Here is a 72,089-nt window from a genome sequence, read left to right on the forward strand (position 1 = left end):
TTTGTCACCTTTCGGCTTAATCCATTCCAGCAGAAGGGAAGCAAACGACCCATTTCCTGAATGAATGCAGTGATTGTATGCAGCGCGGCTTGCTGCGATATACAGCTTTTCTCTCTCCGAAGAAACGCCTGCGCAGTCATTTCACGTGGCTCCAAAGATGGCCGATCATAACACCCCACCACAGACGGTCCGAAAAAACGCGCTCAGAACTCAGGCAAGCAGCATTCGCTCAGCAAATGCAGCTTTACGCTTTGGGATATAAAAACGGCGAACAACTGTCGCTAACAGATGCCTTTATACCCCTAACATTGCCGAAATCTACCCAAAAGAAAACGACTAGGGATACTTCAGCGTGAGCGACAACGTGCTAGGGATTCAAGGCGTGAAAAGCAGCCCGACGTCCCTAGCTGCTATTTCCCGCGCCCGCATCTCGTTGGCAGTGCACGGCGGTATTAGCAGTGTTAGTCCTGGTGCAGTGTCGAAAAGCGTGGAACTACCGACACAATGGTCACATGCGCCCCAGGAGTTCGTCGACGGCAACGCCAGCATGAAAATGGAAGCGATATTTTCAGTGATACTCTCCGCCTCCAGGATCGGCATACCGCCACGGACTGTGTCAAGATTCCTGACCTTGCCGTTTTCAAAATGTGCGTGTGATGTGAATCCCGGTGACATGTAGTGACGTTCATTGTGCCCGGAGCTCAAGTTCTTGCGGCGGGGGATCATCGACAAGGCACGCCCACTTCTTGGCGGTGAGTACATTTCTTACAAGCGACGTGCACTTCGCATTGCCCGTTTTGATACGCTCAGTACCCGCATGCTAGCGACATCTGACATGCACACGTGTAGTCTGTATATCAGCAACGATACAGCCGGCTAATGAGGCTGTGTGAAAAGCGTGTCGGATTTTTTTGCGCACGTCACAACAACGAAGCCAGAACAAACCGACAGCCCTTGACGCCGATGCCTGTGTTGTAGTAGTGTTATCGTCCAGACGGCTCACCACAACCGGCGTCGTCTCGAGTAGCGTGAGTGTACGAGCTCGGTTGTGCGTCCGCATCAACTGTAGTCCGGGAACAGACTTCACTTCGTTGCCTGCGCGCGCTTATTCGTGTTTTAAATCACGCTCGCAAAAGCGCGTGCGCGGTCCGCGCCCCGTTGCAACGTTGTAAACAAATATCACATGCAAATAACGCAATCTTGTGCTCCACCGAAGTTTCACGCGCTTCCTTCAGGGCGTAATAAAAATGAAACAAGCATTCAGAAAAACGCTTAAAATAACGACTGAAAACGTTCAGTCCCATAGAGTATGGGGAAGCATCGTATTCTGCTGGCTCATGGAGACGAGTTAAGCTGGAGCTGAGCTTGCGAAGTGCTCAGCTGCCTGTCGCATGCGTTTTTTTAACCAACTAAATAAATAAGCAGCCATGTGCCAGGTTTCAGAAATGGGATGTTGGAAGTTGAAATCAACTAAATGAATAAGCAGTCATATGCCAGGTTTCAGAATACTGGCAGTGACAGATACAATACTGGCAGTGACAGATCACCCCTCATGTGAAAAAGTAGTCAGAATCATTGAATAATTGTCTCAATTGTCACTGTTATGCATGCACTGGCAAAAGCAGCCCTTGTATTGAAATCATTTGTCATGTTACATCCTGATGCATTTGGTAAATGGAAATTGGCCAGGAAAAACTGGGTAACTTCAAAATGATGACCCTAAAAGGCCATATTTGATTCTGCTCGGTAGCAAGAACAGTCATGAATTTGTTCTTGGTACTAAGCTGTTTCTTGTCTTCTTATCCAACAAACATAACGTGTACTCTCATTTATTACTGATGAAGCAGGATTTTGGAACAAAGTTATCAGACGAAGAATACTATGGTGTGGCATTATTAGGGATATTCACATAATGCCACCATCCTTTGTTGTCCTGACAGCAGCATAGTAGACACCATGGCCGTAGCAGCTTGACTTGTGGAGTGCTTGTCTTGCAGTAAGGTATTTGTCTGGGCTAGTCGGTACATGGTTCAAACTGAAGGCACAGTGCACAAAGGACGGGACTAAGAAAGAGGCAAACACACTGTGTTTGGCTCTTTCTTAGTCCCGTCCTTCGTGCGCTGTGCCTTCAGTTTGCCTCACAGTGCATTCTGGCACTAATTCCCGTGCACCTGAGAGATTTTTGGAAAAGTAGCAGTCCAGCTTGTTACTCTATATCTTCAGGCTCTTTATCGGACAAACGCTAGTAAAACCAGTGACAGCATGGTACAGAATGGCTGTAGAGACTGTACACCTAGGCCTGATGTCCTCTTCGCAACGAGAGGACCTGCGTAGCAATACGACAACAAAGTCGTGTACGCTGTGATGAAAGTGAATAGCTCCATTGAGAAGGCAGTGAAGTTTGATCTATGGTTGCGCCTCTGTGTGTTGAATCTGCTGTGGAATGATAGACGAAAGTTTAGTTTGCTTCGGTTTTCATGAAAAGTGGTCAGTCATCCCAAGTGGTCAGTGATCCTTTGGAGTGTTACATACTGGATGCCTGCTGTGCATGTGTACTGGCAAGTGTGCAGCCAGGTGGGGTGTGTGCCTGCCGTTGTGTGTGTGCAGCAGGCATCCAGTAATCCCGTATATGTCTGTGCTAGTATGCCTCCACTATGCGAAAACTCTCTAATCATGGACCATATGGGTGACAAAATTGATGCGGCCTAAGTCTCCCATCCAGAACAGCTTGAATCAGTACCTAGGTTGTGTGTTCATTTATAGGGAGGCTATTTACTGACTGATAACAAGAAAGAATGCTGCCGACTCTACATTGTAGTATAGCCACCAAGCGTACTATAGAATGCCCCAAAATATTAGCCGATGAAAAATCCAGGCCAGTATCATTGAAGCAGATGTGCACAGGCTATCGCTCTACAAGCAAGCATGTAGTGAGGGGAAGGACGCCTTGGTTAGATTATGTTAGGTTTGGGATAAGTATGGGTTTCAGTTTGGGATGAAGTTCCCTTCTCTCATTCATGAAAACTTGACTGACTCTGCATAGGCCAGTTTCCGCATCAAATATCCTCTTTTAAAGACAGGGCCTCTTTCACAATGGCAGCTCCAAGAAAGTAGGCAGCTTTCACCATTATTAGGCATATATTCAGCACAACTGGACATCTAACATTGGTACTGACTCCTGTCTAGACACAGGCACATGATGAGGCCAACTGCAATGGAAGACCGTGTTTTGGCAATGAACACAAGTGAGCTTACTTCATTTCAGTCCGTTTGGAAAAAGAATGTGGGTCAGAAATGGGAACACTTGCAGGTGAACAAGATATGGTCTCCAGCATGCCACTGCTGATAGGGAATGTGTGGTTCATGCATGCATTACACCCATGCAGTGACAGATACTGCCACTAGGTAGGAGTGATATATTTTATTTATGCAGAAAACCTACAGCTGTCTTAAAGACAGACTTGCTGCTTACTAGTATCTATAACATGCCAACCCAAGCAGTCAACATATTTCCAAACGGAATATGCATATACTGCTGCAAAGCAGAGCTGCATGTATGGCTCTTCACAGACAAGGTTGATTAGTACACTTGATTTGCACTGCAAATGTTTATCTTTGGTTACTTTCGACAGCTGACTAAGGCTATCTCCTTCTACATGCTGTATCGGGTGTTTCACTAAAATGATGTGCAGTTTTTAAAAATAAGCTTGATGAGCTAGAGGAGTGCTTTTTTGGCATAGCATTATCAGTGGTGTAGTGCACCAGAATACAGCTAAGACATGCCAACTAGTAGGCTTGTTAAGTAATATTGAATAGTTAACTTTTCTTCTCTTACTGTTAGTCTCCTTATTTACCTTATTTATTGAGATGTGTATAGCTCAATGTAAGTATTATCCATATCAGTTTTTAGCATTTTGGAAATGCAGTTACCCTTGACATTGTGGCCCAATAAATTTTGCCTATATCACACAAAAATATATGTGCTCTCAGAAAGCTTGCAGGCAAAGTAACCCCTGCAGCACACGTAACTACTCAAAAATAGTCGAAATTTGTTTGGCTGCAGCGCTGCAGGTAAGTGCATTTTCGCAAAGGACAACTTGCAAAATTGCGGAAAAGCTGACTTACAGGAAGATGTTTTCCAACCAAAAACCCTCGTTCACAGACACGTTTTCGCTTCCTGCCCTGCTGCCTGAATGGGTTAGCGCAAGGGGAGATGAGTCAGCAGCCCTGCACTGTGTCCTTCTTCGAAAAGGTGTGCGGGGCTTCCCCCAAATCTGCGTGAACCTGAAGCCCCGCCGGACATTACCAGCTTTCGAGGTAGAGTGTAAAGGAAAGTTGTGAAAAGGTTACCATGAAGCATTCCCTTGACGAGTACCTGTCTCGACCTGCCCTTCTCCTTCGTGCCTTGGCTCTATTGTGTCCTTTCAACTATTTCCCTCCCATACAGATAAAGGGACGTCTCTCCTCTCCCTTTTCGAAGAAGAATGCGAGATTGCCGTCTGCGTACGAGGTTTTTTGGTTGGAAAATTGTAGAGGGCGCTCGTTATTCTGCAAGTTGTCCATTCTAAAAACTGATATAGATATTACTTACAGTGGCTACACACCTCTCAGTAAATAAGGAGACTAACTATTCAATATTAGTTAACCAACCTACTAATTAGCACATATTAGTTATATTCTGATGCGCTACATTGTGAACAATGCTGTGCCAAGAAAAGCATTCTTCTAACTCAAAAAGCCTATTTTTAGAAATTCCAGAACTGCTTAGGTGAAACACCTGGCATGTCTTTCTTTAGCTAACATATCCCAAATGAGGACGGCAGATGGCTTTTGGTCAGGTATCCAGGTATGTAAAATAGGTTTGAAATTTTTAGTCAAGGCATAGAATTTTTATTACAACAGCATCAGGAATATATTCTCTGGCAGGCGGCAATTTTCTTTACCAAATCACGTAGTTTACGAAGACAAAGAGAAGCATACACAAGTCAACACTGTGCTTTAACATGCACCTTTCTGTTGTCTTGTTAGCTGCAAATAATTGGGCAATAAATATGATGTCACGCAGTACTATGTTCTAAAATGATAACTGGTCATTCACTCAACACCAGTCAGTGCTAATAGAAGCAATGCAGGGAACCATTTTTGTCTTCTGTGTTAAAGGGACACTGAGGAGAAATTGAAGTTGGCTTGTATCGACAGAATACCAGCTCCTTATTACAAAAACGCCACTCATACTGACAACAAAGCTCTTGTAACGTAGAAAAGAGCAAGAACCAAAATACAGGTATCGCTGCCACAGGCCAAACTCGCAACTACAAGCGTGATGAAGTCATAGGACAAAACAGTGTTGGTTCTAGCAACTCTAGGACCCAAGAAGCCACAAATCCCTGAGGCGCAGCCAATGCATGCGCAAATGTCCTTGATGTCGCCAGATGGCGCCACGTGCCCGGCAGCTACGCGCGCTCCTGAAGCATCGGGACCAATCAGCGCCTGTTTTCCGGCGGTAGGCGGGCTCCCGGTATTCCGCTAGCGGTAACAAGGTACACGGTATGCTAAAGGGTCTATTTGCGAGAACTTCGTTGACAACTTCGAGAACGAGATCCATCGTAACGCTGGCAAAACGCCAGTGTGCAAACGTAATCGAAGCGACTGTAGCGACGGCCGCAATAGCCGATAGATGCCTTCAACGTGCGGCCGGCGGTAGCTTTCTTTTTGGCTGCTGCTAGGCCACACTGCTGGCCGCCAGAAATCACGGAGTCTGCGGTACGTCATGAGCCCGTCATGTTTCACGTCACTTAGTCCTGTGTCGTCATAGGAGAATCCCAAGTTTGAATCAGAGCGGCGGGAAAAACTTTTTCAACTTCGAATCCAAATTTATTAGAAATAAATGCATCTTTCGCTGCCGGCCAAGTGGCAACAAAGCCATGACATGCCGAACTATCGGATTTTACTATAAAAAAAATATTAATAGTGCTCTCCTCAGTGTCCCTTTAAAGAGCGTCAAAGAACCAGGGACACCAAATTTTGGCTGTGTGTTCTTTCATTAGAATTATACACAGGGCATTAGTTAACATGGATAGCCACATGAAATTCATCCATCTGCAGGGAATAATTTATGACCGCATTTTCCTTTCAAGTTGGCTTGTTTCAGCTTCAACAGCTGAATATTGGCTGTGACTTACAAGCGAGTTGAGGCCACGTGAGGCATGCAAAAACTGCACTATGGGTGCTACTTGTTGAGTTCACCCCAACTCTTCCGCAAGTCTGCCCAGAAACCAAGGTGACAAAAAATGAATCGGCAGTTATACTGCATATTTTGTATGCCTCGCATAACCTCAAGTCCTCTTGTGTGTTAAAGCTACCATTGTGTTGTTGAAACCGAAACCTGCACAACTTGAGAGAACAAATTTAGGTACAGGCAATTTAGCAGGTTTAGGTGAGCTCCACGCAGTAATTCACATACTAATACTTTGTGCGCCATTTTAAAGAACAAGGCGTACAACCACAAAATAGGTGTCCCTACTCCTTAAACTTAATTTCATCGTGCTTTCAGAAAACATGCTAAGCATTCAAAGGTAACAGGCCTGTGATAGAGCTCCTGAGTGATCATTTCATCAAAAGGATTTGGGAAAACTGCTGTTTACTTTTTTTTGGAGTTCTTTTACTTAGCGTGTAGATAATTTCGTATCAGCTTTATTATTTCCTGATAGGAACCCAGAAATGTGTCTATATTTTCCTAAAGGGGTAGCCTGCCATGTCAAGCACTTGGCCAGATGGTCTATTGAGCCAGGTAATACTGGTCACAGCAGAAAAATACACGTGTCGCGCTTCTCGACAGCCTCCAAAGCCCCAGCACCTATTGGTAATGTTCACACCTAGATTAGCTTGTTTCTCCTCTCAACCAGTGCTGAAAGGTTCAGTGCTTGAACGTGGAAAGTGGTGAAGGCCAACTCTAAAGAATACATTGCACAAAAAAATTCTACTAAATGTGTGAGTCACAGATATTTTCATTGCATTTGATTACAGTACTGCTGCTACAGGCTTTTTTTAGCCGTAGAATTTAAACTGAAGGCACTGAACTTAAATGCTACTCTGTCTTGCATGCTTTCTAATATGGTGAACGCGTATTATAAAAACTACATATCTCAGAAGTCTAGTATTAAAGGGGTGTTATTCATATAGAGGATAACACTCACAAGAGGAGTTATTCTCTACATTAAGTGTGAGATGGCATTTGAAGGGGCACTGATGATAAATTTAAGTCTGTATTGATGGATTATTGTATTTTAATGAAAAAGAGGCTACTTTCACTAAAAATAGAGCTTTTATAACCTAGAAAATTCCAAAAAAAAGGAAATGCGTGTGTCACCAATACCAACCATTTTCGTAAACAAATTGCATTAACGTCAAGACAGTTCTCTGCGTGTGAATCTCTGGAGCTGGGTTAACTCTTTTCATACCACACTCACTGACCATCGTTAGCCAATTAACGATGAATTCAACCACCACGTTAGAAAGCTTCCGCATCGTTACTGAACAGAGATGATCCGTCTGCCTTGAAGCTAGAAAACTACAACTTATTTTTCTCTTTAGTCTGTCTCCTTAAAGCATGGCAGCAATTTATTTAACCATTTGTGCAAACAACGGAGTGCAGAAGCTGAGAATGGCCTCCTCCAACAGCATGGCGCATGCTCTGAAACACAGCACATCCCAAAACTCGGCTGTGTCCACGTTTGATTTTGTCGATGATCTAAGCCAGAATGACTGGATTGCTGCCTCATCATCAGACTTTAGTCCAGAGGGCGGAGAAAACGAGCAACCAACTCAGAACATCGGGGGCAGCATCTTGGTTAGTTTCTTATTTGGGCCAGTTTTGCTCAATTCGGCTGCCTTTTCATAAAGGGTACTGAAGCTACCAATTATTTGTCATATTTGTTGAGTTTCCACATCATTTGAGCAGGATTTTATACTACTTGCACTACAAAGGGTTCGCACGACTGTTTCACCCAATGGTGTGCCTAACTGTAGGGCTTAAAGTGATTGTTTTCTAGCCCAAAACTGCATAAGCCAGAACTCTGATTTTTTTGGAAGTATTTGCTATTGAATATGAAGACATTTTGCATATTCTGAAGTTTGTTTCAATTTTTTTTTCTGGATACAAGCATATTTTTGCAAGTTTTGCTCAAATTTTATCTAAAAACCTTGATTTCACATACAAAAATTTGGTTATAAGACACAAAACACTTAGCAAAGCTTATGTTATTACAAGGGGTGCTTATTTGGCTTCATTTTTATGTTGTGCAATAATTTTTAAAGCTCATAGTCCTTGGACCAAAAACAATGAGAACCTACAAAATATGGCCATTTTTCCATGGTAGAGAAAGAGTTAAGCTACACCACCATTTATTTCCAAACGGTGATCAAGGTCCTCTCCAGTGATGGAAAAATTTTCTAAACCAATTTTGTCAGCAATAAATGCAGCTCTTGCTACCAAGCAAACATCAATATAGCCAGAAAGACCCAAGCAGCCGGTTTTTACTACGAGTAAAAATTTGATGAAATATTCCTAACTAACATTTATGTTCCATGTGCTGTAGAAGTTCATCTACAAGGTTCCAATCACTTGCAGGATTTCTTATGTAAGACGAATGGCTGGTCTTCAATGGCTGTTCGGACGAGGGTGCTGCTTTTGCTTCATGCCGTGGGGCACCCCTGCTGTAACGCTTACAGCTATCTTTTGATATTAATTTATGCGCATATTTTATGAAGAAATAAGGACACACTAGGAAAGAAAATATTCAAGGTCTCTGTTATTCTGCATTCTGGAGCTGATGCGTGCATAAGTGTGCCATCAGTGGTGCGTATTTCCATTCTGTCGACTGTCAAGTGTCATTCTGTCATCTTCCAGTTTTTGTGCCCACGCTCATCTCGGAGCTTTTTAAACAGCGATATTGTCTCCAAAGCATATCAGGATGCAAGCTAAAATGCTACACATACCCAGGGTATGTATAACATTTGCATGCTGAACTTGACAGAGGCTCCATCCAGTGGCCTGATTACGTCAACCTTAATCTTTTTTTAAGGAATAGTGGGTTCTTACTGAAGTTTGAATGAGCACGTTTTTCGTCCGGTGAATATCTGGTTTGGTCTTTCGTCCTGCTTTTCTTTGAAATAAAAACAACCAAAAAAAGTTTGTCTACGAGAGGGGATTCAAATCTTATGCGGTGAAAAACACAGCGCTAATCTACTGTGCCACAGAACCAACAGGAGCGAATCCTTTTAAATGCACTCTTCTCAGTTCTCGCAGAAATTTTCTTAATTTTCACTAGGTAGCGCTGCTGAATTCTTTATGCACAATTTCTAGCATTGTGGTTTGGATAGTTTACAAACATGTCTCAGTGGTACTGGCCAAGATAGAACAGCAGTTCCTTTCTGACAGATAGAAAGTGCTTTTATGATTGAACTAGGGCACTTATATGCTTCCGTGCCTTGCTTTACCACCATCATTTTCTGATCTCATCCTTCCACCACTTCAGGTTTGTTTACATGTGCACATGCATAAGCATATAACTGTCATTGTAAGCTTCAATAAAAATCAGTTGCAAGTCATACTCTGTCCCGTGTACTCCTGCCCTCCCAGGGGCCCAGTAGGCAAAGAGAGGAAAGCAGAAAGGAGGGGTGCAATAAAGAGCAAAAGCAAAAAGTTAGCGAAAATAAAAAAGAGTATATTCAAATACACAAAAAATCAATGCAAAAAAAAAACAATCTCCAACGAAGGGGGCTGGTCAATGGAAACATTTCTTTTTTTTTTGTTTCAGTTTGTTGCCTTCATCAAGATAAGCGAACTATTAATGAAGGAAGGAGGGACTACGCGACATTGGGGAAGTATTCACAGCTGTACAAGGTGTTTCACGGAAGACTGATAGCAATCTTTAAAAATAGGCTTTTTAACTTAAAAGCATTTTCTTCGGTATAGTATTGTCGGCTGTTATGTACAGTCGAGGAGAAAAGTCTAGATCATGTGCTTCGTGAACAAAGATGCTAGCTCTGTTATTAGCCGGTGGCCAGAGATCACAATTGAGAGGTGGAATTCTGAATTTTCTTCCAATTCCACCAGTGTGGCCTCCAGCCAGTCGCTAACAATAGAGCTATCGGCTTTGTTTAAGGAGCACGTAGTCCAGAGACTTTTGTAACTGACTGTACAGTAGAATACAGCTGTGAAGTGCTAATTAGCAGATCGGTTGATAAATATCTAATAGCTAACTTTTTAACTGCTCCAGCAGGGCACCCGATTTATTTAGATGGTTTGGTTGGTTTGTGGGGTTTAACGTCCCAAAGCGACTAAGGCTATGAGAGACGCCGTAGTGGAGGGCTCCGGAAATTTCGACCACCTGGGGTTCTTTAACGTGCACCGACATCGCACAGTACACGGGCCTCTAGAATTTCTCCTCCAAAGAAATTCCAGCCGCCGTGGCCGGGATCGAACCCGCGTCTTTTGGGTCCAATTTATTTAGAGGTTTACAGTTCATTGTTAGCAATATATTTATACCAGTTTTTAGACTGTTGAAACACGATTCTGATCGCCGCTGCAGCAGAAGGAATTTCGGGCTCGCACACAGGTGAAACCAAAATCACGCCGCTGAAGAAGGCATGCAGCCACGCTTATGAGGTCCTGTCCCACAGCGAGGCGTGTCACGTGCACTCCTCATGCTCCCACTTAGGGGCTGGGAAAGGAGCTCATGACACTGTGCAATGCATGCTCATAGGCGTGGTTGGGTGTCTCCCCTGACCATGCGGTTTCAGTTCCACCAGTGGGCAGTCCACAAATTCCTCATGCTGCGGCGGTGACCATAATTGTATTTTCGAAAATTTAGAAACTGATATGTATATATTTTATAAAGCGATGTGTTACAAACCTTTGAATAAATCAAGTGCTCAATTGTTATAAACTTATCTGTTATATATTGATTAATCAACAGCCTGCTAATTAGCACATCTCACATGTATAATTATGCACACAATCGCTGACAATAGAATACCAAAGAAAGCGCCCTTCTGACTCAAAGCCTATTTCTAAATATAGTCGGAAACAACTCAAGAACACTGTCAAATGTCCCTCAAAGGTGGCTCTCCAGCCAATGGTGTCAACTGATTCTCATGAGGTGGTTAATCCCCTTGAACCTGCTAACGTGACCTAGCAGGGGGTGGAAGATGAAAGGGGATTAACCATGATTTAATTGAATTAATCTGCCACTCTGTTGTATCCTGCTATAGCAGTCATAGGTAAAACATCCTGTTGGTTATCAGAGAGCAACTAATGGGGAATGGCGGAGGCTGATCCCGAACAATGGCTGAGCACCTTAGGGCCAGTGGGCAGCAATGCGAGGCCTGGCCAAGTGTTTCAGACCCGTGACCTACCTAAATCATGCAGTCTTTTGGCAGCCGCAGTTCTTATTGCTCAACTCCCATACTTTGGTCATACCTTTTTCTGTCTACTTCCTTCTTGCTTTCATCAGGTTTATATGAAAGTGCTGTAAGGCTGCCTGGTTTCTTGCTGTGGGACTTAGGTTGTCTCTGCTTGGTTGTCCTGCTGCAGCTCGCAGGTCTGGCAGCCACTCAGCCTTGTTCTTGGTTCTTTCGCGAGGATAAATGCAAGAGGAGAAAGTTGATTAGCATGTTAATGTCACAGTCACAGCTGCAATGCTCTGTCATTATATCTGAGTGCTATGCAGTGGTACAAAACTGCTTATTCAAGGGAAAATTACTTACTATGCACACTTGATTTCATGTATGGCTGTGCTGTTTGGGTATCATCGAGCATTGACGCTTAGCCCAACATATTTAGGAAAATGTGCCCATGCACATGATATCATGCATGGTTATGCATTTAGAAATCAGCCAAGCAGTAAATACACCTCAGTGCAACTGAAGTTGCCACCGTCATCTGGCTATTGAGCTATAATATAATTATACTCATTTTCATTTCTAGGTTACCTTTACCATTTTCCCTTTTTAGCAGATGTGCATGATTGAATACTAGCTAAGATGCATGGCACGCTAGCCATTAAAATTATTTCTACAGCAATGGCTGCAGAAGGGAGTTTTAGGGTACAGGGCATTGGTGCCAGCATCAGTGTTTAGCATGCTGTAATTTAAAATTCTTCTGTTCAACTGCTGGTGACGAAAGTTGCCCAGGTGGGCATGGGCCATGCAATTCTGAGAGGTCATTTTGGAGAAGGGGAGAGGAAAAGCACTTAAGTTTTCCTTTATTACTGAAAATACGAACTATAAAAGGTGGGAGTAAAACTGTTTCACAGTCAGATTTCTTAGACCATCTATTCCACCATGCCATACCACATGCTGCTCAGAAGACTCAACACAAGGTGTAACATTTGCTGTTAAATGGCCCTAATCTACCCTGCCCACTCCTTCCATGTTCGTTGCCATTCTTTGTGTTATTACCATAGGGCTTGTAGGGTCACAAAAGTAACATGCCACTACTCCCTGGCTTCTTTGACAATGACAAAAAAACTTGGTCTTGAGCTTAGTATGTCTTAGTTTTTAACAATTCACGAATCTTGGCACGTCTGGCCATTATTCTTCATCCTACTGTAGGCATTAGCCATGGTTTTCTTACATTCTGTCCTTTTAGAAGTAACAGTGCTCTTGATGGTGAGCACATATCGATACAGAGGTCCAGACAAGAGTTAATCACATTGCCACCTGCTAAGTGCACAGATGGGGGTAGTGAATATTAATAAGGGATGAATATTAGCACATCATTGCGCAACATTACTAGTCATATGTTCATGCAATTTGCTGATGTGGGGACTTTTTGTCCCTATGTCATATACTGCCCCATCTTTTCTGTTCTGCAGTTTTTTTCACTGGGGATGCCCTGTACTTATCAGCTGATGAGTCTGCAGGTTGGAAATGAACAATTATTCTTTTATAACAATCACAATGTGGTATGAATTTACAGATGCGGAGGTCAGAGACATAAGCTGTGCAAGGAATAAGCTGAGTGGCTGTGTCTGAAGTTGTTTTCCAACAGCCATTGCATGATTCAAGGGAATGCCAACATTACTTGTGACTACGCACATATTCCTTCTCGCTTAAGTCATGCAGTCAGTTCATTGTTCATTTTGACAAGTGTGTAAATTGGAAATTGTGGGGTTTAACCTCCCGAAACGACACATGCATGGGTAATGAGGTAGTTTGCAGTAGAGGGCTCCGGGTTAGTTTAGACCGCCTGGGGTTCTTAACGTGCGCTGACGTCGCACAGCACACGGGCGTTTTTATATTTCGCCTCCATCGAAATACCCGCGACTATGGGATCAGCGGAAGCCACTATGCCACCGCGGCGTGTTATACATGTCTGAGTACTGCCATGAATGCTCATGGCACCGCTCGTTCAAGTTGCGAAGGCGAAACGGCTAGAATTTTTCAACCACGGGGTCCAAGTCGAAACTTGGGCTTGTTCGTAGCTCACGAAGTTGCAGCAGAGAAGCAGGCGTGGGACGGAGACGAGACGTTGGCACACAAAGTCCTCGTGTGTCAAAGCGCTAGCGTTATGTTTCAGTTCCTTGCAACGCCCGTAGACACGTATGTATACGCGGCTCATTTCCAAAGTTGTGATCAATGATTACGTACTTACTTTCACGATTAGTCCGATGGGTACACGGTCACCACCCTGTGTACTGGCGTGGCTGCACATGTTGGAGTAATCTTCGCTTCACCTGCTCGCATGACGGAATGGTAGCGACTGTGTACAGCCAGGCGTCCTCCGGAAACGAGCAGGATGTTGCGCGTCAAGTTAACTCGAGCTCCAAGCGGGCTCGTGATTGACCAGAATGCACAGAGGCAAATGCGCAGACCTCATTTAACAGGGCCAAAAGTAAGACTGAAGAGAAAGTGACAACGGTGCGCTGAAAACTGAAATAACTAAATAAGTAAATAAATAAATAAAACTAAGAGAAAGCACCCCGTTGCACGCGACCGGCGCACGTGCGATCGCACGTGAGTGTAGCGCACAGGTTGGCGCGCTCCCGCCGTTTAATGAACGCGGTTTCACGGTAGGCTTTGCCAGTTGAAGCGTCTTGATTTCCACAAATTGTGCGGCGGTACGACTCTGGCTTTATACGACGATTATGAACATTGGGCGCAGGCCTCCAGAGACATCCGTCATTCTCCGAGGACCAGATAATTGGTGATAATGTAGATTATCGATGGTGAATGTGAAGTCAGTAAATAATTTAAAAGGCCTTTAAATAATTATCTGCGCGTATTTAGCGACATCTTCGGCCATTTTCAGACAGCAAGACGATAAACAATCGCTTTAAATTTATTACGTGAGCGAGAGTGAGCCAATGGCTTTTCTTTAAAAAGTACAAGCCAAACACATCCTTATAGCTATTGAGTGCAGTTTACGGTTATTTCATAATGTAATATCAGCGACAAGTCTTTTATTCATCAATTCCTCATGAAATAATTAGACTACCTTTACACGCTTTACACCATAGAGTTTACACACTCTTTTTAGCTTTACTGTGCTGCCCCTCTGCGGCTTCATATTTGTCCAATATACTAAGCACAAGCTGATACGTTGCATAACACGCAATTAATTTTATATTGGTGAAGTACTACAGAACAATGAACAACAAAGTTAAATATTCAGGTGATATAATTTATATTAACACAAAAGTCTGGCAGCAATGTGTTTAAAAAACCTCACAACCTGCAAACACTGTACTAACTTGTAAAACAATGTATCTTCAGTATCAATGAATTCTAAAAAAAGACAAAAATATTAACAAGAATAGTGATTATGCATTACTTATAAACTATAACTTAAATGTCAAAGATCTAATTGTTCAAAAAAATCTGGCAACATTAGCAATGTTTTCAAATGCTGGCAACAAGTCGCATAAAAACTGAAATTTGCAAATTAAAAATTGTGCTAAACACATTATGTAATAAACACAAATATGCACTAAACACTTATTTTATTACAAATTATTGCAAATTGTTCACGTGTATAATAAGTTTTGTCAGAAAAGTCTGGCTACTACGACAACACGAAAGTCTGGACACAAAATCATGATTAATTTCTAAGTTTTTGTGTTTTTAATGCTATCTTTACAATTATGTTATCAGCACATATATTTTTTTTATAATTTTCACGTTTGTTCAAGCAGTGGGAGAAATACGTCTGGAGCCGCTATCACGTTTGAATACTTCAGCTTGATCTTTAACCTCAAACGAGACAAAAAAAAAAGGTGCCTAAATTATTCCAGACGCTATGATCTCCCCATTGCAAGTGGCGAAATGAAAAAAAGAAAAGCTGCTACTGCTTTCTTGTTTAGGTTGTGAGATTCGTCTGCTAGGCAAGTTGTTCGTCTGCTAGGCAGGTGTAGTTTGTACAGCTTGTGCACACTTCACGCCGGCTTCTACAAGACCTCTTTCTCCCTTCTTTTTCTCCCTGTACTCGTAACATCAGCAGCTCCAACTCACTGTCTCCTGGGGCTCATTACGAGCACCGGATCACGAGCCCGATGTGGTCAACGTGGGGGTTGCCAAGTTCGATCGCCTAGACAACAAAGTGGAGACAGATGGGGTATAGTGCCTAGAATACCAGTATATTCTAGGCACTATAGATGGGGTATGACAGCGGCTGGGCGTCTTATTTAAGTTTCGACTCGTTGTCTTCGGAGTGCACAACCGCTCGGCACTGCACTACCGGCGGTAGGCAGAGTTTCGTGAGACGTACCCGCCGTCTGCTATCCCAGTGTTGCCATCATGGAGGAAGAAAAACTAGGAGGGACCATGACGTCACAATCTTGAAGCCTAGTCATAAAAAATATAATGGAAAGCATCATGGGAAATAGGCCCTCACGTGACAAGGCAGTGGTAGCTCTTAGCTGGATTTCGGTTTCGCTCTCTCGCTGTACGAGCAACTAGGCGACCATCTGCTTGCGTTCACTGACGGCTCCGTGGTGAGCGCAAACTGCTCGCTCGCCGCAGCGGCCACCATCCCCGAGCGACGCGTGCGCTGACTGCGGCGCAGTGGAGACACTTGGAGCACATGCTCCTTCGCTGTGCCGCTTCTGCAGTGCCGCGTCGCGAGATTCTCGCGGCCTGCAGGGCGCTGGGAATCATCCCGGACAGTCTCGAAGCGCTCCTGTGGCCGCGCGGCACTGCGCGCACCCGTGATATTCTAGCCTCTATACCCGTGACAGATCAGTGGTGGGCCTCTGTGCGTTCATTGAACAGGCGGGCTTGACTTCCCGCTCGCTCTTCGCCAGGTAGTGCACGCGTGACACGAACGCTCCGTGGGTGCTACCTCCGATGGTATACGCGGCCGGGCGCCCCACCCCGGCCGCTAGTGCAGTATGCCGCGCGCGCGATTAGTCCGAGACAGGACGCTACGAGCGCGCGGCTATGTATACATACAGTTTACTTCTTTTTGTAAGTGATTGTGCGCAGTGGCCGGGAGACCCCGCGCAGGGGCAGACGTAAAGCCGCCGGCACTCTCTCTCGACAGCGAGAGAGAGAAATACTTCACTGCTGAATTTCACGTCGGAACCGCCTATGTGCGCGCGCGTATTCGGCACGACTTGTGCCTTGAGAATAGCGGAGAACGGAGGGCCCATGGGCGGGCCGAAGTACGCCTGCCCGAGAAATAGAATCTTGCGCAGCGCGCCGGAGCGCTCGTTCAACACGTCCGTCCGCCGTGAGCGCTCTGGAAGCCGCTGCGCCCTTTTTTAGAGGCTCGTTTCTTCGCCTACTCTCGAGTTCTCCGCTCATAGCATGCGCTGAAATAAACGCTCCGTATGCGTGTATAACGACGAAAGGAATTCCTCTCCATTCTCTTTATGAACCACAGTTGAACAGTGACGAGGTCGCGGCCGCACCCTTTGATGAAAAGTTTACCCGCAGTTTTCTACAGTGCACCCAAAAACTCAAGAGTGTAATCAACAGAGACGCGGAGCCTGCAGACAACCTCGAGCTCGGTACGCATTCCGCCAAAGCGCTGCGCTACTTCGGAGCACGGACGTTCACTAAAAAGCACCGCTGGCTGGCAGTCTGGTAACTGTGGAGGAGGGCCTATTTCCCATGAGTCAGTGCGCAAAAGGGCCCTCGGCAGCGGCGTCAGAGGAGGATGGCTTGCAGAGGCTGAGCGCACTCCCTCCTAGTTTTTTTACCTCCATGGTTGCCATACTATAGTGTTGCCAGACTTGCGCGACTTCCAGTGTTGCCAGGCTATAAGGTTGCCAAATTGTGAATTAAAACCCAGTGTGGCCAGACAATTTGTTCCCTCTCCCTTTTACATTCTCCTCCGCCTACAGCTACGCTGTCGCGCCGCAACCGCCCAGCTCGTTAGAGCAGCCTTGCCCGGAGTGGCCGCCGCCTGTTCGCCAAGCGAAAGAGCACGTCCGCGGCGGTTGTGAAATTGTTTTTTTAGTGACTTGTCGAGCAGACGGGTACAACAGACGAAATCTGCCGATGCGTGGCCCCAGTGAGCGTATTAAGACGAGAGAAACGCGTGATTTTGTTGAAGTAAGCGTGCTGTGCTCAAATTCACTTGTCGAGCAGACGGGTACGACAGACGAAATCTGCCGATGCGTGGCCCCAGTGAGCGTATTAAGACGAGAGAAACGCGTGATTTTGTTGAAGTAAGCGTGCTGTGCTCAAATTCGCTTGTCGAGCAGACGGGTACAACAGACGAAATCTGCCGCTGCGTGGCCCCAGTGAGCGTATTAAGACGAGAGAAACGCGTGATTTTGTTGAAGTAAGCGTGCTGTGCTATGCTAAGGGATGATCCCCACGCTGGCGTCGCTGCGTCTCATGGTGGGATAGGTATTTTAAAGAAAAAATAAAAAAAGGCGAACGAAAGGAATGTTGCCGGCCGCGTGAATTGCCATCTGTAGCACGCGAGCTGCAGCCGGCGGAGGTGAAAGGGAAAATATAGCGAGGAGAAGTATAGAGGGGAGCGATGGCAAGAAAGGACAGGGAAGAGCTTTGTATGCTATTTATAAAATACAAAAAGTAATCAAGTTCGCGCCGCTCGCGCGCAAATGTCCGGGCTCTGTCCGAAAGCAAGAGCGCGCGAGCGGCCACTGTGCACAATCATTTACAGAAAACGACAAATTGTACGTAGCGTCCTGTCTCGAACTAATCGCGCGCGTGGCACACTGCCTTCGTCCACTCGTCCGGCGGCACGTTGCCGGTTGGGGCAGCAACTCCAAACTTCTTGAGAAGCAAAACTATTTTCTTGAAGACGGAAACAAAAATAAAGGCAACAGGAGAAAAAGGCGGTAAAAAAAATGCGGTTTGAAAAAGGTCTGTAGAAAAGCGGCCGAGATTGGGACTCGGCGCGCTCCTCTTCTTTGTTTGCAGCTGGTTTTAATACATTCGATAATTGGGCGGAGCTTTATTAAATCTGCTCTCGCGCAATTTCAATCAATACTGCTGCAGTGGCACTGTAGGCACAAGTGGGCGGCGCCCAGTGCTCGCCAGAGCCCGACTCTAGAGGCGCCAGTAATGTCCGCTGCTTAGCTAGACAGTGCGGGTTTTCAGAAGTCGCCGACCTTACTGACCCCACCCACTTGAGAGCTAATCTCTTTTCAATAGGAAACGGTCGTTGGCCCCTTGGTCCCCGTTTCCCGCGGCCTTGGAGAGCGTCCGAAGCGCGCGACGCGCTGTCACCATTCCTAACCCCTCTAGACTTCTGATGGACACGGTAGTTACCGTCAAAAGGGGGAAGGAACCTACTGGCGCCGTAGGCGTCTAGCTTAACAGGTACCACAGACGAAATCTGCCGCTGCGTGGCCCCAGCCAGCGAGCGTATTAAGACGAGACAGACGCATGCTTTTCTGGAAATAAGCGTGTTATGCTCAGATTCACGCAACATTGACACTTTTAATTTGGGGTAGGCAGTGTTGAACTGAACTGATAACGAAATTGTAGGCTGTGCTTGGTGAGCTTCGAAAAAAGTGCGAAATTCGGGCGTTTCAGAAGCAGCCTTGCAGAAATAATTACTTCATGTGCGTGCATCCAATTATTGCCCAGGCACTTCGTAGTGGCTGGATATTTTTTTCTTCTGGCAGTTAAGAATGCTCTGGAGCTCGTGCTGCGTTGAAAGCCGCATTCAGAGCAGCAATTGTAGGAACGAAAACATCTTCGACCGAAATCCGTCTTTATGGGTTTTTGAGATACTTGAGAGGAAACTGACGCCAACCAATATTTTCATTTTTTTGCCCACCGTTTCGGGACCAACTTGGTCCCTTCTTCAGGGGTGGGTGCTGCCTTCGCTCTGCCTTTGTTAGCCCGTGGCGCAGTGCACTAACGCACGAGGAGGGAAGCGTTCCTGGAGTCCTATTAATCGCCGCCTTTGTGAACCGGATGTGTCATGACTCCACATGTCGCCTCTTGAACGGTTTTTTTTTTGCGCAGATTTAAAAGGTTTATTAAAACGAAATATAAATGAGCTGTAAGTTTCATAAAAAAGTTAGTAGAGTAGGAGGTCCCAAAGTGGAAACTGTCTGGGGGACCTCCCATCAGGAATACATAAGAAAAGTGCACAAGTTTGGCAGGGGAGCTGGAACAAAAGTATACAGTTAAGTTAAAACCGATTGGTGTAATTTGCGCCAATGAATAAGTCAGACAATAGTTAGCGGGCATAATTTAACAAAAAAGGCATAAAACAGCAAAGCATAAGAGCAAGAGAAAGAACACAAAAAGACATCGGCAAAAAGACATCGGATAGCAATGGGCATTGAATAAATGCAGATATAAAACATAGGCGGAGGAAAAACCAAGAGGTTCTAGATGAGTAACAAATGACCGTTTGCTGTCAGAGTGGGGAACAGAAAATGAGATTAAGGCAACCTTAAGCATGGAATGAGGCTTAATGGGTTGATGAGAGATGTTTTTTTAGTAAAGTGTAGAAAGCGGACTGCGAACGTGCGGATTTGATTGCTAGTGGTAATGAATTCCAGGTTTTGATGGCGGAGAAAAAAGCAGTTTGTTTTCCATAATTTGTACTCACTTTTGGTAGAAGAATACTGTTTTGTTCAGAGAATCTAGTGTTATTGCTATTAGCAAGGAAAGATGCGGAAAAACAGAGAAGTTGATTTCAACAAAATCACGCGTTTCTCTCGTCTAAATACGATCACTGGGGCCACGCATCGGCAGATTTCGTCTGGTGTACCCGTCTGCTCGACAAGTGAATTTGAGCACAGCACGCTTATTTCAACAAAATCACGCGTTTCTCTCGTCTTAATACGCTCACTGGGGCCACGCATCGGCAGATTTCGTCTGTCGTACCCGTCTGCTAGACAAGTGAATTTGAGCACAGCACGCTTATTTCAACAAAATCACGCGTTTCTCTCGTCTTAATACGCTCACTGGGGCCACGCATCGGCAGATTTCGTCTGTCGTACCCGTCTGCTCGACAAGTGAATTTGAGCACAGCACGCTTATTTCAACAAAATCACGCGTTTCTCTCGTCTTAATACACTCACTGGGGCCACGCATCGGCAGATTTCGTCTGTCGTACCCGTCTGCTCGACAAGTGAATTTGAGCACAGCACGCTTATTTCAACAAAATCACGCGTTTCTCTCGTCTTAATACGCTCACTGGGGCCACGCATCGGCAGATTTCGTCTGTCGTACCCGTCTGCTCGACAAGTGAATTTGAGCACAGCACGCTTATTTCAACAAAATCACGCGTTTCTCTCGTCTTAATACGCTCACTGGGGCCACGCATCGGCAGATTTCGTCTGTCGTACCCGTCTGCTCGACAAGTGAATTTGAGCACAGCACGCTTATTTCAACAAAATCACGCGTTTCTCTCGTCTTAATACGCTCACTGGGGCCACGCATCGGCAGATTTCGTCTGTCGTACCCGTCTGCTCGACAAGTGAATTTGAGCACAGCACGCTTATTTCAACAAAATCACGCGTTTCTCTCGTCTTAATACGCTCACTGGGGCCACGCATCGGCAGATTTCGTCTGTCGTACCCGTCTGCTCGACAAGTGAATTTGAGCACAGCACGCTTATTTCAACAAAATCACGCGTTTCTCTCGTCTTAATACGCTCACTGGGGCCACGCATCGGCAGATTTCGTCTGTCGTACCCGTCTGCTCCACAAGTGAATTTGAGCACAGCACGCTTATTTCAACAAAATGACGCGTTTCTCTCGTCTTAATACGCTCACTGGGGCCACGCATCGGCAGATTTCGTCTGTCGTACCCGTCTGCTCCACAAGTGAATTTGAGCATAGCACGCTTATTTCAACAAAATCACGCGTTTCTCTCGTCTTAATACGCTCACTGGGGCCACGCATCGGCAGATTTCGTCTGTCGTACCCGTCTGCTCCACAAGTGAATTTGAGCACAGCACGCTTATTTCAACAAAATCACGCGTTTCTCTCGTCTTAATACGCTCACTGGGGCCACGCATCGGCAGATTTCGTCTGTCGTACCCGTCTGCTCCACAAGTGAATTTGAGCATAGCACGCTTATTTCAACAAAATCACGCGTTTCTCTCGTCTTAATACGCTCACTGGGGCCACGCATCGGCAGATTTCGTCTGTCGTACCCGTCTGCTCCACAAGTGAATTTGAGCATAGCACGCTTATTTCAACAAAATCACGCGTTTCTCTCGTCTTAATACGCTCACTGGGGCCACGCATCGGCAGATTTCGTCTGTCGTACCCGTCTGCTCCACAAGTGAATTTGAGCATAGCACGCTTATTTCAACAAAATCACGCGTTTCTCTCGTCTTAATACGCTCACTGGGGCCACGCATCGGCAGATTTCGTCTGTCGTACCCGTCTGCTCCACAAGTGAATTTGAGCACAGCACGCTTATTTCAACAAAATCACGCGTTTCTCTCGTCTTAATACGCTCACTGGGGCCACGCATCGGCAGATTTCGTCTGTCGTACCCGTCTGCTCCACAAGTCACTAAAAAAACAATTTCGTAACCGCCGCGGGCGTGCTCTTTCCCTTGGCGAACAGGCGGCGGCCACTCCGGGCAAGGCTGCTCTAACGAGCTGGGCGGTTGCGGCGCGACAGCGTAGCTGTAGGCGGAGGAGAATGTAAAAGGGAGAGGGAACAAATAGTCTGGCCACACTGGGTTTTAGTTCACAATCTGGCAACCTTATAGCCTGGCAACACTGGAAGTCGCGCAAGTCTGGCAACACTATAGTATGGCAACACTGGGATAGCAGACGGCGGGTACGTCTCACGAAACCCAGCCCCGGCGGTATATTCAGTGAGATTTATAAAGCAGAATGTGCCTTACAACAAGCACATCCAAAGCTGAGATAGCCACTTCAAGGAAAGAAAAGCGTGCAAGCCAGGCTCATCGTGATGCGCCGTGTAATTAAAACGCGGGGATCAAAGGCAGCCCCCTAAGCGACGTTTTTGTCGCTTTGATAGCGCAGCATGAGCAAGACGGGATGGCTTAGACTTCACGCTGGCATTCCACGGCGGGGGTGGAGCTTTGTCCTGCCCCGTGACCTGGCAGCCTGCGCGCTGGATTTGAACGGCCCTGGGAAAGTCCAAAAGGCATGGGCGCGAGGCTTTTAGCGCTAAGATTTAGGTCTAACTGCGACTTCGGAACAGTTTATGTCCATCAGTTATTTTTCGTGACACAAATAGGCATCCCCAAGTATGTGACTCGATCAGAATTCGTTGTCTGCTTTTGTTACGTCGCTCCAGCACCGGAGCAAACGCGTTGACTCTACATTTTTTTTTCCTGGCATGTCGGACGGATCCGATCGCTGTGTTTTGAGGCTGTGTTTAAAGAACGTCGGACGGACCCATTACATTTTTTCCCTCCATCAGTGTTTTCAAAGTCCACATTTATCTCAAAATTTTCTCCTACGGTAGGTATCACGAGTACAATGGTGTGTTTCCGTCACTATATTGGCTGGGCAAACTCAAGCTGACACGAGTGAATAATGAAGTGCGGGTCGCTCGGCGGGGAAGCTTTACCCACTGCTTTACCCAAGTCTGTTCGTGCTGCTACGGGCCATGACAAGTATTGCAACGCGTGTGACCTGCAAAATTATTAATCGTTATTTCCTCGCGAACATGATTCACACATCATGATTTTTTTTTTTCCGTGTACCGGCCGAAGTACGCTTCATGAACGTTGAGGCTTTCCTCGAAGCGATCGAGCCGTGTTCTCCATGTCGAAGTTGAGTGCGCGCCGCATCCTTGCTCACATTTCCAACGGCTGAATGAGGGCCATTTGGCTGGCAGTAACCTCGAATCCGCGGGGATTTAAACCTCAAGTACACGAACTTTCACGCTAATACACAGCTGCGGGCTGGGCGCTTCTTCCCTGAACAACATCGCTGTTTACCCACAACCAGATCGTTCACGCATTCGGCTTTCGGCTGTTCCTCCCTGCATTGCAGTGAAGCACTTCTTCGCCTCGGCAGGCTCACCGTCAAGGCCATCGCCACTGTACCAGAATACGTATAAAGAGGTTAATTGACAACATGTCTTTCGCTATGGTTGTGAGGTAGGATCTAAAAGCTTTAATGATGAATATCCTATTTGTCTTGTTTGCCAGTATAGAAGAGCTGCAGCATGACATTTCTTAGGGGCGACGAAACGCTCGATGAAACGTGTGCGGTGCCTGGAACGGCGGTGCAGAATCGTAGATGGATAGCTTGCTTAAATTACGAGATCGCGATGACAGGCCGTTTACAAAGTGCGAAGCGAATGCGCATTTCTGCTGACGTACGTACATCGCTTGGATAAACTAGGTGTGACTCAAGCAAAGCAAAATGTTGCCAAAACGTTCCCTGAATAGTTTCAGATGTCAGTCCACAACGTTGCCTAAATGTTGCTTGTCACCGTTTTGATTGCGAGGTAATGTTGCACATATTAAGTGCAACATTTGGATATTATTGATATGACATTATCCTCACGTTGTATGGACAAGGGCGCACAAATAACGTTGCTGTTTAATTTATGTCAGCAGTTGCGCAAAGCATGCATGTTCTACGTGAAAAAAATAATCACCCTGTGCATATTCCACAAAGGTGAAGCGAAAAGAAACTTCAAAATCACAAGGTCGATATTTTGACTGCGCATTAACGCACGTAATTAACGCAGCAAGCGTTTCCGCGGTGATCAAGTGAGAGGATCGTTCATAAAGAGGCAAAGCAACCTCTCTAGTACACGTAACTCGTCGAAATTGCCAAAATTTATTGGGCCACAGCGCCGAGGGTAACCGAGTTTTCTAAATTCTAAAAAACTGATATGGATATTACTTACGGTGGGCTTCATACAATAGCTAAGGAGCCTAGCAGTAATAGTTGAGAAGTTAACTATCCAATATCAGTTAACAACCCTGCTAGTTTGCACGTCTTAGCTGTATTCTAATGCACTACACCGCTGACAATGCTATTCTGAAAAAAAAGCGCTCTTCTAACTGAACCTATATTTTTTAAACTGTAGAAAGTCTTAGGTGAAACGCCCTGTATATTCGGCGCAACTTGCGTGGCTCTCCTCTGTTGCAGCTGACTTCCTGTCGAGAAACAGAGTCGTCTGCTGGTCACCCGATGCTTTTTTTTTTTTTTTGTCGCTTGTCGAAGCTTTTTCGCCGCTTCGCATCGTTGCGTTGTGTTTTCCATCGCCTTTTACCGTTTCGTGTATAGTTACCAAGCAGCTTGGAGTGAATGGGCCACGCGAATCGTGCAGCCCGTCTTTAGACCATAGTTCCTGTTTAGCTGTTTTCCTTTAGGCATCGTCCCCGCGGCCACCTGTGTTCTGGAATCCGCCGTTTTCACACGGCCTCTCTGCGCATGCGCGCCACTCCTCCTCCAGCTCCACTGGTTGAAAACAAAACTCAAGAATGCAGCGCCGAAACCCCTCAGAGAGGGCTTTCCAGCCAATGGCGTCGACCGGCTTTCATGAGGCAGAGACCCCTGCCCGCTCCCCCACCGCCCTTACTGAGGCACCCTAGTTAAAGGGAGCCTGAATGATTTTGACGGTCACATTCTAGTGCTACATATCTGTAGAGGTGTTCTTGTGGGTATTCTAGTCATATTTAAAAGCTCTGCGTGAACCCTATAATTTGCAAATAATATTTAAAAATCTCTGCTCACAGTAGCTTGCACACCTCGCAGTAGGACGAAATCTCACCGCGCATTCTTAGCCGCCCCTACCCCTACCCCGATGTCATCAGTTGCATACTTTCTCACACTCTTCTTCTTCAAAGCACTCGGCAACTGCTAGTAATCAGCCGCCTCCATGGGTAGCCTGTGAAACGAGAAAAATATTTCTGAAAGTTTTACTTACATGTAGGGAATCCCCTCCACGTACACTTAACACGGTGTTTAAAAATACATTGCCTTCAAAGTGATGTTTCCTACTTTCACAACCTGTTCTAGGATGAACTTGGCTGTTCCTCACGAAGGGACGACATCATAGGTGCATTGAAATAAAAAAAAAATGCTTTTTAAAACTTTTACTTCCATGTATTCCTATTGGCCTTAAGCCTACTTCACCCCCAGTCAAATGCGGCTGCCGCGCACCCCTCCTTTGCATGTAACCACGCGGTTACGACGGGCCTGAATAGACAGCAGTGCTGCCAACCTCCAGCGCCGCTTCTTCCCAAATTTGCCATAAAAATTCCCTAGATTTCCCTAGATACGAAAAATAGCGTTCAATTTTGAAAAAATATATATTTATGCGCAGTTCAGTAGCAAGTTTTATCATGCAGCTACCCTATTACCAGACGTTAATAAGCAAATTACCTGTAAATTTGAATTGAAGGATCTAAAATGAAGAACTTCTAAATAAAGCTACAAGATAGACCGTATAGAGTTCTTTGGAAATTACAAATTAAATGCTATCTTGTATGTATTTTTTTTCTCACTGTACGCAAGATATTAGTAAACATGCATCAGCATGTGGAATAACTGAATTTTCTTTCCTCATGTTGTGTCGGTTTAGACTTCAGCCGAAGGATACCACATGCAAAGTGACTGGAGGTCGCTTGAGGAGTGCATGGAAACTGCGATATAAAAGCTGCTTGTTCATTTGCTGCAATTGCTCTAGAGGGTGGCTGACATAACAGTTTGAGTCAATTAAAACAATGAAGCAGTGATTGTTACAGCTTTTGTACGCCTCATGTGACCTCAACTCACTTTGTTTATCGTGGTGGAACTGGGAATTATGGCTTATGGTTTGGGCGTCTAAGGTCCCAAAGTGACCCAGGCTGCGAGGGATGAAATAGTGAATGGCTCCGGAAATTTCGAACACCTGGGGTTCTTCAACGTGCACTGACATCGCACAGTACACAGGCCTCTAGAATTTCGCCTCCATCGAAATTCGACCGCCGAGGCCGGGATCGAAGCCTCGATCGTCTTTCGGGTCAGCAGCCGAGCACCATAACCACTGAACCACCGTGGCAGCAGAACTGATATGGGAATTGTTCCCCTAGTTAGACTATAGCTAAAGTCTCCAGAAATGCGCTCCTTTCTAAAAAAAAAATGACGCCCTTGCTCTTTCCTAGTTATCAAAACAAACAAGCAGATATGCTTCCTAAACAGGAATTTCACGTCGTGCAGCGAGCTCCAAATACATCGTGAGGAAAGGGCTGCGCGTGTTGAGGGAAGGAGGTGGTACGCCAGCAGCGGGTGCCACTGGCCACGTCAGGGACCATACACGCCCGATTACGTCCGTGTAAAGGCTGGTTGGCATGCAAGCGACTGAAAATTGAGCAGCGCAGTGCTGCGAAAAATTTGTAACTTGTTGGAACATCGCCGCTCTGACTGCTGGAGCCGAGCAGCGCAGTGCTGCGAAAAATTTGTAACTTGTTGGAACATCGCCGCTCTGACTGATGGAGCCGCCCCGATGGCTCTAAACAGCTTTTGCGCCGCAGCAACAAAGCGTTTTCACTTACATGTGAAACAGGCTTCGAGCGCGCGTCCGTGTTGTACGGGCCTCCGTCAGTTGCAGAGAAAAAAATAACAACCAAAAGCTTTTACTGTCTTCCCAATTTGAGAGAAAAAAAAAACCCCTCTCTTTTCACCTAAACGACGCCCAAATTCTCCAGGGTTGGTAGCACTGGGTGTCCACCTCCACAAAAACCATGCTTTCGCACAATCCTTACACCACCAGCCATTTATTCTGCACAACGACGCCCGATTTGGTTGTCAATTGGCCGTAAATGACATCCGCCTTCGTAAGAGTAGTTGAGGCGTGCAATCAAAATGAGTGCCTTCGTACTCCTCCCGCTCAGTCACATAGGACCAGCGCCTATTTCGCTTAAGTGTATATCTGACTTTTGATTATAATATTGCCCCCGGTAAGGGGCAAGGGTTGTACCCGAATGTAGTGCTATATCGGGACAACCCGCGGCGCAGCCGGAGCACGCTCCCACTACGCCAATTTCCAAAAAATATTTAGGCTATATGGGCACGTAATACCCTAAGCAGGCCTCCGACCCAGACCTCCTCCCAGCTGACCCACAAGGTAGCGTCACATACGCGCACAGTCTAAAAGAAAAAGGAGAATCATCAACTCTCACTAACGCAGCATCACACATCTTGTCGAAAAAAGCGACCTATCTTGAAGGTATCTGTTATTTCAACCACTAACGATGACATGAGGCACGAGGATCGCTTATAAATCGGCACAACATCGTCGGCCGGAGACACCGTGATCTCCGCGAAGACGCCATCTACGTGGAGGCGAAATGGTGGCGGCACCTGGTGGCAGCAAAGGAAACTATTCTGCCACTAGTCGCTTTCCTTACGATATCACTCGGAAACCTGGCCATGGGTAACTTAGGACCAGCGCAAGGTCATTACTAGCGCTCTCTCTAGGATAGCCCTCCAAGGTATATCTTTTGCTTTGTAAGGGAGCCCTCCATACACGAAGATGAGCCCCAAGTGCCATGTAGGGGGCTCCGCCCGCAATAATTATTTCCACCACCACCAGAGATAAGTTATCCGTCGTTTAAAAATCTCTGGCATGCTACTCTGCATGGAAAATGAAATTTGGGAGACAAAGACGGAAGGAGAGCGGTGCAGAAAAGGTAAAATAAAAGAAATAAACAAGGGGAGAATATGAAATGCGGCCATTAAATGCGTACTATGGTATGGTGCATCGGCGAGTAATGATGTAACGTATGCAATGATGAAGTGCGTAGTCCGAAAAATGGGCTAACAAAGTTGACTGCGTGAAGAATGAGCGAAGGTAATATGCAAGGTGAAATTAGAGCTTTTCGAGATGTCCAATGTCATTTAGATATGCAAACAAAAAGTTCATTGCATGTCTCTGTTGCCTAGGGCAGGCTAAGGGACCTAAAACACTGTTCATTTTTAGAGGCACTAGCTTCTCCCCAGTTCCTCCCCAAAGTGACTGACTCTGGCCCAACCTAGAGCCCTAACCCGAGAAAACTGCTAGGAACTGCAAGCATATCCAAAGGCGGCCAGCGGCCACCAGCAGCATTACGCCAGTCAACCGAAACGAACGTGTGATCACTGCATGCCGGGAAAGCTACGCCGTATCTAGGCCTCGCATTAAGCCTCAAGCACACCATCCTGCAGTGATATTTCATTCGGGGAATTTTTCCTGTTTCGGAAAATTCGTGCCGCAAAATTGTGCAAAAACGGACCCTTTTACCGTGTTTCAGGGAATTTCAAGAACCAAAATTGTCTCATAGATTTTTGAAGCTCCTGCAGGAAAAATGGGGCCTGAAATAGGGAATTTTGGGTCTAATGACGGGGATTTTCGGCTACGTAATGGAACATCACAGCGGCCCGGGCATGCACGCCTCTCTCAAAACACTACGATGAAAAGGTGAAGAGCGGACGAGTTCCCGCACGCCAAGCCGGAAGAAGGCGCCAAAATTACCGACACGGCACTACGGAACACATTCTGCAGCTTGCGCACGGACATGCAGCAGCGGAGACAAGACCCAAGCTTCTGAAGGACTCACTGTACTGCACAGCGATCACTCGACCGAAGGAAAGAAAGGACATCATTATTTCCTCCAGCTCGATTCGCCAAACTCCTGCACCGCCTCGCGCAAGATTAAGAGCTCACGTGACTTATAGCAGTGTATACAGCTTGTACCAGCTAAAATGAATCAAGGTTTTAGCAAAGCATTCTTCTGCAATAAAGTCAATGTTGTTAAACTCCATCTCACAAGCCGTTTGCAGCGCTCTGTACGCTGTAGCGACCTGAGCCAATCAGAATGGCGTGTGCTGAAAAACGTGTTCCTTCACGGCAGCTGACCCGAAAGACGCGGGTTCGATCCCCGCCACGGCGGTTGCATTTCGATGCAGGCGAAATGCTATAGAGGTCCGTGCACTGTGCAACGTCAGTGAACGTTAAACAGCCACAGGTGGTTGAAATTATCCACAACCCTCCACTACGGCGTCCCTCATAGCCTGAGTCGCTGCGGGACGTTGAACCCCATAAACCGGAACCGAAGACGTGTTCCTAAACTCCTGAAACTGGGAGTTCACAACATCGCTAACGAGCTCAGACAAGCAGAGACAGGCTCAAATCACCTGGCTGTCCAATGCATCTACCGACCGAAAGGTCAAGGGATAGAGGGCGAGCCACTCCAGGACAGGCCAAGAGAGAACGAGAGAGAACCATGCACTGTAGCAGACGGCGCCTCAGACGATGCCACCAGGCCGCCTCCTGCGTCAGCGTCCGCCAGCGCCATCTATGTGTGTAATCACGAGGCTAGTCATCTGCTACAGTGCGAGATTCGTTTATCGTGCTGTTTGAGGACTGTCCTGAATATAAGCCTTGCTGTCTTTTGAAGAGGAGTATTTGCGAGGGAATGTAGCGTGCGTGGCAGAAATGTGAGACTACACCAGAAGCTTGCGTGATTCAGGAACCACCCAGAGGATAGAAGAGCGCCTTTGGGGGGTATGCCCGGATTCAGAACACGCATTTATTGTGGCGTTTAAAAAATAATTGGCTGTGGTTTGACCCATGGCCATCCCGAGTAGAAGTGCGGAAGCAACGGCGCGGCAATCGCACCGGCGGCGGCATCTCAGGGGGCACTTTGACTGTCTAAAGTGCGTAAAGGCGAAAGCGTTTCCGCACCACTTTGACTGCCTCTGTGGCACTGGTGATGTCACCACTGGAGGGCGTCCCGCATAATTAATGACTAATTACTAAGGGCCCATTCACACTTGCGAGTCGCAAAGGGCACGCGACCAGCAGTCGCTTGCGGCCAGGCAGCAGCTCGACTGTCACACTTGCAAGCGCGACCAGCAGGTCGCCTTCTCGTTAGATCGTTTGAAGCGAAAACTGTCGGGAATGGCGTTGTTCGCGCGCTTTCGAGAGTTTCGTCTGATTTGGCCGCGCCTCCTGTACTCGCGCTCTGTCCTCTGAACTGCTGTTCCCAATGTCCTACAACGACCCGAGCGAAGATGAGGATGTCGTGACGGTTTTGATGTGCATCGTGGTCGTACAAGCGTCATGATGACAGAGGCGCGCTTCTCTGCAGGGCCGGCCTACCAGCCTGCAGTATGCCTGCCGCCGGCGTCAGAAAAATGCGCCAATATTGCTTGTTCGCGTTCATACCAAGCCCTTGGGTAGAGCAATGTAAATGAATCATTTTTGAAGATCGCTGGGCAATACCGAGTTGCTGGTAGAAGTGATAACTGCCACACAAGCAAATTTCTTCCCACAGCTGCTTTGCTGCTGCATGCTCAATGCGGCTCGACTGTTGTCTGCTAGCCCCGCTGCTGAAGGCGTAGCGGAAGTCGAGCATGTTTTGATATTATTGTGATGCGAGGTCCACAATAAAGCGGTGACGAAAGCAGCATCTTAATTACTAGCGCTGGCCAGGATCCGAAGCGCCCTCAGCTGCGGCACCGATATGAAACCGGCTAGGCTTAGCGACGACTAGGGCAGCCAGCTGGGAGCAGCGCCCGGCGCGCCCGCGAGCGGTGTCGTTGTCGGAAGCTTGGCTCGCTCGCTGATTGGTTCAGCGGTTTGCGACTCGCCGTCGCAAGGCAGGAAAATGGAGCAGCGAGCGACTGGCCTGCGACTGTCGCGTTTCGACCAGTGCGACCGTTTTCGAATGCCGCTTTTCGACCAAAACGGTCGCGCGACCTCTGCGACTCGCAGGTGTGAACGGGCCCTTAGTGCGGAGGTTCGAAGACGGCCAGAACGCAGGATCTTTCGCAAGAACGCGTCGCCCTCACCTTTCTTTCGTTTGTCGCTGGATTCACACCCCGGCCTGATCGTGATTTGCGTATTGACTGACCCCCGACCGTTGAAAGCGCGATAAAAAAAAAAGCCATCCATGCGGCAATACTCGGACCCGAAACCACATAAAGCAAGCGGGCAAGCGTCCCAGTAACACTATTCGTGCGAGACGAATACTTCGAAATTTCAAATACCGAGAATTCGGTTCCGAGGGAATATCGAATACCGTGCTATTCGATCGAATATTCGAAGTTATCGAATATTCGCACACCCCTAGTCATGACTGATGACTAGGCAATCCAATCGTCCCATAGCCACCTCGTGTGTGCCTGCGGCAAGCGGCGTGGAAAGGCTTTCGCCTTGCGCGATTTAGATCGACAAAGTGCCCCCTGAATTTTTCGTTGCATTTGAAAAATGATACAAGTTCTCGGTCTATAAGCATGTATAAGGCAGTTCTACTGAAAGAGCTAATAGACAGGCGTGTGCTCAACAGCAACGATGTACGAGAGGGACGACTGGTGCGTGAGAACATTATAAATATGAAAAATAATTCAAACCTCGCGCTAAAAAGAACCTTTTGTGACGTAATTTGCCACGTGCTTCAAGCACAATTAATTCGACCGTAATTCATCAGGCACCGCTGCGGCGCCCCACGCCATGACCCCCCCCACATGTGCTGCCGAATATGGACGCGTGGTCTTGTTCGTAAGTTAATACGCGAGAACTTTACAGACATTTTGCGATACACTCAGACAGGATATCTACGGTATGGCAGTTTCACGTTTTCAATCTTTGCAATTGCTTTTACTGTCTCATTAGGACGGAGCAAGCACCGCAGCGGTGGCCTTGGGGTCGAGCACCCGCCTCGCATGCGGGAGGTTCTGGGTTCGATTCCCAGAGCCGCCGGGTGCCCACCGGTTTATTAAAGGGCACAAGCATTTCTCCGGCCTGGTGCTCGGCCTTAATGGAGGAAAATGCTTAACAAAATGGTTAAGAAAACCAAGACTCCTTTCACACTGTCGTTGTCGTCTGTCGCCTTCGAGCGATTTATATGAACCGTGTGCGCTGATGCACATTGTGTGATGCCTATTGTGGCCCTTATTTTATTTTTTTTTTATAGTCTACAGCTCACAGGGCTGCTAGCCATACGATCTTTCCCCATGTAACCCCCTCCCCCGACCTTGAAAAGCCAAACACAGGGCAGGGGGAGAATTTCTACCTACTGAGTAATCCGTAGGTAACAGGAACCATGCTAGCGTGCCATAAAAGAACAGAATGAGTCCGTTGAGTTTCAGAAAACACCACGATCTAAAACGCTCCAGGCGATATCCTTTCCACGCAGCTTGCCGGAGGCGCACACGAGGACGCTATGGGGCGACTTGGATTGGCCATGACCCCTGACTGACTACTAGTCATGATTGTTTAATGACTAGTCATGACAATTTTGTTGATGACAAACTATTCATGCCCGACCAGTCGTGACTTGTTAGTCGTTAACCACTCACGACTAGTTAACCAATCTTTCTATGGAGGCGAAATTCTAGAGGCCTGTGTACTGTGCGATGTCAGTGCACGTTAAAGAACCCCATGTGGTCGAAATTACCGGAGCCCTTCACTACGGCGCCTCTCATAGCTTGAGTCGCTTTGGGACGTTAAACCCCATACACCAAACCCAACCATATGGTATTCTCCTGCGACTGCTAAATAATTTATAATCGAATTTCTTTTCTGTGCTGTTGGAAGACTATACCCCCCCCCCCCCCCCAACCCTCCTTTGCGGTTGGGAGACCTCCTGCATCAGTGCTCGGGCGTTCCCTACCAAATCATAGGCAACCTTCAGACTGAGGAGCCACAGCTGCTGTGGATGACCCGAGCACGCTCCTAACTCATTTTCGCGTTGGAACTAGGCCCTTTGGATGCCCTGCTGCAACAAGCGAATTAGGGGTGGACTTTATTAAGGCCAAAGCCTTTAATGGCTCACACTCTGACTCTGTCCGTCCGTTACATCTGAAGTGAAAGTCATAACTAGTCATTACTAGTCACAGGTCATGACTAAATAGCCATTAACCAGTCATCAACTATTAGTCAAGACTAACTAGTCAGTAGCCAGTCATCAACGAATTAGTAATGACTAGTTTGTTATTAACTAATAATCACTAGTTTGTCATCAACTAATTAGCCATGACTGACTAGTCATTGAACAGTCATGACTGACTAGTCATTAAACAGTCATGACTGACTAGTCATTAAACAGTCATGACTGACTAGTCATTAAACAGTTATGACTGGTTAGTCATCACCAGTTAGCCATTGATCAGTCATGACTAGTTATTCATGCGTCATGACTGATGACTAGGCAATCGAAGTCGCCCCAAAGCCACCTCGTGTGCTACGGCAAGCGGCGTGGAAAGGCTTTCGCTTTGCGCGATTTAGGTCGACAAAATGCCCCCTGAAATTTTCGTTGCGTTTGAAAAATGATAGCAGTTCTCGGTCTATAAGCTTGTATAAGGTAGTTCTACTGAAAGAGCAAATAGACAGGCGTGCTCTCAACAGCAACGATGTACGAGAGGGACGACTGGTGCGTGAGAACATTATAAATATGAAAAATAATTCAAAACTCGCGCTAAAAAGAACCTTTTGTGACGTAATTTGCCACGTGCTTCAAGCACAATTAATTCGACCCTAATTCACCAGGGACCGCTGCGGCGCCCCATGCCATGACCCCCCACATGTGCTGCCGAATATGGACGCGTGGTCTTCTTCACAAGTTAATACGCGAGAACTTTACAGATATTTTGCGATACACTCAGACAGGATATCTATACGGTATGGCAGTTTCACGTTTTCAATCTTTGCAATTGCTTTTGCTGTCTGATTAGGACGGAGCAAACACCGCAGCGGTGGCCTTGGGGTCGAGCACTCGCCTCGCATGCGGGAGGTTCTGGGTTCGATTCCCAGAGCCGCCGGGTGCCCACCGGTTTATTAAAGGGCACAAGCATTCCTCCGGCCTGGTGCTCGGCCTTAATGGAGGAAAATGCTTTAAAAAATGGTTAAGAAAACCAAGACTCCTTTAACAATGCTTCTTCGGATCTCCATGGAGACATGTATATGAACCGTGTGCGATGATGCACATTGTGTGATGCCCATTGTGGCCTTTATTGTATATGAACCGTGTGCGATGATGCACTTTGTGTGGTGCCCATTGTGGCCCTTATTTTTATTTTTATTTTTACACTCTGCAGCTCACGGGGCTGGTAGCCATACGATCTTTCCCCATGCAACCCCCGGGGGAGAATTTCTACCTACTGAGTAATCCGTAGGTAACTGGAACTATGCTAGCGTGCCATAAAAGAACAGAATGAGTCCTTTGAGTTTTAGAAAACGTCACGATCTAAAACGCGCGAGGCGATATCCTTTCCACGCAGCTTGCCGCAGGCGCACTCAAGGAGGCTATGGGGCGACTTGGATTGGCCATGACCCGTGACTGACTAGTCATGATTGTTTAATGACTAGTCATGATAATTTTGTTGATGACTGGTTGATGACTAACTATTCATGACCGACCAGTCGTGACTTGTTAGTCGTTAACCACTCACGACTAGTTAACCAATCTTTCTATGGAGGTGAAATTCTAGAGGCCTGTGTACTGTATGATGTCAGTACACGTTAAAGAACCCCATGTGGTCGAAATTACCGGAGCCCTTCACTACGGCGCCTCTCATAGCTTGAGTCGCTTTGGGACGTTAAACCCCATAAACCAAACCAACCAACTGGTATTCTCCTGCGACTGCTAAATAATTTATAATCGAATTTCTTTTCTGTGCTGTTGGAAGACTATCCCCCCCCCCCCCCCCCCCAAACCCTCCCTTGCGGTTGGGAGACCTCCTGCATCAGTGCTCGGGCGTTCCCTACCAAATCATAGGCATCCTTCAGACTGAGGAGCCACAGCTGTTGTGGATGACTCGAGCACGCTCCTAACTGATTTTCGCGTTGGAACTAGGCCCTTTGGATGCCCTGCTGCAACAAGCGAATTAGGGGTGGACTTTATTAAGGCCAAAGCCTTTAATGGCTCACACTCTGACTCTGTCCGTCCGTTACATCTGAAGTGAAAGTCATAACTAGTCATTACTAGTCACAGGTCATGACTAAATAGTCATTAACCAGTCATCAACTATTAGTCAAGACTAAATAGTCATTAGCCTGTCATCAACTAATTAGTAATGACTAGTTTGGCATTAACTAATAATCACTAGTTTGTCATCAACTAATTAGTCATGACTGACTAGTCATTAAACAGTCATGACTGGTTAGTCATCACCAGTTAGCCATTAATCAGTCATGACTAGTTAGTCATTAACCACTCATGACTAGTTTAGTCATGGGTCATGACTGATGACTAGGCAATCGAAGTCGCCCCAAAGCCACCTCGTGTGTGCCTACGGCAAGCGGCGTGGAAAGGCTTTCGCTTTGCGCGATTTCGATCGACAAAATGCCCCCTGAAATTTTCGTTGCATTTGAAAAATGATAGCAGTTCTCGGTCTATTAGCTTGTATAAGGCAGTTCTACTGAAAGAGCAAATAGACAGGCGTGTGCTGAACAGCAACGATGTACGAGAGGGACGACTGGTGCGTGTGAACATTATAAATATGAAAAATAATTCAAAACTCGCGCTAAAAAGAACCTTTTGTGACTTAATTTGGCACGTGCTTCAAGCACAATTAATTCAGCCCTAATTCACCAGGGACCGCTGCGGCGCCCCATGCCATGACCCCCCACATGGGTTGCCGAATATGGACGCGTGGTCTTGTTCATAAGGTAATACGCGACAACTTTACAGACATTTTGCGGTACACTCAGACATGATATGTACGGTATGGCAGTTTCACGTTTTCAATCTTTGCAATTGCTTTTGCTGTCTGATTAGGACGGAGCAAACACCGCAGCGGTGGCCTTGTGGTCGAGCACTCGCCTCGCATGCGGGAGGTTCTGGGTTCGATTCCCAGAGCCGCCGGATGCCCACCGGTTTATTAAAGGGCACAAGCATTCCTCCGGCCTGGTGCTCGTCCTTAATGGAGGAAAATGCTTTAAAAAATGGTTAAGAAAACCAAGACTCCTTTAACAATGCTTCGTCGGATCTCCATGGAGACATGTATATGAGCCGTGTGCGATGATGCACATTGTGTGATGCCCATTGTGGCCTTTATTGTATATGAACCGTGTGCGATGATGCACATTGTGTGATGCCCATTGTGGCCCTCATTTATTTTTATTTTATTTTTTGCAGTCTGCAGCTCACGGAACTGGTAGCCGTACGATCTTTCCCCATTCAACCCCCCCTCCCCCGACCTGGAAAAGCCAAACACAGGGCAGGGGGAGAATTTCTACCTACTGAGTAATCCGGAGGTGACTGGAACCATGCTAGCGTGCCATAAAACAACAGAATGAGTCCCTTGAGTTTTAGAAAACACCACGTCACCTTTAGAAAACAGTGATATTGTGCTAGATACGATAGGATAGAAAAACATTTAATGCCCAACAGATTGGTTTATCCCACTCTGACGGTGAACAAAAACATTTATGGTGAAGTTTGTATACGTCGACTGTACTATTGTACTATGTACTGTACTGTACTGTAGCGTGGCGCTGCCAAACTGCCAAAATTAGTTGAAATCAGGAGGTGTTCACGAGAGGGAGCGATACCTCTACGATGTTTGCACGTTGTCCTCCATTTTACCCTCTGTAGTGTAGTCGATGTAGTCGACACAACAAACGTCCAGATAAAACAACTAAATGGGCAGGTTTATTAGCCTGCGAAGGTTACATAAGAACACAGAAAAGACGGAGCACAGCACGCATGTCCTTTTCCGCAAGCGAGTTCTAACGGCACTGCTCGTGTCCCTCTCTCCGACCGGATGTCGAGGGGGCCACGGCAACCGGCGAGCGGTGTCCAGATGTGGCTCCGCGCCTCTTGGGCCTCCCGCTGCTCTTCCAAGAAGGGGAGCGTGGTCGCCGGTGCTCGGAGAATGGCGGCCGCTGCAGGACTCGAACGGCCGGCGTCGCCTGTGCACTTGTCTCAAGAAACCGGAGCGCCTCCGTCGACGACAGTCGGCCATCCTTTTCCTTTCCAGCCGCCCTCGGTTGGTGTGCATCTTCGCTTCATCTGCTTTCTTTTTTTCAAGCCTCAGTTTCCTCACCCTCGTCGTTGTCCGACGAATGGTCCTCGCTTGCCACCGTTCCCAGCTCAAAGCGCTTCATCCTGTCCGCCGCCACGACGCCTTCGTAGAACCGCTGCGTCCGCTGGACCTCTGGGAAGTCTTGCACTTTGTATCTGTCGTTGGGAAGTGTTTCCACGATGATATATGGGCCTTTGTACTTTTGGCACAATTTACGGGACTCCCCCGTTGCAGCTGGTTCCCTCTCCAGCAACACCATGTCGCCCGGTTGGTAGCTCGGCGCGGTCTTTCTTCGTTTGTTGTAGCTACTTCTCTGCTTTTCTTGGTCCCGGCGTATGTTGTCGATGGCCTTCTCTCTTAGTTTCAGCATACTGGCGTCCAGCTCCAGTGCGATTTCGTCGTCAACTGAGTCCCCTGTCACGTTCCGGGGGCGAAAGTTGAAAAGCAGAGTGAATGGAGTCGTCTTCGTAGCTCGGTTTACCGTGTTGTTGATTCCCCATTGCACCTGCGTGAGCGTTTCGTCCCAGTCCTTCCCGTCGCTTCGTTCGGATAAGCTGGCAATCGCAGGGGTTATCATTCTGTTGTACCTCTCGACTTGTCCGTTGGCACGAGGCGTGCAAGTTGCGTTTTTCACGTGGATTATGCTGAGAGTCTTACAGTAGTGCTCGAATTGTCGGCTGGTGTAGGCAGTTCCCTGATCGGTAACCAACCTTCGTGGGGCCCCGAATATGGAGACGATGTCCCTGAGAAAGCTTTTGGCGTAGCCCGACGCGGTGCTTCGCACGGCCCGAATGAGCACAAACTTAGTGAAACCGTCCACTGCCACAATCACGTGTGTATTGCCACTCTTGCTGCGGATAAATGGGCCCAAGTGATCCATATGAATGGTGTCGAATGGCACGGCCACTTTTTCGATGCTGTGCAGCTTTCCAGGTTTTTTTTTCGGACGGAACCTTTCGATACAAACACTCTAAGCAGCACGAGATATGTCGCTTCACGTACCGGCGCATTCTTGGAAACCAGTATTTGCTTTCGAGCAAGGCCATGGTTTTGTCAACTGCAAAGTGACCCACATCGTCGTGGCGTCGTCTCACGACCTGCCAACGTGCCGCTCGTGGCACTACCCATAGCAGACGCTCGTCGCCGTTGTTGCCACATGTTCTCCTGAAAAGCCTGCCTTCAACCAGGACATATTCTTTTCTGATGCGCTCAGCTTCTTTCGTCTCTGATGATCCCTTTAGGGAATCCACGATCGACTGTAATGTTACGTCCGTCTTCTGTGCTAGCGTTAGCCAGTCTTCGTTGGAGAGCTCTGTTACAAAGACATTAATGCCACTTGCAACGTCAACTTCTTCGGCTTCCGACGCAGGAGCCCTGCTGAGGGCGTCGACGTGGCTCATCCTAGCTCCTGGTCGATGCTCTACATCAAACGTATACTCTTGCAACTTTAGATACCACCTGCCGACACGTGGCACCAGATCTCGCTTTGACAAAGCAGTTCTCAATGAGTTGCAGTCCGTAACAACAAGAAACTCGGTTCCGTACAGGTATGGTCTAAGCTTCTCAATTGTCCACACAACGGCTAATGCTTCAAGTTCGTATGAATGGTACCGTTCCTCGTCTCGCGTGGTGCTACGGCTAACATACATAACGGGGTGCATGAGGCCGTCTGGTTGCTCTTCCAACAACACTCCTCCGAGGCCGACCTTGCAAGCGTCGGTGTGCACTTCCGTTCTCGCTCCGTGTGCGTAAAGTGCCAGCGTTGGCTTGCTCATCAGCTGTCTTTGTAGCTGCCTGAATGCAGTCTCTTGAACGTCGTCCCAGCGCCATTCTTCTCCCTTGAAAAGCAGGATCGTAAGTGGCTTGGCTATCATGGCAAATCCAGCCACAAAACGTCGTAAATAGCTGCAGAGGCCCAGGAAGCGTCGGAGGTCGTGGACGTTTGCTGGTGTAGGAAAATTTGCAATTCCTATCAACTTGAGGCTGTCGCGGTTGATGGTCGATGCGGCAATTTCATAACCCAAGTAGCTAATTTTCGCTTGGAAGAAGAAGCACTTTTTCAAGCGCAGCGTGAGACCAGCCGAACGAAGGAGCTCAAGTACCTCGCCCAAGCTGTCTAATCCTTCCTCAAACGAAGCCGATGGAATCAGCAGGTCATCCATGTAGGCCATGACCTTCGTGTGCCTAAGGGAGCCGAGGACGGTGTTTACCATGCGCTGGAACACACTCGGTGCGTTGACAAGTCCGAATGGCATTCGGGTGAATTCGTAGTGTCCATCCGGAGTGACGAACGCTGTCTTCTCTCGGCTCTCTTTATCAATTGGCACCTGATAATAGCCGCACGCAAGGTCTATGCTAGTGAACAGCCGTTTATCATGTAGCCTGTCAAGTTGGTCATCAATCAACGGCAGCGGATACCTGTCCTTTTTCGTTATTTTGTTGAGGGCTCGAAAGTCTACGCAAAGCCGCTTCTCGCCATTCTTCTTTGAAACAAGTAGGATAGGGCTCGCGTAAGCAGAGTTAGAGTCCGTTACTACTCCAGCCTCCTTGAGTTCGTCAATCATTGTTCTCACAGCCTGCCTTTCGGAGTAGGCTAGGCGGTATGGGCGGTACGTTACAGGAGCGTCGGTGGTCACCTCAATCTTCATTTGCGCCGCGGCCGTGCACCCGATTTCTGAAAGGCACGTCGCAAAGCAGTCGCGGTACTGGTTAATCACTGCGTCGAGTGCCTCTTTCTGCGTGGTAGAAATCGTTGTGCCAACCGTCAAATCTTCACCCGAGATCGCCTTTGCCGGTTTTCTTTCGTTGCTGTTTGCGATCAGGGAGGGTTCGGTATTTTCTTCTTCCATGCACAACGTTCCTCTCGCGATCATCTGGTTTTGAGCAACAATCAGAGGAGATTCGGATACGTTTGCCACGGGCAGGCATATCTCGCCCAGTTCATCTTCTCTTAATACGCAGCTTGGCACGTACTCGCCGCTCGTCTCGTGCAGCCTGCCGCGAACGAAGATGTCGCTGTGCGTAACGTTGTCACTCCCAAGCGCAATGAACCCGACGTAATTAGGAGGTATGACTACGGCCTCCTTCGCCCACAAGTTCACACGTCGCGGAGGTAGGGCCGGTATAGCAAGATTGGTGAGAGTTCCATCTTCGTCCTCCGACCCGTTACGCTCCTCGAAAATGCGCACGGTGTTCTTACGGCGCACCACCGTAATGTGAGGCTGCTCAGTAAAGGGTTGACCGACAAGCAATGGGACAGCCTGCACTTCGTCGCGGACAACGTGTACCTTGACGTCGGCCGTAGCCTGGTCCACCGTCAGCCTCGCTTCGAAGCTTCCCAGGGGTGTTGTTTTTCCCATTCCAAACCCTCTGATAGTGAATGGACGACTGAGTGCTTCATAAGAGAGGTGTAACTTTTCCGCTTCGCTTTCTCGTATCGTTAAGCATTGGCTGCCCATGTCGATGTACGCTTTGATCGCCTTCCCATTCACGTTGGCATCCATGAAGTACTTCTGATTTAGCACCATGCTGCCACTTGTACTGCTGCTTTCTTGGGCTAGGACTGCTGTTTTAGCTGTGTCGCTGGCTGTCGAGCCTTTCCTCGAATAGCAGTCTTTGATCTCATGGCCTGCTTTTCCACAATTCGTGCAGCGCGGTCTACGCTGAGGTTTTGGACATGCTGCCGAGAAATGTCCATATGAAGAACAATTAAAACAAAGTGGCTCTCCTTTGTCGTTGAATTTTCGTCGGGGAGCCCTCGTCGATCCGTTGTCTCCAGCGCAGTGTTGAAGCTGATGCGCCGCTGGTGACGAATTGTGTCCTCCTAGGACGCGTTGAGGATGCCGAATAGCTGGTGGTTGATACAGCGTCTTGGCTCTAGTTTCCTTTACGACTTCTGTACGCTCGTAGAGCCGCTTCATGCACCTGAGCAACTCGTCGGGGCTGGCGTAGTCTCTGACGCTGAGGGACCGCACAAGATCTTCATTGTCGAGTCCAGTGATAAGGTATTCAATACAGGCCGGGTCGCCTACATTGCAGCGCCTTGCTTTCGCCAGGTTGTCGTAGAAGTACGCCTCTATACTTTCGTGGCGCTGTTTCTTGCGTGCTTCCATGTCCCGGAAGGTGTGCTGGAAACTGGATGCTGACGGAAATGCCTTCTTCAACTCACGTTTCCACTCTGCCCAAGTGCGCTGGACATTCGTCAGGCCGTCGTACCACGTCTTGGCAACACCTTGCAGCTTTGTGAGTGCGAAGCACGTCGTTTGCTGGTCGCTCCAACCGTACGCTGCAGCCAGGTTGTCTACCTTGTTCAGCCACATTTCGACTGTTGGCTGGTCGTTAGATGACGGGTCATAACTTGGCACCAGTTGTGCGCTTGCCGTGGCCAGTCGTCCATCCACGACGCTTGATGTTCCCGTCGGTGGGTGATGTGGCGTTTGAGCCGCCTGCAGAAGCTGGGCTGCTCCCTGCAAGGCCTCACGTACTGCCGTCTGCACCGCAGCCTGCATCAGCGCCTGGAAGTCGAAGGCCCCGGGGGCTCTTCCGTTGGGGTTGTCCAGTCCGTGGCCGTCTACCGTGTCGGCGTTCATGGATCCCCGCCCTGAATTAGACTGCGCCTCGTCGTTTCGTAGAGTATCGCTTTCGCTGAGTGCCGCCTCCCTTGCTCCCACATCGTTGGGCGCGTCGCTGTCCGTTGAAAGGCCCGGTCGTGGTGCTACCTTGCTCGCAGGACCTTCCGTCGTTGGCTTCGATCGGAGCATCATCGTGGCTTACGTGGTCGAAGCTCTCGGTGAAGGCGCCAGTCTTGCAAGGCAGTCTCAATCCCACTTCTGAAGATGTAGTCGATGTAGTCGACACAACAAACGTCCAGATAAAACAACTAAATGGGCAGGTTTATTAGCCTGCGAAGGTTACATAAGAACACAGAAAAGACGGAGCACAGCACGCATGTCCTTTTCCGCAAGCGAGTTCTAACGGCACTGCTCGTGTCCCTCTCTCCGACCGGATGTCGAGGGGGCCACGGCAACCGGCGAGCGGTGTCCAGATGTGGCTCCGCGCCTCTTGGGCCTCCCGCTGCTCTTCCAAGAAGGGGAGCGTGGTCGCCGGTGCTCGGAGAATGGCGGCCGCTGCAGGACTCGAACGGCCGGCGTCGCCTGTGCACTTGTCTCAAGAAACCGGAGCGCCTCCGTCGACAACAGTAGTGTGTGTTGAACATGTGTTGAACTTCCAAGCAGATTTCCCCCATATTGCTTTGCTGGATTACTTTTTCACCTGAAGCCATGAAACGCATTCTGGGCGTCGTCTTATTTTTCGAGGACAGCTTTGGCATTGCTAAAGAGACAAGAAAGGGAAGGAGACAGGCTTTTGCTTCGTGCCGTCGGCTGTTCGTCGACGCAATGCGAGGTGTTGAAGAGTCGGGTTAGCAGGAGGGGAGAGGATAAATGCGAACCCGTTTTTCGTCTGCTCCTCCGAGACAGCGGTGCCGTGCCGCTATTTGGGAGGCTGGCACTTCGCTGTCTCGCTGGAGTTGAAATGGTCTGGACTCGCTAAATTCGAGTTCATGTCAACACGCAGTCGTCTAGTCGGGCTGGCCTTGCTCAACTCTATCCTCTAACTCGACCCGGCGCTGTCGGCATGGAAACAGCGCTATACATTTCAGCACTCGGTGAAAAATTCTAGAGGCAATAAGCAAGCAAGATGTCACAGCTTGTATATTTTCGCTGTGAATTTGTTTTTATTTAGTCACTGCCGAGTTGTGGTCTTCAGTCTGTCTGATATACTGGAAAGTTCTTGCTTTATAGTCGCACTTGGCTTGCAGTTTCAGTCAACAGTAGACGCTTTTAGAGGTGCTCGGGGTGGAAGCAAATTGCCCCTACCGAAGATTCCACGATTCGCATTCTCAACACACATATACAGCGTATGCCTGTACAGGATCGTCGACTCTTAGCTTGAACACGCTAACGGCATGGCTGCGCTCTTCAGAGCGCCTTAGTGTCCGTTGCATTTGCACATCAAAGCCAAGTGGCAGACGACGAAAAGCGCCTGGTCGCGTATTGCCAAACCATATCCCGTAGGCGCACTCGAGCTGACGATGCCCAGGAGTGTGATCACGTGACATGACGCCACTTCCGTCGACAGCAAAAATGGTTAGCTTCATGTCGCGGTGTTTTCACGCCGTTGCAAACAAGTTGTTCAAAGACCAAGGGTCTATGCAAGCCCCCTCGTTGGATCCTGTTACTCATTCCAAGGACCTATGCAAGCAGCACCGTTGGATGCTTGAAATGCGTGGTCCAACGGTTTCAAAACCGACGGGAAACCTATGCTGTGGCGATGTCACGAAGCGTTATTTGGAGCTGTTTGTGTTTGTCGGAAGGGTTCCTAATTCCTGCAAGGATCATAATGGATAGCGGCGAGTAACAGCTGCTTACGGTGAATTTGCTATGCGTTCATAAGCTGAAGCTGCACAGCACGTGACAAGTGTACGCGTGGTGAAAGTAAATGCGATCGGAACGAGTGCTTTTCCGTCAAGGCAGAGAAATGTGCCACTGCGAAAGCTCACTACGTACACCATGTTTTCCGAATGCTGAAATGAGCTTGGCGTTATGCAGGTAGTCGCATTCGTGGCGTTGGTTGCAATGATCATGACCGATGCGCGAGGCACACGACGTCGTTGTTTCTGCTGCGTATCCATCACTGATTTTGATGTGCATGCATTAAATATTCACATTTTAGCAACTGCTGTCAATCGCGAATGCAAATGCACACGAGAAAATTATGATGTTTTTAACCATTTGGAATATGTTACATTGCCTCTACTGAAAGTTAGCTGCCGAGAATTGTGCAAAAATGGTTTTTGAATGACTACGCGATTCTTTTCGCGAATTCTCCTTTGGGTCAAACGCATTACTGGAACAAGCAAGGCTGCAGTGCAAGCTGCTAACAACCATCATAATTACAAATCACATTTTTCAAATTCAAAGTAGCACACTGCAGTGGATTTACATTGCTAACAGAGAAAAAAAAAATAATTGCACTTGCAGCATTTCCTAAGCGGTGCACAGTAATTGTCACTGTAATATGTAAATGGGCCTCCTCCCCACTGACGGTATTGCAAAAGACATATCTATATCTATTTAATGTGTAATGTGTGCGCATATATGAAGTGTGCGCGTATTAAATATTCACATTTTAGCAACTCCTGTCAATCGGGAATGCAAATGTACACGAGAAAATTATGTTTCTAACCATTTGGAACATGTACAATCAGTGGTAACTAAATCAGTTCTGCATCACAGAACAGTGACAACGCAACAATACTGATTTATTTTTAAGGCGTCGTCGATAGAAGGCTGTCAGTAGAAGCTTGTCAGCAAAGGTGTCACGCCTTTGACGGGTGTCCACCGAGATATGTGAGACACTTACTGCGTAATTTCCTTTCCTCAAATACAATTTTCATTTTCTTCGTTACGGCCCCTCTTTCTTCTTTCACTCCCACTTCCTCCCTTCCTGTACGGTGCGGTTCAGGTGTCCACCGAAATGACAGAGAATTACTGCCCCATTTCCTTTCCTCGAAAAGACGTTCAAAGGGCATCGCCGCTGAACGGGTGATGGCGTAATTAGCCATTAATTAGTAATTTGTCATTACTTAGTAATTAGTCATTAATTATGTTTGACGTCACCAGTGCCGCAGAGGCAGTCAAAGTGGTGCGAAAAACGCTTTCGCCTCCACGCACTTTAGACAGTCAAAGTGCCCCCTGAATTTTCGTTTTTCTGGCCATTATAAAAGAATTGAACTCTGGCTGGAAAGGGGCCGAGACTGCATCATTCGGCTAAAGTGCATGGATTTATTCCCTACAGTGACAGTGAGACATCAGTTCTCTTCTAGTTGTCTTCCTTGAGCTCCCATTGCAGTTGCACAATCCTGAGTGCAGCGTTGAAAACAAGTGCGGGATGTTGTGCCGAAGGCTGTCATTGTTGACATGCACAGAACAAGCTGGCGTATAATCTGTACAACACCAAAGTATCCTCAAATGTCCCTGTAAATTCAAAACAAAGTGGGCATCCAGTATGTATTTCTTAAAAGTCTACACATGCCATCCTCATTAATGTCAGCATAATGTCATTTGGGAGCCAGTAAACTGGATTACAGGTAGAGGAAATGCAAGGAATAATTTTGACGGTTTACCTAGTGATGGCTCCTGGATTAGGCTGGGAAAGAATACTTCGCACCGTCAGGGAAACAGGATGCGATGGTCATAATTTCTGGTTATCTCTAGCAAACCCCTATCATTTCAAGCGAATTTGTAAAATTGAATTTCCGTATGAGAGCTATGATGTCGCAGAATGAAATGAAAATAAAAATTAGCCATTGAAGTATGCGACACGCATACATGTCTGTTCTCTGATACAACTTTAAAGCAACATTTAAGAGTTGTTTTCGCTGATCATTAAAATGTAGTACAGTATGACTGATTGTAACGGTGACCAGGAGGCATATTCACGAAATGGTTTGCTTTGGAACCAACTCGTTTCTCAACGTTTCACCTCGCGCGAATGGCCACTTCGCCACCTGACGTCACGTCGGCTGATGTTATGTTGCTAACCGTTTCGTGTATATTGCAATGATTGCAACCAATGCGGCTAGCTGCAGAACACCGAGTTCATTTCAGCATTCGGAAAAAAACTGCGTGCGTAGTGAGCCTTCACACGTGCGCATTTCTCTGCCATGACGGAGAAACACTTGCTCCGACCGCAATCACTTTCACTACGCGGATATTTGTCACTGTGTTCAGCTTATGCACACACAGGAAATTCACGGTGAGCAACTGTTAATCGCCGCTGCCATCCTCGCAGGAATTAGGAGCGCTTGCAACGACCACAAACGGCTCCAAATAAACGCTTCGTGACATCGCCACCGCGTACGTCTTGCGTCGGTTCGAAGACCGTTGGAATACGCATCAAGCATCCAACCGCGCGGCTTGCATAGACCCTTGACACACTTTAAGCATTCACAGGCAAGTATCCAGGATCCAACGAGGCGGCTTGCACAGACCCTTGTTCTTGGAAACACCGCGACCGCCATGGCCATACATGAAGCATCCATTTTTCCTGCGACGGAAGTGGCGTCATATCATGTGATCGCACTCCTGGGCGTCGTCTGCTCGAGTGCGCCTACCGCGGGATATGGTTTGGCAATAGGTCCATCCACGCCTGCGCCACTTTGCTTCGATGCATGGCCGTGACGGACACACTGGTCATCTCAAGAACGCAGCGCAGCTACACGTCTCATATGTTCAAGCTATAGGAGACCGTGTACATTGTCACGGTGGTGGTGACATGCGCACAGGCAGCAAACTGTTTACTGGGCAAACTTAATTGTTTCCACAGGCAGGAAAACTCGGTGTCGGCGATGGCAGCAGTGTGCACTGCACTGAAGATGAAGACGGCAACGAACTTTCGGGACAAGGCGCCTGAAACATCCGGCACACATTTCGAACATCGCAGAAACTGCCTCGTGTGATCATAACAGTCCAAGGGCGCTCTGGTCGCGTCTCGCGTGGGCAACGAAGCGTTAGGACCGCGTTCCAAAGACGGCATATAGTGAACAAGAAAAGAAATAAGAGTTCGCGGCGATATGTCAGCACACATTAATAAAGCACTCGGGGTTTCATTCGTTAGCCTGTTTGCATCTCTTAGCAAAACATATCTTTAGAAGTTACAAAGAAGTGTTAAATTAGGAGCGTGTTCAGCGCACTAAAAATTTAAGCAAACACGGGCAGCAGCCTACGCTGAAATGTGTACCGTGAAGGCCACGCAGATATACCTACAGCGAGAACACACAGAACAACAAACCACTGCATACACACAACTTATATGGGGAGCTTGTACAACAGGATGGAAAGCTGGGCTGGTTGGAGCTTGTGCACTCACATTCAAACAATAACCGTGGGCTCGGGCTTGTATACTGCCTCATTAAGTTTGCCTCACCGTTGTTACTGAGGAACAGTCAATAAAGAAAGTTCTCATTTAATTTCGACACCATTGGGCAAGAGATTTACTGAAAAATTCTGTTAGTTCAAGAACGCCATTACTACAGAAACAAGGGAAAAAGCTCTGAATTAAACAAACTGAAATCATATACGCCAATAAAAACTAGCACGGTTCTTTCTTGGACCAGTATATATCAGAGCAAAACCAGTTGGCGCTCTAATGGCATTTCAACCAGCAGCAAACCAGAAAGCTTCCTTCCGGGACAAGGTGAAACCATTAGAAACCAGCAGATTCCAATTAACTAATTTTCACCTGGGTTAGCTTGGCAGTTCTAGCCGCATACGAGAAAAATCCACTAGACATAGGGCGAGCTTTTTATGGTAATGTTCGAAATTCTACCAGTGCTGTTTAATTCTACAAAACCCAATGAGTAAACCTCCGTCTTGTAGGCTATACCAGCTTCCGTCATGAGACTAGAAAATGAGGTGGTAAACACTAAAATATTGCAGCACAAAATCTACAGCGAAGCACGTAATCAAAGGGAGCCCTCCCTCCCGTCCTCAACCATCCAGGCACCTCGCTGGCGTAGTGTCAACTTGGCGATTATTTCAGCCAGCCTGGTTGTGGCTGGTGAGACTGCGTCGTGGTGCAGCGCACATGTTGAACAGCGCACGAGCCGCTGAACCCCTCATCGTTACTTTCTACTGGCTTTTATCATTTCTATACGTCTGATATACTATCTGCATCGGCCCATCTAGCAGAGAATACCTTGCAGCTGTATCACTAAAAAGTTTGCTATAAAGATTTCTAGAAACTTCGCTGAAGGCTTCAAAATTGTTGCTCTTGTTTTATTATTGGTGGCTGCAAACAACTTGAATCACATTAAAGGTACTCAAAGCTCTACATAATGCGCAGCCCACTGCTGTCGAGCTGCTAGACGCGAGATCGCGGGTGGGCTTCGTTGCTGGCCGCATTTCGAGAAAGCGGCATGCAAAGCACGCGCGTGTGATACGCGAGCCCAGCATAACATATTCGCGGTATTACTCAGGGAGATAAGCATTGGGTGTCGCTCGATTTTCTCCACCTGCGTAGTTAATTTTTCCCCCGAAACTGTCTAGTTTCATAGCTTCTATTCTATGAAACGGAGCGGAAAATAAGGCTCACGCGCAACGAAACTACGCCTCCACGAGCAGACGACGCGAGGGACTGGGAGCCTGATACGACGTCACTGCCATCTAACGGCGGAGAAGAAAAATGTGCCACCTGCAATGCATGGCTCGAATGGGAAGTTTGAAAACTAACCTGGTCTAGTAACATTGCCTATCTGTGCGTCAGGCGAGCAATGGTCGGGCAAAACCTACAGTAGAAGTGTGAAAACCGAGCTTAGAGGTACGCATTTCATCGGTGCGCTGTAGCACCTGCAGCGTCCAGAAGGAAAGCACACGAGATGCCGTGCGAGTTATTAAGCAGTGTTGATAACCTTGTGCAAAATATTTTGTATTAAATATTGTCGTTTTCCAATAAACGCACTTATTTATTTAACAATGCGCCATGAAACAAAAATTTATGCTTGAATAAAACGTAAGTTTTTAGTTATTATTAATACACAGTGTTGCCGAAGCTCTGCGCAGCACACAAGAATTGAACAATGTTGCCAAGTTTATAAACTTATAAAATAAAAACAAAACACAATCAACTTTTCTTAATTTATTAAAATTATGCAATTCAATTGTATTTATTTTTTAGACATTATTGTAAAATGTGCAGCAGAATTGTTGTAACTCAGTGTTGCCATTCAAAAACATATAACATTGGAAGCCAGATTTTTATGCAACGTGCAAGCATAGTGCAAGTCATAGCTTCAGCCTCTTTCCTTTTTTGTTTCAAATGCATTTGCAATTGTATGCACACAGTGCATAAGAGCGAAAGAAAACTTACCCGATTATTACTTTGAAGGTTTCGTGGCCTGGCTTTCGTGCATGGATATCACAAGGAGGCGTCCTCTCACTAGTGGCCTCAAAGCATGGAGGAAGGAAAGAACTCCATGCCTCAAAGCTAGCCTTTACCGCCCACAGCCGCGTGGTGGCTACTGTGCGGTAGTATTTTCAGGCGGTAGCAAACGTACAGAACTTACAAAATTTTGAAGCTGGGCTACTAAAACGTTCATTAAACACGTGCCCATGACTCCGTAACTCTGCTTCAACCGCCTCAAGGCGCATTAAGCGCATGTAACTTTATGCGGCCGCTGTGCTATGAAGCGCAGCGGCCGCTATGTGCCTATGTCTCCATCAGTATGGACTGCACAAAACGCGAAGGAAAGGTACAGAACGTTGGACGCAGTTGTTTTCGCGTCCACGCACCGACACACGGTGGGCCGCCAGTTTTGCGTAGTTTCTTACGATAATCCTTGCATCAGATAGACGTTGCCATAAAATTTGCGGTCGTGTTAGCTCTAGGAGTTGTCAAGCTCGGCCTACTCCGCTTAGAGAAGAGAAGATTGAGTTTAGTGATGTGTAGAGTTTCACGAATGATCTGTTGTTTTATTCAGCGCGCTATCGTTAACTTCCGTTTTATAAAAATTTTGCCGTGTTAAATGGTTGCAGTGTTAAATGGTCGCCACGCACCCCCGCGCGCGCAGCGTGTATCCCAGCTGTAGTCCGGCACGCGGCCGCGCTATGTCAACGGTTTGTGTGGAGCGGCGAAGACGCTTGTGATTACGTTCGTGTTGCGCCAATGGTTGCGCATGTACCGGCACACGGCAGACGCGTCGTTGCGGTCTTTGCTGGCGGATTTTTGGTTTTATCCGACTAGGTTATATTGCGGAATCAGAGGAGGTTTTAAAATTTCTGATAGTCAAGGTTGTGGCTCGATATATTGAACGCGGAATTACGCGTGCAGCATATTCCCCCTTCACGCCGAGGGCACGCAAGCAGCATTACTCTGGCGTCGGGCCGGCGTCTGGCTCTTGACGGTGGTGGCCAAACCCCCGGGGAAAAAAAAAAAAAAAAAAAACGTGCGTTCCCGCTCCCCATAATGGATTGGCGCTCGCTGCGCCTTTGGTTCCGGCATCGGATAGCCTTGGGCGCTAAATTCCACGTTCGATATTTCTAGCCACGATGTCAGTTTAGAAATATTCAAAATTGGGTACGCCTTCGATGTCGTCTGCTTGTAATCCCGCAATATAATCTTGTGCACTTAAACTAAAAATTAATATGCTGATGAGATAATATTATAGTTAATAATCTTTGAGCTGCAGTCTGACATAATGTCTGCCTTGCCGAACACTACACCTGCACACACCACCCTGACGTATCTTTCTCTGCTTTTCAAAGAAAAATCTGGATTGATTAAAATAATTACACCCTGTATATTGACTGTAGCCTTATAGGAGCTAGTGCAAATTGCCCTATGTTTGTTTTAAAATTTTAGTGCAGACCTAATTACTCCACATGATGGATGCAGGTCACCATTTGGTGAAGGGTATTGGACAACATTAACTCATAGCTGAATAAGATTTTGTTTATTTGGCTGGCACATTGGAATATTTTAACTGACATATTTAGCTTTGCCTGCATGTTCATGGAATGCAATGACCTCCGGAAAGCATGTTGTTCTATTTAAGTAGTGGTGGCAAATTAGTGCTGCATGCATTGAGAGACTCAGTTTAGATCTCCACTGTTGTCCAAGGTGTGTTCAGCTTTATATGGTTTGTAGGATGCAAGGGGTAAGAGTTTAAGTTGGAATTTTTTGCTCACAAGTGAAATGTCTCTAAGGGCAGTTGTAAAAAATGTTTACTTACCCATGCAAGAGAAAAAAGAAAATAATGGCTCTTGTATCATCATTCAGCTATTGTGTGGATGAAGGAGAGGTCGCATGTACTAATGCTGCCATGGCTTGAGGCCAATACTCTGAAAAGAGCATCTGTCCCAGGCCACCATCCGCTGTTCAGAATTGTGTTACGGACTTTGACAGGCAGTGAATGTCTCTGCATGGTGTTGCACAGCCTGGCTGTGAAAAAGTATGGCTTGTACTGTTTCCAGGAGTGAATTAGTGCCCTGTCCCTGCACGTGACATGGTTTGGTCAGTTTCATATTAGACGTTTCAGTTTTGGCACGTACTTGGCATGTTGTGCATGGTCTGTTGTTAAGGTCGTCTTAAAAGATCCTAGTGTGGAGGTCAGCTTGCCAAGTTAATATTTTGGATCCTGCCTGACAGAACACAAGTGATTATGAACGTGTGTCTTCCCATTTACATCAGGGACACATGCTGAAGGCACCTGCATTCTGCAGTATTGAATTCGTGTCGTCTCATGCTAGCAATAACTGCATTTATTAGCTGAACGTACGAGGCATAACTGAAAATGTTTGAGGCACAAAGAACCGATCTGCTTGCAGACTTCTTGAGTTTTTATTTTTCTGCATAGCCCTCTTAAAGTCACACATCTGCATGCTCCAGCAGTGCTGAAGGGCTTTTATTCCAGCAGAAAAAAAATCGCTTTAGGTTGTGCAACCAAAAACTTTCTCGTGCTGTTCATGACATCGCCGTTGGTGGCAAAATATTGTCCAGAAAGAGCTGCATCAGATTCAAAAAAAGGTGACAGCTAGGGGATGGTAAGGTATAGGGTGGGTGAGGTACAGGTGCTGTAAAAAGTAAATGGAAGGCAATGTTAGTCAAAAAATTTGATTTCATCCCCCTCATTTCATGTATCGTTGAATAAATATATTCAGCCAAATTGTGATTGTGTGAATTGCACTGTGCACCAATAAACCTTGACCACTATGCTTTGAATTTAGAGAAATTAAATTTTTTTGACATAATCACCTTTCATTTACTTCTGATGTCAGGTGTACAAGCTGGAACCCACAGGTACAGATTGTTTCCATTGTTTCCATGGGATTTGCTGAGGTGTGGGCTAGGGCCTTGTTCTAGTGGTGGAGGACTCCTCTGGTCAGCGTTCTGTGTCTTTTTTTTTTGTCAGAGCTTTTTCTTAGATGCTTCAGAAGATTAGACATAGTCAGTACTGATGGTTTGACCTTTCCAGAAAATAAATGACATACCTTTGGAGTTAAAAAAAAAAGTGGTGCCCTCACCTGGCTGAGGGCATGACCATCTTCTGGTGTTGGAGATGATGACTGTTTCCAGTGCTTTGATTGCTGTATTGTTTCAAGTCGATAGTGTTGGACCCCAAGCTTGTCTACAAGGATGAATAAAGCGAGAAATAAACAGTTCCAAACTTTTCAAAAACATGTGCTGGGCACGCTTCTGCTCAGCATCCAGTGAGAACATGCATGAGAGACCCATCAAGCAGAAACTTTTGGGAAGCCAAGCTCCTTAGACATAACATAATCTGCTCTCTCTCGTGCAGCGCCCAGCCTTTGCAACCTAGCTACTGTATAGAAGTTAGGGACTTACCTTGTCTGATAGACATAGAATGCTTTCTTTTGGGGTGGCAGTTGATGGTTTTCCTGTACTGGGCTCATATCTTCAGCACTAACCCTCCCACTTCTGAAACGTTGCACCCAGTACTTGACAGTCGCATATGATGGGACATTATCATATGCATTTGCTGTATCGATGAATTTTATATGAAAATCCTTTCAAATGGAGATATTTGACGAGAGAACAAAAGTCCAGTTTTGCCATTTTGTAACAAATGAATGATGCTGAAGTCCTGTTATAAAAGCCCACTGCAACCAGGTGTCCTGTCCTGCTATTTGAATCCCTTGAAAAAGTTCTAATGTACGTATGGGCTTAATACATTCTTGTATTTGCTGTATATGTTCCCTATTAATCTGGTAGGGGTTTGAAACGGTCTGACAGGGAGCAGCACGTACAACTTGAAACAAGAACAGCATGAGCTTCTGTGATATCAGCAATTACTACAGTCTTCAATTAACAGAACATCACAGGCAAACCAGTGCAGTCTTACACGACACATAATGAATATCTGATCATAATATCTATTCAGACAGCTTTGCTGATTGACAACTGCCACCAGTACATATGGCTACACTGTTCAGAGGGGCTATAAGAGCTCGGTGAAGGCTGCCTATTTATATATGGTATGTGCAGGGGTTTTATGCTCTGCATGTTCTCATGATGTCACTGTATTCCCAAAGAATGCTAGTGTAAGTGTGCTTCAAAAGGAGACCTAGCTCTGTCACAGTGATGACCCAGCAAATGCTTCTTCCCAGTGTCAGAGAATCTGACAAGAGTTTACAAGAGATGTAAACTACCACTATGAAGGATCATGTCACCTACTACAATCTGCTTAGCTGAACAAAAAATTTGCTTTGTAAAGCATGTGTAATCAGTTACCAACTGTTTAGCATGGAAGGTATCAATCACAAAAGCATTCGGATTTTACAGTGTTCTATTGCACAAGCTAATATGTGAAACTTAAATTGGAAATAAACTTGGAAGGTATAAGTCACAAAAGCATTCAGATAGTACAGTGTTGCATTGAACACAAGGTAATATGTGAAACTTATATTGGAAGTAAACGTGCAGCTTTTAAATGTTCTACATATTCCTCAATTAATTAATTAATTAAGCATTTTTCAAATATGGCTTTAAGTGCTAAGGTGTTAATTGGAAAGTTGTCGAGTGCCCTGATAATGATCCAACCCACGTGTTTTTATTTCCTTTTTATTCAACAAAAATGAAGGCTTGCAAAATTTTTAAAAATACCTTGTGACAGTGCACTCTATGCCCATGGAAGCGCTGTGATTACAGCGCTCCATGACATTATCCATGACATTATCCATGACATTATCCATGACATTATCCACGACATTATCCACGACATTATCCACGACATTATCCACGACATTATCCACGACATTATCCACGACATTATCCACGACATTATATACGACAATGATCCACGACATCCACAACATCATTATCATCCACCACATCATTAGCGCCTTCTGTGCTGTCAATGACAGAGCTTCACATTGCTGCTGGTTCCAAGATAAGCGCCAGTGGCTGCTGACAGCACACTTTTCATTTCTGCCGAATAAAAAGGGTGGTGATGAGGCTACCACCTCTGAAGCACCTGGGTGAGACCGTTTCCATGATGCTCAACAAATTTCCAATTAACACCTGAGTGTTTAATACCTTAAAATTAACACCTTGTTTTAATACTTTATCAGTTTCAAGTAGTAGGCAGAATGAAATAAATACTAGGCAGTACACCTAACAACACTCGATTGTTTTCAATTCGGGAGAATAGTGTTTTTTTTTAATCGATCCATTTTTAGCTGGGATGATGTGCAGTTAAACTGTGCCAGAGATAGGATGAAGGCTGATTCCCAACTATGATTTTATTGGAAGTCCCGGTTTATACACACCCACCAAACATCATTACAGTGAGCAGAGTGCTTACATTCAAGTTCTGGACAAAAAATTTCAACTGATCTTCTATGAATTAGTACATACATTTATAGTTTTCCATGTTAATCATCATGTGTCTGTATCTTCATGTGGCTCGATCTGTGACTTTGTGGTCTGCTGGAATGTAGTCATCCGAGAAAGCATCTGTCCAGCTATGCATCAACAACGCATTGCCACAAATCCACATGCGTCAGATTATGTGTGTTTTCAAGACCTTCATCTCTTGTTCCTTGGTCCATGCAGCCACGAAAGTAGCGCAGCGCTCGTATCAGCAATGTATCAGCTGCACTGTCCGCATTTTGACACTTACCTGCACGTAGTAGCAGCGCAAAATATGGAGCCGACTGGGCAGGCGACAGATGACCACCATGGACAAGAAAGCATTCGAACTTCTCAGATTGCAGCTCTTGCTTGAACCACGACCATGCGCAGTAGCTTTGCTTTCGACGACGCACCTGTGTCATGCTCACCGCGGTTCTTCTTCCACTTCGGGTGCTACGCCCAGCCAGCGAACACGCAGACAGTGCTTGCCCTCGTAGTCAGCTGGGAAGTGCTTGGTTGGCGGTTACTTGCTGCTTCAATGCCGTCTTTTTATTGCATTTTTGGCCCGACATATTCTTTTTAGGGGCAGTGTCGGGAGAGCTGAGAGACGCTCATCGATCTCCGAAGGGAGTTTACAGCGCCTCCTCGTTCGCTATAACTGAGTGGTGCGGCCAAAGTTGTTTGTTGTATCTGAGATGAATCGCCATTGCCTTAGTCCATATTTTGATGTTAGCGCTGTACTTCTTCGTATTAAGTGAGCGTTCATTATATCTGTGGCCGTTATAAGCGGGCTAGTAGACTGCATTTGCTTATCAGCAAAAGCTGGAGGTTCAATGGTGACATATCTGTCTACATGGTTCAAGGCACTCAAGTAATGTGTTGTCATGGTGGACAATTCACATCATGCCATACTTGTTTGAACACACTTATGAAGGAAGCGAACGTTTAATGAAACCTCAGAGCATAGGGAAATGTTTCCATTCTTGAAAATGTCTGGTGTTGATTAGTGGGAGAATAAAAGCATAATTATTTTATCACTGAGAGATAATTGGTTAGAAAGTAGAAGAAACCGCAACCACATGCCACTGATGGGATCGGAACCACAACCTTGCACAGCTTCCGCCCTCCGATCACGTGACACTTGTAGTGACACAGGATGCACTGCGTCCGTTGCTATAGACAAGGGTGGTGCTGGTGAGCGCTCTCAAGGTTAGGTTTCATGCAACATAAATACCCCCGAATGTAGAGGATTGGACAGCTGCCACCGTAGCTCAGTCGGTATGCAACACCGCGGATGCGAAATTCATAGGTCGTACGTGGGTTGGGATCCCATTGGTAGCATGTAGTTATTTTTTCTTCTGCTTTCCAATCAGTTATCTTTCAGAGGGAAAATAATTACACTGCTAATCTCTCACTAATGAACACATTCTCTTATAGGCTGCTTGGTTTTGTTGGTTGCGGGCTTCCTTCATATGTGTCATAATGAGCCATTCATTTCCCTTCCTTTGTCTTCTCAATTGTTTTAACACACATTTATTTAGAGCTCCAAAAGTCACTTAGACACCATTGCAGAGCAGGCAAATGTGGACTGAATTAAAATATGCAAGTGAAGGTGTCATAAGCTGCATTTGTTATTCACATTAGCCCTCAAAAACTGCCTTGTAGCCAACTGAAGGCAATGAGCAAAGTAATATATTTATTGCATTTGTTACCAAGGGAGGACATGAGTAATACACACAGGCTAAGAGATTAATGAAACCTTAGCCTGTGTGTATTACTTAATGAAGCCTTTACCGCAGCGGTGGCCTAGTGGTTGAGTATCCGCCTCGCATGTGGGAGGTGCGGGGTTCGATCCCCAGTGTCGCCGGGTACCCACCGGTGATACAATAGGTACAATCTTTCCCCTGCCTGGTGCTCAGCTTCTTTAGGGTGAAATGCTTGGGAAATGGGTCTCTGACCCCACCTTGAGTATAAGAAAAAATCTTGTGCCATGGCGCTTTTTGGCCATAGATGCCCCTTTGCGCCATAAAAATCCATCATCACCAGATTAATGAAAGCAGTGAAAGCTGTATTTTAATATTTACTGGATGATGTAAGCCACAACACATGCAGCTCCACAAGATGCAGAAAAATAAATGAAATTTATGGCAGCTGGCCTGCTAGAGTAAAATGCATGACTTAAAAGCAAGGCACTGCGAGTGGCTGCACAAGTCTTCATGAAAAAGATTGAACTCTAAACGTAAAGCCGTCAAAAGTGTTCAGCTCAAACAAAATGGATTTAAGGCTGTGACTATGCTTTAACAGTAAATAAAAAAGATGGCAGCTTGAGCTGAAACACTACGTGCACTTATGTCAGAATAAAACCCAAATAACAGGGTCAAAATGTACATGCGCACTTACCCCAAGCAGTTATTCTCAGCTCTTATGAGCGGACATTAATATGGTGCCAATTTTAAGTGTCTTGCGGGGCTAGTTGGTACATGTATATTGATAGGTAATTAGGGCAGGTCTTACAAATGGCACAAGGGCTAAAGTAAACAGGGTGAGGGAAATAGTAGCGGCACAGGGAACGTGTTAACACACGCAATTAGGTCCCATGTATAGTCTTTCTTTTTTTTTTAAGAACTTTGTAGCTCATCGTAGGAGGTCATGCATCTCTGGCTTCTGGCTTTTTATTTTCCTATCCCTCCCCTTTTCAGAAATTGTGCCTCTCTGTCTTTGCACATCTGTGAGCATTGCCCCTCGTCTCTTTGCTCGTGCAGTGTCATTGTGAACATTGGGGCTGAAGACGCTCTCCTAGCACATCAGCTGCATGACGAAAGTGCAGCCCTCAGGGCGCACTGGGCTCTATGGCTACTCAGTTGCTGTTCAGGAGTGCTGAATGCCGCCAACGCGAGCCTTAAATAAATATGAAACATGCAGTATGAGAGTTTGCATGATAGGTACGGATACTTGTGTTCAGTGGCCATGACGATCAACTGGTTTCAAAATGCACACAAGGCATCACCCGAGCTATGGACTGTCAGAGAAGTTTACTGATGCACGGACAGAGCCGAAGCATTCGAGGCACTCAACATGGAATTAAATACTTAAATATGTGGCACACTGCAATTATACACAGAATTTGTGCTCAGTTGATTAATAGCTAGAGGTGCATGCATCCTACTTGTTCGGTTGTTGGATTTCAAAACTCCTGAAATTTTGCAGGTCAAGTTTGCTAAAAATAACAACAAATGCCATTAATCACTCCTGCTTCTTTACGTGAAGAACATAAGACAACATTGGTAACTCCTCCTTGATCAGTTGATTGAAACTTTTGTCGAGGATCACTACAGAAATGTGTCTCACAAATAACGATATATCGCGCGATCGTCGCTACATGGCAGTACGTGTACAGAGCATGGAGGTGGGAAATGTGAACACACAAGCTCATGTGGCACATGCGCCATGGAGTGACGCGACAGTGAGGTGTTGTTTTGCGCTTCAAAAGGAGGCCTGCTTTTCAAGCCTCCTTTACGCCAAAATAACCAAAATCTCTTGAGCCATTCCAGGTAATCGCGTTTTCGAAATTCTAAAATCTGATGGCTCTTACAAATGGTCCGTTACAAATCTCAAATTGCAACCAGGCACCTAACTGTAATAGTTAAAAAGTTGGCTATCCAAAATTAGTTAACAGTCTTATTGGTTAACATGATTCACATCTTTTCTGATGTCCACCACCATTGGTGTTACTATAACACATGTACCTCAAAAAGCCTATTTTTAAAAATTATGACGATAGTGAATGATGATGAATTTTTATGACGCAAGGGCATCTGTGGCCAAAGAGCACCATGGCACAAGGTATTTCCGTCTTCTCAAGGTTGGGTCGAAGACCCATTTCCCAAGCATTTAACCCTGATTAAACCAAGCACCAGGCCAGGGTAAGCTTGCACCCATTGTATCACCAGTGGGTACCGGGCAGCACTAGGGATCAAATCCCGCACCTCCCGCATGCGAGGCTGATGCTCAGACCACTAGGCCACCACTGTGGTCAGTTTTTAAAAATTAGTGACCTATATTAAGAAAGCCTATCTTAAAAAAATTCACTTTTGGCCGCTTCAAAAGGTGCTGAGTGACTTGGGCCAGTTACATCACTATAGCCAGTAGGGTATACGCAACGCGCATTGGCCACACTCGCGTGAGAGAGAGAGAGAGAGAGAGATTAAAAAAAAAACTTTTATTACGAGTAAAGGGTGGAGGAAGGCCCTCAAAAGGTGGAGCCCATAGTCCAAGGCTCCATTCGCTGTCGCTGTTTGGGTGGGCTGGGAAACGAAGTCACGCTGGTCATCCAGCTGGACGACTTCCCACTGAAATGGAGAGTGGTGGGGCATGGTGATTAGTGAGGGAGGATTAGCAATGTGGAATGGTAAAGGGTTGGATGTGCGGAACAAAAAGGGCAATCTGCAGGTAGAATGTGGGGTAAAATGTGTGTTTTAGCTCAAGATGGATGAAAGTGTTAGCAGCCTGGATTTGTTTCCAGGAGGCCGCTTCCTCTCAACGGAGATCTCTGTGAGGTTGTGATATATTCCGCGGGAGAGTTGGTAATGTTGGAGTATGTGCGGATAGGTGAGTGGAATGGGCTCCGCCTTCTCTGCGATGGCTTTTCACTGGCGCCAGGAGGATAAGCGCGGGCTGCCACATGAACGCACTCACTGGCAGGGAGCAACGCATGCTCAGGTGTCCAGGTAAGGTGGGTTTTAGATGTGTTGGGTGCAATGCAGGATGCTACGCGTGATAAAGGAGATGTGCACCTGTGCGTAGTTACAACAGGCAGTTTGCGAGTCAGTGATGATAATTTTTTATTGATCCGGTCGCTTTGTTTGTACTGCCAGGGCAGTGGCACATTCTTCTGCCTCTGTGATATTTCCAGTGTGTCTGTGGCGAGTGTGTCACCCTTTCAGTCAGCTGCCGCTGCCAATTGCTGGTCGATGGCACTTTTTCTGAATTTTTACAGACCAGATTTCCACCTATCTTAGTGTCATAAAATTCTTTTCAAATTAGCACTGACAAGTGCAGTAATGATTAGTTTATTATTCTGCGTAAAAACTTTTCATGTCACCGATATTCCAAAACATGCAAGGGGTTAGCGTTAGGAGGACAGATGAGGTGTATACAGTGTTAAAGGTTGGGCACATACTCAGCTATCATGGACAGACATGCAGACAGACAAGAACTAGGTGTGGGATTCCTCATCAATCGAGATATAGATGGCAACACAGAGGGATCTATAGTATTAGAGAATGGCAGTTATCATAAGGTTAATTAGAGGTACCAACTGAAGGTGGTACAGACCTGTGTATGCACCTGCATTCAGCCATGACAACCAGATTGTCGAAAGCTTCTAAAAAGACATGGAATCAACGATGAGCAAAGTAAAAACACAGCACACTGTGTACTGTTGGGCGACTTCAATGCCAAGGTAGGCAAGAAGGATGTTGGAGACCAGGCAGAAAGCAACTATGGCATTGGCTCTAGGAACAGCGAGGGGAATTATTAGTAGAGTTTGCACAGAGAAATAGTTTATGGATCATGATTACCTTCTTCTGCAAATGGAAGAAGAGGAAGTGGACAAGGAAGAGACTAAAAAGGAGACAGAAAATGAAATGGGCTTCATACTGTGCTCACCCTGGCATTGCCCAGGATGTGTCGTTGTGTTGTGTTTAATGGCACATGGGCAACTCAGGCCATCATGCGCCAAACTCAAGGTATAGGAAGAGTTTTCTGCGGCTTTTAATAGAAATATGTAAAGTAATTGGTGGTGTAGAGGGCCTAAAAAGTTTAACTACATAGTAATTATACAGGAAAACATATTCAGGACGTGGAGGTTCTTGGAAAGGTCTCTTGTAGTGACCACAGGATAGTAAGTTCTTGAATTGGGCTAGCCTTGAAGAGGGAAAGGAAGAGAATAGTGAGGCGGAAGCCAAACAATGAGTTAGCGGTTAGAGGGAAAGTAGAGGAGTTCAAGATCTCGCTGGAGAGCTATATTCGGCTTAAACTGAGGACAATGACCTTAATGTTCAAGCAGTGAATGATAATCTTACAGCTACCATTTCGGAGTGTGCAGTCAGAGTAGTCGGTAGGATGGAATTTTTCAGAAAAAGTTTCTTCGTCATGTTTACAATGTCCCCTGGGACTCGTCAAGCAAAGATCTCTTTCTACAAAGTGGTGTGCTAAAAATACACAACTTGTATAAATATCGCTTGAGTGTCCGGTTTAAACTCGAAACACGTAGAAATGTAAACCACATACGTAAACTTGCTGAACTACATACCCGAGATGCAAGCTACACAACAAGGTATGCGGAGACATGGATAGTCCCGACCCCACGGTTAAACTCGGGTAGAGAACGCCTGCAGTTCACTCTTCCGTCCCTGCTAAACGCGTATATATATAATAATTTTGACCTTTTCAGTTCGTCAAACAGGTCTTTGCGTGCTTTGTATGCTAGCATGTATGATTTTTGTTTTGTTTTTTTTTTCTTCTTTCTCTTTTTTTTCTTTGCTGCCATTACCTGTGTCTACCCAATGTGAATATTGTGTCAATATTGTATAATGTTCTTTCGTTTTCTCTTGTACCTGCTCATTATTGTATACTTGTTATCACGCTTTGCAACTGCCTTTTGTATTAAAAGCCTTGCTGTCAAGCTGCTGCCAAGTGAAAGGGGGCTGCGGCTTAGTCAAGCTGTTTCTCAGCTTTTTCTGCGCCTCCGCTGTCTGTATCTTTACAAGGCAGAAATAAAGAATTTGAATTTGAATTTGAATTTGGTTACAAAGAATACAGCTAAGCTCTCTCAGGAGACGAAGGATGTGATTAAGAAACGCTAATGCATGGAATCCTCTAATTGCACAGATAGTATAGAACTGACAGAGCTATCAAAGCGAATCAATAAGCATAAGGTAACAGAAATAAGGAAGTTTAATTTGGAGAGAATCGAGCATGCTGTAAAGAACAGATGTAGCCTAAAAGTGGTGAAGAGGAAACTAGGTATGCAAGTAGAACTTTTAACTGGGCTATTTGGTCCATTCTGACATATGTAAAGCAGTGCGAATGAAGGTTGTGGTTAGATATGTCAGGTTATGTTAATCACATTGTCAGATTTTATCATTTTTACCCTTGTTGCCTTGCTTTAGATGTCTTTTATCGGTTTCATGGTTCTTCACACCATGTGACTTTAACTATTATGCAGTCATCCACTGTACAATATTTTTTTGTACCACCTCTTTTAAGATTTCATTGTCTTTTAGCCTTATCACCTTGTTCTGTCTTTCATCTTCTTTATGGCCCTTCACACCATGTGACGTTGGCTGCATCTGATTACCACTGCCACTGCCTTCCTATATATTGGGCATGTTTTGCTCAATAAAAATCAGCTGTCAGTTCAGAGTTCTTTCCTGTCTAATCTTTGTTTTGCCTTCAGGCACCTTCAGTCGTGTTGCAATACTTATGTCAGGAAACTAGACAAAGGCAAAAACCAGATGTATTCGTTAAGAGACAAAGAGGGCAATGTCATACGCAATATGGATAAGATAGTTAGTCACCAAAGAGTTCTTCATACATCTATACAGTAGCTTATGCAGTAATCAGAACGTTACTGAGAGGGGCAGTAGTGCACAGCAATGGGACATCCTGCCAGTAACAAAAGAGGAAGTAAAGAAAGCCTTAGGAGCAAAGAAAAGGGGAAAGCAGCTGGTGAGAATGAAGTAACAGCAGATCTCTTGAAGGACGTGAAGAGATTGTGCTAGACAAAATAGCCACCCTGTATACGCAATGCCTTGTGACCTCAAGCGCACTGGAAGTTTGGAAGAGTGCTAAAATAATTTATCCTTAAGAAAGGGTGCATCAAGGACTTGAAAAATTCCAGTCCAATCAGCTTACTGTCCGTTGCCGACGAGGTTTTATTAAGAAAATCGCTAATAGAGTCAAGACAGCCTTCAACCAAATGATCAGGCAGGTTTTCGTAAAGACTACTCAGTATTTCATCAGTACAGCGCAACGAATGGGACATGAAGGAAACACGCAGGGCCACAACACAGCGCTGACTCACAGCTGAAGTCTTTAGTAGCTGGGCAGCCAGAATAAGTACCCAGCTGGTGGCTAGAAATGGAAAGCAATGCGCACAAGTCATGCAGTGGAAACAAAGTATCCAAAAAGATATCAAAATAAAGCAGGCACCTGTCAGCATTTGCAGTCGTGGCAACGTTTTTCTTTTTCTGACAGCGATATAATAGATCATATTCACACTGTCAGTGAGGTGATAGAGAAATGCACAGAATATGACCAACCCCTGTATACAGCTTTCATAGATTACGAGAAAGCATTTCACTCAGTCAAAACCTCAGCAGTCATGCAGGAATTATGGAATCAGGGTGCAGATCACTCATTTGCAAAAATACTGGAAAGTATCTATAATGGCTGCACAGCCATTATAGCCCTCCATAACGTCAGCAGTAAAAGCCAAATAAGGGAGGGTGTCAGTCAGGGAGACATGATCTTGCCAGTGCTATTCACTGCCTGTTTACAGGAGGTAACGTTTTTCTGACAGTGATATAATTTCGAGGCCTGGATAGAAAACAGTTTGGGATAAAAATAAATGGAGAATACCTTAGTAATCTGCACCTTGCTGATGACGCTGGCTTGCGAAGTCACTCAGGGGATGAACTGCAAAGAATGATCAGTGACTTAAATTAAGACAGGCAGAGCAGAACAGTGGGTCTAAAAATTAAATGCAGAAAACTAAAGTAACGTTCAACAGTCTTGGAAGGGAACAGCAATTCGCAATTGGTAGTGAGTTGCTGGTAGTGGTAAGGGAATGTGTCTGTAATTTAGAGCAGGTAGTGACCGCAGATCTGGAAATAACAGTGAAATAACAAGAATGGGGTGGAGAGCATTTGGCAGGTTCTCACAGATCATGAATGGCAGTTTACCAATATCCCTCAAGAGAAAATATACAATCGCTATATCTTACCGGCACTCTCATGTGAAGTAGATAGGTGAGGCAATAAGGGTTCAACTTAAATTGAGGACAGTGCAGCGAGCTGTGGAAAGAAAAATGATTGGTGTAATCTTAAAAGACAGAAGAGGGCAGAGTGGGTCGGGGAACAAACGCGGGTTAATGACATCTTAGTCAAAATCAAGAAGACATGCTTGGGCAGGGCATGTAAGCAATATAACTGATGGTAGTTACGAGCAACCCAAATGGATACTAAGAGAAGACAAGCAGGAGGCGGCAAAAAGTTAGGTGGGCGGATGAGATTAAGAATTTGAGGAGATCCGGTGAAAAAAAGCTGGCACAGGACAGGGTTAATTGAGAAATATAAGAGAGGCAGTTGGTGTCCTGCAGTTGGTGTAGTCAGGCTGATGATGATGATTTCATTTTAAAAAGGTTCACTCCTAGTAGGTTTCTCTAAAATGCTGATAATATTGCTCCAAAGGGATTGCACTTGTGCTCAATAGCTGCTCCAGAATGCACATTTTCTGCTACATGGCTGCTCCAGAATGTAATTTTTCTGCTCCAAAAGCTGCTCCAAAGCCTATCCTGGCATGTGTTCTACTGCACGTCACTCCGTGAAAACTGCACTAAGCAGAGCAAAGATGTACATTCAAGCCCTCTTACAACAATATTGAAGTGCCATATAACTGCTATTGTTATACACGAGTTGTGCCAAAAAAAAAAAGAAAACATGGCAAACTTTAGAGCAGAAAACGAAAGACCTGGAGGTGCTTGATCATTCTAATGCCGGTAAAAGCTCCTTAATTAAAACTCCAGGGGACCGGAAAAAATGTTCGAATTATCGAATGGAACTGAAAAACTAACAAGAACCGCTTGCATCACGGTATATTTATTTGGTGAAAGACTGGGCAATGGTTGCTTGCTTTTGTGATGAGAATGGCGCGACAATAATATTTTGAACATTTTCATAAATGATTTATTGCAAGCACACTGTCGGAATTAAGCGTCGAAGCCGAACTGCTCAAAAGTGGTGAGGGCCTCTCCGGCAAACTTCACGATCCGACGCGGTACCGCTGGAGGCAGCGTCGCGTGCATGTCGCGTGTAAGGTGGCTTCACTGTACAAACAGCGAACGGCACGTGACGAGCGCGCAGTTTCTTACACCAATATTCTAGAGCACTGTAACCGTGGTTTCAACGCAGTGAAAGAACCGAAGAGCGAGAAAGCGCTCGCGCCAATCCGTCGCCGCGACATGCGAGGATCCTCGGCGCGCCCGATGTCGCCAAGTGCGTGACGGGTTCTTTCGCTGCGTCGCTGCGCCGGATCGGTCCGTCGGTCGGCTCCGCACGCGCGCGCTTTTGTGCTGTAAGCATGGTTTGGCTGGTGCGGTTGTAGCGTTTCCATGTTTTTGTTTCTTTTAAGCTTGACTCTCACTGACCAGATTTAATGATGTGCTATGACAGCTAGCATAAGCGGTTAATTTATTTTACCATTACTGTAAAGGCATTTGAGATCAACTTGGAAATTTCCATTTGGAAATCGGCCCCCAATTGCTCCCTGTTGGGATCCAACCCAACTGTGCGGACCGCTGCCTTGCGCCTATATCTTTTATAAGGGAATTTAAATTATGAAACTGTCATGATTTTGTGGACGTCAAACCAAACAAACATGCAGCAACGAACACCATCACACGTGACTAACACGTACAAGCTCAATAACTCCATCTTGTTCGTACCTGCTCGTGTTATGCCACTTCTCCATTGATTGAAGTTATTTCATTTAATCGCGCCCACAGTCATGGGGAAATAACGAGAACAATTCAGCAGGTTAACCTGCTAATATCCTTATTTGGAAGAATCTAAACTTCACTGTTTTGTGCTTATAGAAAGAAACATGCAGATCGCTTTCAAGGAAATCATTGGCTTCCAATTGGATTTTCCAGTTATAAAGTATGATTAGAACCTAATGTTTTCGTTGTGTTTCCTACAAGGAAGCCAACTGCTGCTACCGCAGTAAAAAAAAATGGAAATTTCAAATGCAGCCAATGAGACGTGCAGCTGGATCCAGTTGTGTTTTGAGCCACCCTAATTTGAACCCATTAGGCAGATTTGCATCCAACAAGTATTCACAAAATGTACCACTCAAATCGCACAAACTGCAATACGCGTATATGACAGAAATATTTCTACAATTGAATTAACAATTGCTAAAACTAACGGGGCTCACCAGTAGAAAAACCCAACTGGTCCAATTGGGAGTCCGGACGATCCATTTGGAACATTCATTTATTGTACCCTTAAAGACCCTTTTCGGGCATTACATAAGGGGGGGGGGGAACAGTTGAAATACAAAGTAAAGAAAATAACAATGTTAATACAGTAAAATACAACACAATGCAATGCAAGAAGAAGAAAAAAAGAAGAAAAAAAACAAAACAAAAAGAACTGGCGTACACTAGGAAATGTTAAGATGCAGTTCTAATCAATACATGGTGGCGGATAGGCTAAAGGAAGGAATAGTAACAAGAAAAGTAAATGGTAAAAATCAAAGCATGCGGTTGTTTTTTCATTTGCTGTAATGTTCGATTAGTGCGTCTCTAAATTTACTAGCGTCACGCTTATTTACAATGTGGTCTGGTAACTGGTTCCAATTTTCTATTGCTCCATCCCAATGTAAACAGTTCGAAACTCAAATGGTCCAATTCGAACCAATTGGAATACCAGCTGGTCCATTTGGGACCATCTGGAAGCCCAACTGGTTTCAATTCTTTTTTTACTGGTATGGAACACATGCGGTAAAGCTGACGGTACCGTGACTGACCAAGGTTATGTCCGATATATTGCCGCTGTTTAGTGGGTTTGAATTGAAGGCGCCGTGAAGGGGCGCTCGGTGAACGAAACTGCAACAATGACCGATGCGTTCTCCTATAGCAAACCATCGCTCACAAATATGCGAGTCATTCTGGCGAACAAGGCGCGTTCTTAAATTTTTATCTTCATGCCTTGAGAAAAAATTGAAGCCATCCATGGCTTATGATGGGCGCGTAGCATTATTCTCATTCTATGGTCCATTCCATTTCTGCTTCTTCATAGTCTCTTTAATACAGTAAAACACTCGAAAAAAAAAGTGCATTTTCTCCTGCATCGAAAAAATAACCGACGACAGTAGGCTTTTAAGAGGGAAACTAGCGAGCTGAACACGCAAAACAAACTTTCGCCTCATATGCGTGAGTTGCACCTGACATCACAGGAGTCATAAAGAAGCTCGGAGAATAGCTTCCGCAACGTAGTATGACACATGATAGTATTGAGAAGCGGATTAGAAAAATGCGAAGGTTTTCGCAGCGCTTCTGGTCACAAGCATGCCGACCACGGCGTCAGTGCAAGCTTTCAAGGCGTTAGTGATGGCGTTGCTCTCAGTGCTTGAGGCTGCCAGTGTGCAAAACGATCGCAGTCATTACTTGTGACAGCGCGAGTGGGAGGTCCGTTCTTTTTTACAGCGATGCCTTAATGCGTAGTGCAGGAGGTGGACGCTTGTCACGGTTTTTATTTTTAACTCGACAGCGTTAAGGGTCCCATGTTGCCTAAAAGCCGGCGTTGTGGTCGTTGGCCGTGAGAGAAAACTAAAAATTCCCAAAGCAGCAACCAGGTGGAAGATGGGCCACCTAGGTCACGCTGCCTTGTGACGTCATCTGAAACTGCCCACCGCGGCAGGTGGCAGTTAAGTTAATGAATGGCCGCGAGCATTCGCCGCGGCGCCACATCTTGTGAAAAAAAGACGGATTCCGCACACCTATATGGTAATTAACCCATTCACACTATCGCGTCACACCTTTTTTCTCTCTCTCGTATCGACCAGTGTTCAGTCAGCCTGGAAACCGATAAGCACCTCCGCGCCGTCGCACTGCTGAACTACTACGTACTCATCCCAGCCTGTGGGACACAACTCAAGAAATCAGCGGCGAATGGCCCCCAAAAGAAGCCCACCGGCTAGTGGCGTCGACCTACTGTGATGTCGCGTTTTTTAATCCCATATCACGGACGCACCTGCCAGTCGCCTGTGATTTCACGCTGGGGGTTAACCGCGACGTCATTAGAACCGGCCGAACAGTGGCTGAAGGCCTCCTTTGATGGGCATTCGCCGCTGTGTTCTTGAGCTGTATCAGACTTCCCCTGCGCAGTTTTATGTTTTAAAACACGATCGAGTGTTATCTCCGGCTGCACTCAGCATTCCCCCTCACACTAGACGGGCCGGAGAATGGGCGTGCTGCACGAGGCTCCTCGGGCGTCAGCACTAACTCACTAGACCCCGCGAACCCTCAGTGATGCAGACGTAACGTCACAAGCATTGCATCCGACCAGCAGCCGTTGTAGAGGACCGTCGAGTGCTTCTACACGCCGAAAGCAACCGAGGTGCTCAGGCACCGACACCATGCAGATGCTGTTCATCGTAATTATCCTCGCTTTCAACCTCGCTCTCTCTCCCTGCCTCTCTTTCCCAGAGAGAGGAAACGGCTCTATCTATTGGAATACGTTTATTCAGTCACCCTCTTGGCAACGAGCGACTGCATTGCACAAGACAGGTCGACCAAGAGCGCTAGCGAAAACACACAAGAAGAGAAGTGAGAAATGAGAACCCCGCCGTGATGAGCCTTGCCGCATACTTTTCTTGCCCGCTTCATGGATGCCTCGATCGTGTCTATAGTCTAGCCAGCCCCTCAGTGGAGCTAGCCAAACTCACTCAGAACGTGTCTCTGTCACGCCGGTCATGGTGCCCGTCACCGGAATCGTTCGCCGCAAGTGTTCAGGGTCACCAAAGAAAAAATAATGATTACACTGGAAGTTTGGGTCTCTGCCCGGCGCACGATGCGCATCGGTGCTCCCAAGCCTGAACAAGCACCGCTCCTCCGCAGCGGCGCTGTAGAAGGCCGGAATCAGCGTCCAGTCAGTCAGTGGGGAGAAGCGCCGCTCCAGCAGGCACGCTCACGGAGGCCGCCTTCTGTCGCAGCGCCCCGCACAGCAGCCGAGGCCGGTGCAGCTACTGTGTGTGCGTCGCTGCGTAGCTCTGCGCCTCACCATCGCAGCGGACCCATCGTTGGCGGGTTGCCCACAGCCATCCTCGGGTCACCGCCCATCCAGCCACCGAGAGTGGCGGCGGCACCAGGGCTTCGGTGGGTGGCAGGTAGGCGTCGACCAAGGGCTGCCGCGAACCTGGTGCATAGTCGCCGCTTTGTTCCGGCACGCAGTGCGGCTGCGCTCGCCATTCCTTCGGGGAGCTCACGCTGCGCATCACAGGATAGTCGTCCACGCTGACCTCCGCGACCGCCACCGGCGGGCGCGGCGCCTCACGAGCACCGCCGGAAGATGACCTGCGCCTCCGGACCGACTCCATGGCCCCTTCGATGACGCTGCCGGCGGACCTCGACGCACAGCCGCGACGCCCTGTGCAGCGCAAGCTGAGGCCAGGGCGGTGCCGCAGGCCAGGAAAGCGGTGCGGCAGCAGCCGCAGCTGCCACCACCGCCCCGGCCTCGACTGCCTCGTCGCCGCGGTTCCCGGAGTTGGGCCGTGCGCGTGCTGTTGGCGCACCTTCTTCGTCTTCACTCTCGCTGGTCACGAAGGCGTGCGAAGAGTCCTCGCGCGTCCTGCGGCGCATTCGCTCATTAAGCAGTCCCGGTTGTTTCGAGCGCGGTGTTTTGTTTGGCGGACGTCCTAAGGTGGCGCTGTGGAAGAAACTGGTCGCGACACGCGTTTTATTTTTTTACCTTTACAGTGATAGCTGTAAACGAGACCGCTATAGCTATTGATCTGGCTTACCCAGATGCCATTTACATCATTAGGGATTCGACAACCGCCGTTATGGACTGTGACAGAGGCAGGGCTCATCTCCCTGCACATGTCTACTGCACATTCCCACCCCCACCTCCCCCTACGCGCTGAGCTCATCTCGATGCCTGTGCACTCGGGAAATCCCGGCACTGAGGCCGCCAACTCCTTAGCTCGAGGGTCTAGAAACCAGGCTCAGTCGGACCTTGTGGGGGATTTCTCGAAAGGAGCGTATGCACTCGTTTTCTGAGCTCACCGCTCACTCCCGCGCTGAGCGCCTTCATCCACCGCCACCCCACCCATGCCTCACTACCGGAGAGCAGACGCGAACGCTACCTACACCAGCCCATCTCTCTAAATTTAAGACGGTACCCCCCCATACGCACCTGGTGCTCCCACGTACCCCAAGGTTCACCCTTACCCACATTCTCCTATCCTGCCGGGCGTCCCCTCCCCCCGCCAGGCCGGTGCCTCTACGAACCTGGGAGGACTACTGGGAGACCTCACTTCGATCAGCGGACCTGGCAAGGCAAAAGATAGCCGTCAGCCGCACTGCGTACGTCATGGGCCAACATCACATGAACGTTCAGACCGTGAGTGTGGGGTCGTGCAGGGACGCAGGAGGCCTGCGCGCCTCGAATTCTCTTGCAAAATAAAGTTGTACAACAACAAGGCCACGTTTCCGGTTTATGTGACATTATTGCTGTTGTCACACACCAGGTGACTTTACGCATGACGTCATGACAACGCGCCACGCAGATTGGCCAGAATGACATACGTTCAAAGGGCTCGAATAGGAAAGAAAAATAAAGTTGCCCTGCTTTCACCGCCTGTTGACACAACAGACTGGGCCCGAGCACAATAGCGGCGCTCGTAACGTAACGAGTTCCCCGTTCTCCACCCCTCGCCTGCGCCGGACGCACGCCTTCTCTACACCCCTTCACTCATTCTCAGCAAAGATACCCTTGTTCACAGTTACAAAACACTGCGATGAGCAACAGCATTTTCCACCCGCCCCAGCGATTGGTGAAGTTCTCATTACCACAAGGATAAACGTGCGGTCAATAACGCTCAAAGGGCTAGAAGCTGTAGCCGCTTTCTAGCACCAGAATGCCAATCCCAATAGTCAGAGCTGTGACCCCGAACCCGCGGCGCATTCGGGCCAGAGGGGACAAACAGGAATCGTCTACTCGGATGAGCGTTTATTGCCGCCAAGCAATGCAAACAGCGACAAGCAAACAATCGCTGTAGCGAGGGGGAACGAAATGGGGGAAGGCACGCGAAAAGGTAGAGGCAGGGAAGTTCCGCTCCCCTCGCGTGGCTCCTTGCTCACGGCCCGCGGTAGTCAAGTCACGCACGGTGGCAGAGTGATACGGTGACGGCTAGGGTGCCTCGATTGCAGCGGTCTCCCTGGTGCATGAGTGATCCGTGCATGTGCACGGCTGCCGCCAGAAGACTCGAGGCCTCTCCGCTTGCTCCGTGACGTCACGCTAGTTGTCCGTCCTCAGCTCGAGCTGCGAGGGTTCGCCGGCAGTTTTCAGTGCATTATTTTACTATCCAAAGTACAATGGCTATAGTAATGAGCCAGTAAACACGAATTAGCGACTAAAGAACAGCTTTTTAACACGTGCTTAATTTCGCTATATAACTTCCGTGTTGCCGCCGCGGTGGCTCAGCGGTTATGGTGCTCGGCTGCTGACCCAAAAGACGCGGGTTCGATCCCGGCTGCGGCGGCTGGAATTTCTTTGGAGGAGAAATTCTAGAGGCCCGTGTACTGTGCGATGTCAGAGCACGTTAAAGAACCCCAGGTGGTCGAAATTTCCGGAGCCCTCCACTACGGCGTCTCTCATAGCCTTAGTCGCTTTGGGACGCTAAACCCCATAAACCAAACCAAACCATAACTTCCGTGTTAATTTATAATTTGTGCATTCTTTCGTGGCTTTCGCGATACACTTCATGCCGCAGCTAAGTACTTCGTTTTTATGGGTTCGTGATAATACTTGTGACAAAACACTGCATTGCTATAGTTGCTGCTCTTCAGTTCATCGCAGTTAGCTCATATTAACAAACATTATTTCCTAGACAGAGTGGATGAGATGCAGTAAGTGCATCTTACGAATTTTAAAGAAACGTATGTTTTTTTTTTTTTTGCCATTTTCGAAAGTGGATGGCGTGTTAAACACCGAAATAAACAAAATGAGTGAGGCTATGCAAACAGTAGCGTGAAGCCTTCATGAATATTTTACTGCTCTCGGTGCTTTGCATTAAAATATTTCATTATTTTTTTAGCTTCCTGGCAGCTGCCTTCTGATTGCTGTCCTGAATGTAGTCATTCTTCAATTTACAAAAATTACTCAGCACAGTGTTGTCTGCGGCTTTTACCATAAGCTGCAGAAGTAATTTAATTGTACGCATGCACGTTTTCACACTCGCTGACCGCTGACTTGGCGTC

The 72,089-nt window shown here is 46.7% G+C and overlaps 1 protein-coding gene and 1 pseudogene across 1 annotated transcript; both read right to left on the reverse strand.

Annotated features, from left to right (window-relative positions):
• Positions 1-27,353: 27,353 nt before the first annotated feature.
• LOC149350062 (U2 spliceosomal RNA) lies at positions 27,354-27,441 on the reverse strand (annotated as a pseudogene).
• Positions 27,442-37,394: 9,953 nt separating this feature from the next.
• LOC149350063 (uncharacterized) lies at positions 37,395-42,156 on the reverse strand. The gene is made up of 2 exons (XM_089575509.1): positions 39,041-42,156; positions 37,395-38,244 (listed from the first exon to the last, which is right to left on the reverse strand). Exons 1-2 carry the CDS (start codon positions 42,154-42,156, stop codon positions 37,395-37,397), a joined length of 3,966 nt encoding a protein of 1,321 aa, XP_089431635.1.
• Between the last annotated feature and the right edge of the window lie 29,933 nt (positions 42,157-72,089).

Source organism: Amblyomma mixtum, chromosome 3 (assembly GCF_055824585.1).
Source record: "Amblyomma mixtum isolate Tamu chromosome 3, ASM5582458v1, whole genome shotgun sequence".
In the NCBI taxonomy this organism is placed as follows: Eukaryota; Metazoa; Arthropoda; class Arachnida; order Ixodida; family Ixodidae; genus Amblyomma; species Amblyomma mixtum.

Coding starts and splice junctions, on each gene's coding strand:
- LOC149350063 (XM_089575509.1), bottom strand. CDS start 42,156: ATGATGCTCCGATCGAAGCCAACGACGGAAGGTCCTGCGAGCAAGGTA. Junction 38,245..39,040: donor GGCCTCATGCACCCCGTTAT/GTATGTTAGCCG, acceptor ATTTATCCGCAG/CAAGAGTGGCAATACACACG.